The following is a 72,089-nucleotide window of genomic DNA, read 5'->3' as shown; positions in this document are numbered from 1 at the left end:
TTAGCTCAGTTCAAGCAAGGCTGCTGATGCAATTGTTTTTGAGTTTTCTAAGTATCGCTAAAGAAAAGATCTACTATATTTTGACGTGCCACAATGCCACCAATGCATGCATTTAATAGAATAACTTCGTAAAGAACACATTTGTAGTGATGTTATAATAACTTTGTAAAGAACGCATTCGTAGTGATTTGAAATAAGTTGAACTTCAACACTGCAATTTTACTCTCTTAAAGGAAATTCCTACTTGATATTGAGTAACAAAAGCGATACAATATTCCGTCAAAAGATGGCTTCTTGGTCTTTCTTGATCATTGGACAATTTTCCTAGTATTTGCACATAGACTAGTTATTTTTCTCTACCATGCCAGATTAATTGAACAATCTTCCCCAGTATTGAATATAGTATGTTTGATATCCCCCTTTGTGAGAATTCTCTAAAGTGAGAGACTCTAGGTAGATTTTAAAGCTCTCTCTCTCTCTCTCTCTCTCTCTCTCTCTCTCTCTCTCTCTCTCTCTCTCTCTCTCTCTCTCTCTCTCTCTCTCTCTCTCTCTCTCTCTCTCTCTCTCTCTCTCTCTCTCTCTCTCTCTCTCTGTCTCTCTCTGTGCATTGATAAACGCCCATAAAATCCACCATGGCTAGGGGAGGAGGAGGTAAGGAGGATGGGTTCACTACCCAAATGTAGGGCTAGAGAGTGAGCACTCTAGGCACCACACATGGACAACATCTCGATGTCTAGTATATAGTGGTGACCTACTTGTCCACATTAGCCCTATAGCCCATGGGCACTACAACCCATGGGTGCCCTCACCCCACCCCTAAACCTTGGACACTCTCAACATCCACTCTTTGGTGGCCAGCTCTTATTGAATGATCAAACTTTAATACCGCCACTATGGTTTGTCTATTAGCGGCTTTATAGGCTCTACAACATTACCCCTCATTAAAACAAGTTTTGATCCATGAGAAAAAACAAGGAAAATTTCTTGGTGCTACCATAACAACCTTTCCAAGTAGATGCATCCTTTTTTATGTCCTTCCATGTAACCTTAACCCTTTGACATACCTCATGCCTAATACGATCATTATGATCATCCCTGCACCCAAGAATCTTTTAAGGTTCCTATGGACTACAATGGCTTACCAAGCTTTATTGGGACTTCTAAAAAAACTCCATTCTCCTCACAATGAATATTTTTTTTGACATTTATGTAAGACTCTATGTGCACTAGAGAGCTCTTCAGTAACTCAAATTGTAAGGAATTAACTCAAATTGTAAGGGATTTGAGTTTCTCTTCAGTAATTTAAATTGTAAGGAATCTTGTCTTTATGTATTTTCTAGCTACATATCTCAGCTATAGAGGATGTTTCAGGAATAACATAAATGTATGTAGAGCAAAAGTGTTATACCCTTGCACAACCTCTAAGTAACACACAAAATTGAATGTGGGGTGGTGAGGGGATCCATGGTTGCCAAATCCACACACGAGTTTTTATGCAATTGCAATCGCAATACTCCCATCAAAACTAAACACGGCCACAAATTGGACCCCTAAACCCGGGCACTACATGTCTTTTAAGCATAAAACATCAGAAAAACAAGCCTAAACACAACATGTGCGTGCGGGTGAGTTGGTTAGTCCGTGTGACCCAAAACCTAGAACACAAGGTGGTGGGCTCTGTTGAAATTAAGGTTGCAAGAAAACACACATAGCTTGGAGAAGACAAAGGAAGCTCAAGGCACACAACAGAGAATGTATTACTTAGCATGCAATGGAAAGATATGTTAGCCCTAGAGTGATGGGCATATATACAATGCACGGTGGAAAAAGCCTCCTAGTGAGTGAAAACATGCGCCAGCGATCCTAAGTGTGTTCACACACATCACTACCACATGTATATGGTTACAATCCCCCCCTAGAGTGATGTGGTAAAGGAAGTGCCATGCCCTGAGGACATGATCAGTCCACAAAGTGGAGTAGCCCAAAGCTTTGTGGAAAGCTTTGAACTTCTCACGAGAGAATGCCTTTTGTGAAAGAGCTGCAAGGTTATCTTGTGTTGGCACATAAGCCAACCTGATCTCTCCAATTGAGAGCCTCTCCCTAACATAGTGGTAATGCACCTCAATCCGCTTTGTGCAAGCATGAAAAAATGGGTTCCTTGCAACTGCCAATGCACTCCGACTATCGATGTAGATAGTGTTGACAGTGTCCTGTCCAACACCCAAATCGGCCATACGGTGTCTGAGCCATACACACTCAATTGTAGCTCTGAAGACTGCCTTGTACTCAACCTCACAACTAGAACTGGCCATAGTAGGTTGCTTCTTGCTCAACCATGATATGTATGAGCTGCCAAGCATGAAAGAAAAACCACTTGTTGACACTCGTGTGTCAAAACAACCAGCCCATTTTGAGTCCAAAAAAGCATGCAAATTTGGCGGCGATGATCCCTCCTTGGGATAAAACAAGCCAAGATGTAAAGTGCCACTCAAGTAGCAAAAAATACTCTCGATAGCCTGCCAATTCTTAGACCCTGGGCTATGCATAAATCTGCTGACCTGTGAAACTGCAAATTGAATACCCGACCTCGTGTTGCATACTTAAATGAGGCATCCAACAGCAGTTTGATAAAGAGTGACATTTGCAGGATCACCAGCATCATGAAGACTCAATTTTAAACCTTTTTCCATGGGAGTGGCAATAGGTTTGCAATCAAACTTACATAGCAATGTCTCTATGTAACTTCTCTTACACAAGGAAATACCACCATCACATTGCTTAAATTGTATACCCAAGTAATCATGCAACATCCCCAAATCTTTCATCTTGAAAGTAGCATTCAAATCAGCCTTCAATTCAGCAATATGTCTCTCATTTGGTCTAGTGATCAGCAAGTCATTCACATAGAGAACCACAATGAGAAGTACATTGCCCTCATGCTTTACATACAATGTGCTTTCTGTTGGATTGTTATGAAAGCCTCGTTTGACCAAATGAGTGTCAACCTTCTCATACCAAGCATAAGGAGATTGCTTCAACCCATAAAAAGCTTTTTTACATTTTCACACAAAATGCTCTTGTTCTTTCTTGACAAAACCGCGAGGTTGTGTTACATAAACTTCCTCAAATACGTCACCATTCAAGAAAGCAATAACAATGTCTGATTGATGTATATCCCAACCAAAATGAGCTGCCAATGCACATCAAAAACTCATAGTAGTCATATGATAAGTGGGAACAAAAGTCTCTTCATAATCTATGTCTTTTTGTTGAGCATAACCCTTTGCAACAAGTCGAACCTTATAGCATTCAATCTCACCATATGGCTTGCGTTTCAACTTGTAAACCAACTTTGTACCAATGGCCTTTTTTCTAGGAGGCAAATCACATAAAGTACATGTGTCATTTTCTATAAGTGCATCATATTCTAATTGTATGGTAGCCATCCAATTTTTAATTTCTCTGCTTCATCAAAAGACAGAGGTTCCTCAACATCATGTAATCTAGATAGTCCAAGCATAACAATCTGATGCATAACATGCATGGTGAGAGCCTGAACGAGTGCAACTCGATGAAGGTGCATCCAATTTACTATCACGCAATGTATTGTTAGCAGCAGCTAACACAGGCTACACGGATTATGCATCAAGCGGGAGATGTGCTATGGATGTGCACAATATTTCCTACTCACTTTGTATAAGGTCCTGGGTTCATTGGGAGTTCCAAAGTTGTATATACTAGCTAGAGGGCTAAAACTTAAACCCATAGTAGAAAGGATTGTGGTGAAAGCCTTTATAAGGAAGCCTTTATGCAAGGAGCCTTCATTCTTGAGTATCCACTCGTGAGGATCCACTTTTGAGAGCTCTCTCTCTCTCTCTTGAGTGTTCACTCTATGGATGGCCTAGCCTTGAGCTTAATGCTCATGCTTAAGTGGCTAGTGCTAATCCATTGTAATTAGAGAATCATTTTTAATCTAATCTCTACTTTCTTCATGTTTCTCAATTCTTCTATTCCATTATTTCATGAAGTAGTTTCACCTTTCTCATTATTCTAGCTTTGAGTGTGTGTGATGACTTCCTACTTATTGACCACTCTTATCCTTCTATGAGCATTCAATTTGTGATATTTAACATCTCTAATTAGGTTGATTAAGTTGGTTTTTAATCTTGTAATTAGTGTATGTGCCCTATTGTTTGCTTGTGTGTGGATGGGTTTTATCAGAGTGTTACCTTTCTCCGAGCGAGGTTTTTCAAGCGATCCTAGTTTCCGAGTAGGTCTTGGCGGAAGGGTACTCCTTAGAAGGGTACTCCTATTAGACAAGGTGGTCTGAGTCACTTCAAAACATGCTCCTATTCCGTTCTTGAATACATATTGACAAGAATGGATTTTGTTACTTGAAAAGGACATAGAGAACTTTACCTACAAGAGGATACATACTGCATTGATCAATACGAACGGAATGCCTAAATCAATTGTTTATTTATATACACCCTAATCTCATGTCTAGAGAGAGAGACTGAGAGAGAGAGAATGCAAGATTGCAACAATAACAATACACATTTAAATGGAAGACTTTTGGATACTAAATTTTTGTTATAAAAAAGACATAACAGATTATAGTTGAAAATAAGGATTTCATGTACGATCAATGAAACAAAATGTCATAGTAATTTACAATGATTCACATTCATCATCAATGTAAAGGTTTCGAATGGAGCGTCGCTCTTCCCGTTCCATGTCGAATCGTTTATCTCTACACATGCTCTTTGCCATTGCTTCGGCATACACGGGCAATTGGCTTTGCATGGAAGGAACAAACGAGATCTTAATACATATCAAGAAATCCATACAAAGGAAAATAATTAACATATTCAAATATAACATCTAATACATAACATTTCCAATGTAAAATGTGTTTCCTAAATTGTGAGTATTCCATATATTGTCACCAACCATGATAAAACAAAAGCATATTCAAATATGGCAATAGAAGCCAAACATCACATAAGCATATATTGAAATACTACTATTTACCTAGAGTTGGCAATAAATTTCTATAACAAAAAATCCATACAAAGGGAGAAGATTAACTTATGAACAACATAACATCCAAGAACATAACATAACCGAAGCAACTATGTTCCAAAACCAATGAGTTTTACATAAATGTCACTCTGCGACAAAACAAGAGCATAATTAAACATGGCAATACAAACCAAACATCACATAAAAACAAACCACACTTTGAAGAAGTCCATAATAGTAATAGTCTCAAGAGACAAGGGCCTCACTAGTCATATGGATTGAAACCTATAAGTGGATCCACCTCATCATCTGCCTGCGGCCTACTAACATCGTCATGGCTGCTCTGTTGCATGTAAGCCAAAAGGAGAGGCTCTACATACGTGATCATCAAGAATGTATCCACATCGATAGATGCACATACTCTACCAGTGTGCATGCATGTCTTAAGAATAGGTGCAGTACCACATCCCATCTCAATGCACACACCACCTCGACGACAGTACAGGTATACAAAGCATGCTAAAAATGTATGACTCCTCTCTAGTCCCCCACGCCACTGCTGCCCGACGGGGTCCAAAGCACGCAAATCATCCGGAAGATAATGATAGGCGAGGGTATCTAAAGGATGCATGCCGAAGGACTCAAAGAGGGGTGTACTCTCTGGAATGAAAATAGGAGGATCTGTAGCTCGGCGTCGAACCATAAAAAGCATTGACGTAGAACACTAGCAACAAAAGTTAATATCCAATTAAACCTTAATTTAAGAAACACATGTAGTTTTGAGCATTTGAACGTAATATAATCATCACTATACTCACATTTGTGCGAATACCACCAATCTCCTTGTATCCATATGTAGAATGGTGAATGACAACCACTCGTCTCACTATCTCCAAATCGTAAATGCGAACATAGCGCTCAATCCACCCAATTGTGGAATCACCTATAATATAATTGCACCGTCTTAGAAAAGTTTCAATAAGTAGAAGCCAAAATAAACATAAATGTTAACAACTATTAAGTTTAACAAATACCTGCCATAGAGGCCATCACCAATAACCATCCCAAGTCTGCCAAAGTAGATGCTGCCAAAGAAATCCCATAGCGCACATGGTCCTCAGAAACAAAATCCCAGGTGGGACAAGGATCGTCACCACCTTGAGTGCCTCCAAATGGCAAGTCAAGGAAAATGAAGTCAGCTGCCCAATCCACAGCTTTTCCCCTCTTTGTATAATTAACCCCTGAAGGCTTATTTTGCTTGATGAACTCGTGCACACTATAGAAGGTATCATTTTTTCTTCCTCCCGCAAAATCCTTCCCAATGATGATGTAATCACCAACCACTACAATGCTTTTGGGATTCTCAACATGAGGCGTGTATCCCAAAGAATGCACTGCAAGATAAATAAATTGTGTAGTCCTTTTGGAAAGCCTCTTTTGACCTTTAAGAGAATTCCCTTCAGGATCACAAGAGCATGATATCAATAAGGTTTTCCTCTCAAAACACATACGGATAGGAGAATAGAGAGAGAGAGAGAGAGAGAGAGAGAGAGAGAGAAATAGAGAGAGAGAGAGAGTCTTTGTGTATGTGTACACACTTGCACACATAAATACAAAGACATCACGTGGATACTTGAGAGACATACACACATAGACTAATGTATGCAGAAACATGATATGTGTATATATATATATAGGTACTTACATGCATACAGAGACATTTATATATGTATGTATACGTACACAAGTAAGTAGGTATGTATGTGTGTGAGTGCATGTGTATATAAACACTATTAAAATATTTACTAAAGAATCAAAGTAGATGTGGATCTTGAAATTCAAACCTTGAGTGCAATCCTCAGTTTCCAAGTCCTCCATATGATGAGAAATATCAAAGGACTTTTGACTTTCAACATCAATCCTTTGTTTCTCAACATGCTTCTCTTTTTGTTTATCTACACAACATTAGAATAAAGAACAAAACATTATTGAATACCAACAAATCATATTTACATTAAAAAGAAACAAGGCAAATTACAAGACATAATACATGATTCAATACATCACTTATACAAGGCAAATTACAAGACATAATACATGATTCAAAACATCACTTATACAAAATTTCAAATTATCATACTCTTTCTTTGGTCCACTTCTTTTGGAACCATGGTTGATATTTGTGAATAGAGCTCCTTCTCTCTATTCAAAACATGACCTCCTTCAAGATCTATCTACCATGGACAATTGTCAAGCTCCCATCGTGTACATTGATGCATAGCACGTGGGTACATACAAGTCTCTTCATTCAGGGTCAAAAGCCATTGCTTTTCCCTAACTGGAATACTTGGCACATGACCTTTTCCTTGCAAGCAAACAAAGTACCTACAATGGACAATGAAACAACTATCAAAGACATGATTTTATCTTCGTTTGAAATTAAAGTAACTATCAAGTAAATTCATTCACACATCTTCACCTAAAAAGTAGCCTCATCGAAGATTTCAATATCATATCCTCTTTCTTGAGAGGTTTATCATTGCTCTTCTTCTCCTTTGGCTCTCCTCGAACCTCAAGAGGAAACAGATATGTCCTCATCTCTATCTTCACCTCTTCATAGAAGTCAAATAGGGAGAGATCAAGAGGCACAATTACCCCTCCCGGCACATCCATAAAATCGACCAACACCTCCTTAGCTTTATGATATATCTTCTCAAGCACGGCTTCTCTTCTAAGCCAACTTTAAGAAGAAAACATAAATTCATGTATTTTTGTTAGCCTATAAACCATGCAATGTATACAATCTTTAAAAATGTTAGGAACTCACTGTCTATAAAGGTGATCCCCTCGTGCAAGGCCATACATAGATTTTGTTGCTTTGTTTGCCTCCAACAAAGTCAACCAAAAGATTTTTGACTCCATTTGAACATCACATAAAGCCAATAAATTCAATTTCTCAAGCGTTGCAAAACTTTCGGGCCCCCACTTGAGAGACCATACTTTTGACATCCAAGTATCTCCATGCTTGGGATCGACAATATTAAGGATCTAAAATTAACTTAGCGAAGTCAATAATTTATCTAAGCAAAGTAAATACAAACACATAGTTGTTCCTCGTCCAAATGGAAACAATAAATGCTCCTTTCTCTACCACATAACCCTCTCTAGCAAATGCTATTTTCAAGCTCGAAAGATCATCACGAAGACCCCTAACCCTTGCATAAGGAATTAGTCTACAAAGAGGAATGGGTGGACAATGATGACAGCTGAACATCCTTGTTTTCTGAAGAATGTCCTCTCCCATGTCCATGTAAATCTTGTTCTCTTCATTGGATGGCTCTACAGATGGTACCTCTGGCCTAACAACATAAGGGACCATCATCATACTTGCAACTCCTAAAGCATCCAGATTTTGGCTCTCAACCTCTTCCTCAACATCATTTTGCTCTAGCAATGAAGTGTCCACCACTCTACTTACGCCATCTTGACTCTCTTGTTGCATTGAGTCTACATTAAGTTGAGACGATCCTCTGGTTTTCCTCAATCGCTTACGACCTGACGAACTGCAAAGAGAAACAAATAAAAAAGTATCCCAAATTAACAAAAAAAAAATTGAAAAAAACACCCCAAAAGCATCCCAAATTTTAAAAAAAAACAAATTGGAAAAAACACCCCAAAAGCAGGCCGCGTCGGCGCGGCCTACTTTTGAGGTGTTTTTTTGCAATTTGCATGCCATTTATACTCGCAACTTAAATTGGCCAAATGCAATCCTTTTCTAATTTTCACCACTAATTATCATTATTACCATTATAACTTGATCATGCATTTAATTACAGTACTGTGCAAGCTAAAAGAAGATCGCGACCTGCAAAGCTACGTCTCATCATTAATAAGTATTTCATTAATAAACCATTATCAGCAGCAACAAAGCTTTAATCAACTCAACAGCAAATTTGGCGAGCTGTATACAAAACAACAAATTTGGCAAGTTGTAGACATTCGGGTAGCAGAAGGATTCGAAGGAGAGAACTGTGCATAGCATTGGAAAAGCCAAAGGGATTGTGAGTGGGCAAACTCTAATTGAACTCTGCAAGACACTAAAAAATGATGTTGTGCTAAGATCAAATTCCTCTGTTGTAAGATCAAATTAGAAGGAAGGATTATTGCTTTACAGAATAGGTCGTGTATAGATTCTAGAAGGAATGGTCAAGAGCTAGCTGTGGTCATTCGTGTCAAAGAGATGGGAAGTTTTCCTCAACTTAGTTGAAAATCCATCCCTGAGTGAACGCCCCCACCTACATACGCTTCATAATCACTAGAATCTTGCATATATTTATGCATATAGCTTTCCAATCTGCCACAAGGCTGCCAAATTTGCACGCTCACAAAAATTCATCACTGCTTCGAAGGCAATTTTTTCAGACTTCCAAATTTTAACGTTTTGAACATTTTAAGAGACTACACTAGTGTCATTTTGTACACCACTCTGCTTCAAAATGTTAGCAGGAAAGGAGAGGTGGGGGGAGGACAAAAAAGACGTCCCAAATCCACACTTGCTAAAGCAATTCGGAGCAAATTTAGAAGAGAATGACAGGTTCATAGAGGTCCCTCGATTCCTCAAATTGCTACTCCTACAAATCATATGGGGTTTTGCATCTATGAGTAGAAAAACGCTCCACTGCCACACATGGACTAGTAAACGCTTTTATCACCTCACAAATCACTCGGCCACCAACAACTACTCTAATCCACAGATCCTAACTAAACCTATCTAGTCGCTGACCCTCGGCAAGACACACGCTTCCTGGCTATCCACTTGATCACGGAATATCCTCTTCCAGATCCACTTAAGAAAAACGCTTTCTTTAGCCGAAACTAAATCAAGCAACCATCACATGAGTGTTAGTAGGAAACCTACTTAGGTCCTTGTGTCCCCGGCAACGGCGCCAATGTTGGACGGGGGCGACTCACACACCCATGAAGTGCATGCAAACACTACCTAGATCAACATAATGTCAATCGAGGACACAGATGACACTATAGGCACACGGAGGAAATCTCTTAAGCTTGTCATGCTGAGACCATCCTACACATACAACACTCTGGAAGGCCAACTAAACCACAATCAAGAACCTCACTGCTCTCAACTACATCACCTAGCCGCATACACACATACGGAAGGTAACTCACCTAATCATGCCAGAATCGTACGAAACTTAAGGAACACCATCCCCTCACGAGGATACACCTGTCCCTAAGCTTCTACACTCAAAACCCTCACTCTAAACCCATTTGCGGAAAACGCGTAGGATGATAGAGCAGAATTTTGAAAGTACCCGAAACTGAAATTTATGAGTACCTATGCGTAACTTATGTCGCCACGATTCTATAGACTACTAGCACGAAGAAAACAGACATCGTTTGATACACGTATGGCCACAAATAGCTCGTAGATGCGTCGACGTGTGCGCTTCGTCTCGCGTGGAATGCTTGGCGTTGTCACGTAGCTCTCCTCGAGCCTACAGCAATGGTGCAGTCGGATCTCCAATGTGTTGAGCGAGCCAGGCGTAGCAAGAGGATGAAGCTCACGCTCACTCTCTTTCTCTCTCACACACAGTAGACGGCAGCACTAAGTTTTGATTATGATTAAAAGTCTTTTTACAAAATGACTTAGGTACCTTATATACTAAGGCTACCTTAGGTTTAACCAAAAATGGGGTTGAAAGGGTCAAATGGCTTTGTATTTACAATCTGGAAGTGCCATTGCACCCCGGCTTCTGAAACTAGAATAACTACTCATTACAAATGACGTTTATAGCCATAATCCGCAGCATTTCATAACTCGCAAAAGATAAGACTTTGGTATGAAACTTGAGTTATGTCGTGTTGTTGACCTAGCGGTCAACATTCCCCCCTTCCGCGTTCACGTCATCCCCGACATGACCTAATTGTCGATGGCGATGTGGTCTTTGCTGTCGTTTTGTTGTTGGAAAGAAAGTATAGGCTATAGCCTTTGTAGTAGCTTGTCTTGTTCGTCCAATCCGATGTACATAGTCTTCATATGATTCAGGAAAATCATAATTGATGACGAACTTTATGTCTTTCACATCCACACTTTGAGCTGCAGCATCTGTTTCTGTCATTATAGGTCTACTGCCAGATCTAAATTCAAAAATAACCCAATGTCGTTGAACTTGACTCTTATCATCATGGATAGAGAAAGCTCCATCAATCATTTGCTCCAGCAAATCTGTGAATTCGGAGTATTTGTGATTCTCAGAAACAACTTCTACAATCTGTAGAATTGAGTGATTGGCTTTCTGATCTTGTGAGCCAATGACTACTTTGTAAGGATTTTGTAGAAATTGTATGGCTAAACCCTTAACTTCTTTAGGCCAAGTTGCACTCCAATGCAAAGTCTGTCTGTCAGGCTGAATCCAGGACTTAATTATTCTAATTTGAGGTTCAAAACCCTGCCGAGCATTCGATGCGCATTATCAAGGACAAGCTTTTGAGATCCTCTGATTACCCTTATGTCTTCTTTTCTTCATTGGGGACTTCTTTGTTCCTGTGCAATCATGATGTTAGTGTTGTCTGCAGTTTTGTCATTGTAGGCCATTCTTCGACTCGCCATTGTGAAGAAGTATGCTATGATCTGAAATTGGTGCTCCAATTCATTTGTCAATTGATTTGAGTAGCATTTCCTTATTGTTGATGTAGAAGGAATATGTACAAGAGGATGGCGATAGGTGTCTTTAGATTAGGGTCTGAAACCTAGATGACCAAAGGTGGGAAAAAAATGCCTTTGGTATATGATCTTATTGGAGTTGAGCAGTTGAACGTGAAATACATGTTCATGAAAGGTGAGTGCCTTGGTGAAACACGGAAAGAGTGCCTGATGCAAGTGCCAATTATGGGACACTCTATATGCATATGAGAAATTTGTCAACAAAAGCATGCAATGTGAAAGAAGTAGATGATGGGTGCTTCGAGGAATAAATGTAGCACATGTGACATCAAAAGATGTCTCAATAGCTTTCACCTTTCCAAGAAGGGTTTTCAATGTAGAAGTTTCTCCACTCGTATCTCACTATGCTCAGTACGTGAGTGTCTTTTGGACCTTCTCCTTCACTTCACCAGACTTAAGTACTTAGACTTCGACTCTTGTGCCCACCTATACCAGCATGAGCGACACAACGTAAATATGCTCAACTCTTCCAGCTTGAGCAATACCTAGAATAGCTAAGACGCTTAGACCACAGAGAATATTACTTGAAGCTTTGGGACTAACACCCCACTCATTTTGTGGCTTAACAACTCGACTCTGACTTGTATGACTTGTCGGTTGTATGTTGACACTGCTTTGTGACAAGTTCTTCGGCTGTTGTAGTGGTTGCTGAGACATACTTCGTGAAGTTTCATCGTTTTCCTGTACCTTCTTCTCTTTGTAGTGCTCAGGCCTCTCGTCACTCTTTTCTTCATGTGGATTATGGATTTTTTTTATTTTTTCTTAATAATAAACAAAGAAAATCTTAAAAAAACTCAACAAAAGAAAAATCATTCAAATAGAAATCTAAATGCTATGTATACTATACACATGTCCCTAGGGGCTCATATGTGGATTTTGTCCCCATACTCCTCTGTAACACTACTATGAGGGCATATACTCTAAATTTCGTCAAAAAATTATCACAATAAAACGCAAAAATTCAATGCATCTCACAAAACATTGCCCTCTAATAGTTATAATGTTAGGCCCGCATTCAGAATGCCTCCCCCCTTCCTATTTGGAGTCATCCTTTACGACAGGGTATCGCAAAGGGTGTGTGTTGTGCTTGGTCAATTAAAAGCTGTGCCTATGCAGGCCTTGTAATGTAGCCCTATTATGCATACACAGTCAATGCATGGAAAAGATTTATGTTGTGCAAGATGTGGGTATAAGCAATTTGCTTATTGGCATTTGTTGGCGAGGCTTCCTATTCTAAGCAATGTAATGGTGTTTGAAGCTCCTGTATCGTTGCTTGATTGAACCGACTTGCTCTCTTCTACCTTGCCCGTGCTTCGTTTGTGTTTAAAGAGACTTCTTTGGGATCCACCTTTTTGTTGTGTGAGTCGACAGTGGTCTTTGCTTCAGCCCTTGTACGATTGGTTGGTGACGGAATTGAGGCTTTGAAAGTTGATACTGTGGTTGTTTTGGAATCCAAATGTGAAGGAGTACGAGCGAAAGTGCGACGTGAGAGACAGTGCGAGAAGAAGAGCACGACGATATGGTGAACTCGCTCTACTGTAATGTGTAGAGCATAGTGAGTTCTTATTAGGTTTTTACAAAAGAATATGTGTACATACCTGGCGGCCCGCCCACTTACCTGGGCGACCACATTGGGCTTTATACCCCAACAACCTCCCACTTAAAGTCCAATGTGGTACTTTAAGTGTGAGAGAAGCTACTATACAAGCTAATATACAAGAGATGTAGAGAAGTGATGTACTACCCTACACATAACTGCTTGCGAAAATGCGCAAAGCTCTCTGAGGGAAGTCCTTTTGTAAGTAGATCGGCAGGATTTTCTGTGGTGTGAAATTTGACAAGCTGAAGTTGCTTATCCTCGAGCATTTCCCTGATGAAATGATACTTCACATCCACATGCTTTGTCTTTGAGTGATAAACTGGATTGCGAGCCAATTGTATAGCACTTTGACTATCACAATATAACACAGGCATCTCTTCTTTGATTCCCAAATCTGTTACTAGTCGATTAAGCCAAATTGATTCTTTGCATGCCTCTGATGCTGCAACATATTCAGCCTCTGTAGTAGACTGAGTAACACAATCTTGTAATCTAGAACGCCATGATACTGCTCCACCAGCCAATGTAAAGACATACCCTGAAGTAGACCTTCGGTTGTCTAAGTCACCTGCATAATCTGAGTCTGTAAAACCCTTTACACTTAGCTCCTGACTCCCATAGCATATACGCATACTCTTTGTATCTTTCAGGTATCTCAATATTCCTTTCACTGCCTCGCAATGTTTCTTGCCTGGGTTTGACATGTATCAACTTACTACTCCCACTGCAAATGCAATGTCTGGGCGAGTAGCAATCATTGCATACATCAAACTACCCACTACAGACGCATATGGAATCTTATCCATTTCAGCCTGTTCTTCTTCAGACACACGACAATCTTGTTTGCTAAGTTTCACATATGGTGGCAATGGAACACTCAGTGCCTTTCCCTTCTCCATATTGAAACGTTGCAAAACCTTGTCAATATACTCTGTTTGAGATAACCAAATCAACTTCTTTGAGTTGTCTCTCTCAATGCGCATACCAAGTATATGACTTGCCTCACCCATGTCTTTCATGTCAAACGATTTTGCCACTTTGACTTCAAAGCTGAAATTTCTTCCAAGTACTTGCCAGCAATCAACATGTCATCCACATACAAAATAAGGATCAGCCAACTACCATCCTTAGCCTTCTTTGTATATAGACAGTGATCGAACTCACTACGTTTGTAGCCTTGAGAAAGCATAAACTTGTGGAATTTATGGTACCATGCCCTCGGTGATTGTTTTAAGCCATAAAGACTCTTTAACAACTAGCATACCCAATCTTCCTTGCCTTTGTCAACAAACCCTTCTGGCTGCTGCATGTAAATTTCCACATCTAAATCACCATGCAAGAACGCTGTCTTGACATCCATTTGGTGCAACACCAAATCTAATATGGCAACCAATGCAAGAAAGCATCTCAGTGTAGTCATCTTGACCACCGGAGAGAAGACTTCATCAAAGTCAATGCCTTGTTCTTGCTTAAAGCCCTTGGCAACAAGCCTTGCTTTGTACTTTGGCTGACTATCATGAGCGGTGATCTTATACCTGTAAACCCATTTACAAGGTAGAGCCTTTTTGCCCTGTGGTAATTTAACTAGATTCCATGTCTTGTTTTCATGCAGAACTGTCATCTCTGACTGCATGGCCAATTGCCAATTCCCGGAGTCCTTCATTTGCACTGCTTCCTTGTAACATGAAGGCTCATTGCAATCAGTCAACATGACATAGTTCATAGATGGAACAAACCTATCAGAAGGTCGCGTGACACGTCCAGATCTACGCACGATAGGTGGCTCAGGCTCAGCCACAACCTGTGGTTCCACTCTATCCTGTCCTTGCTCCTCTTGAGCCCTGACATTTTGTCTTGCACGTGCAGGTCCATCTTCTTGGAAGACAACTCTTCTAATCTCCTCAACCCTCTCTGGTTTAGAATGATATTTGGATTCATTAAAGGGAACATCATTGCTGCGGACAACCTTTCTGGATTGGGGATCCCAAAGTCTGTACCCCATCTCACCAGAATTACCATAGCATAGAAAGATGCACTTTCTACTCTTTGGCTCAAGTTTGTTCCTAAATTCCTTTGGAACGTGAGTATATGCCTCACAGCCAAAGACTATGAGATGCTTGTATGAGGGCATTTTGCCTGACCATACCATCTTTGGCACTAAATCCTTCTGCAAAACCTTGCTAGGAGATCTATTTACAAGATGAACAGCTGTTGATACAGCTTCAGCCCAAAACCCATTTGGCAGTTGTGCATTAGACAACATACTTCTGACCTTCTCTTGTATGGTCCTTTTCATCCTCTCAGCAACACCATTTTGAGGAGGATGGTCAGGAGCAGTAAGTTCACGTTTTATACCTTTTGACTCACAAAAGTTCTGAAAGGCCTTTGACACATACTCTCCACCATTGTCAGTGCATAAGCATTTAAGCTTCTTGCCACTCTGATTCTCCACAAGTGTCACAAACGTTTTGAAAACACTAAACGCTTCATCCTTGTGCTTGAGAAAGTAAACCCATACTTTCCTCGAGTAATCATCTATAAATTTCATAAAGTAAGAAGCTCCCCCTATAGATAGGTTAGGCATAGGTCCACACAAATCACTATGAACAAGTGCCAACTGTGTATCTCTTCTACTGCTTCTATGCTTATGTGGCTGCTATGTTTGCTTACCATACAGACAATGTTCACAAAATTCAAAATCATTAAATGAAAAGCCAGGCAAATAACCAAAACGAGACAAGATTTCCATTCCCTTCTTGGACATATGTCCTAACCGGCTATGCCACAAAGAAACGTTCGGCTGCTTGGTTACATTGATTACATTTTTAGAGACATTTGATACATAAATCATGTAAAGTCCTCCAGACTTTACTCCATGTGCTACTGTCATAGAACCCTTGGATATCTTCCACATGTTCTGTCCAAAAGTGGTGGCGTAGCCAGCATCATCAAGTAAACCTGTGCTGATCAAGCTCTTTGTAATTGTGGGAACATGTCTCACATTCTTCAGCATGAAAGAAGAGCCATTCTGAAACTTCAATTGAACATCTCCAACACCTAAGATCTCACATGTTTGCCCATTGCCTAGCTGAACATGATCTTTAGTGGGCACATAAGAGGTAAACCACTCCTTGTTTGGAGACACATGAAGTGATGCCCCTGAGTCTATAATCCAATCACTTTGTGCATTTCCATCAAATGATGTAAGAAGAGCTGAGTCCATTGTATTCTTCAAGAAGTAGATGTCTCCTGACACTATACTGTCATCCACTGCAACAGTGTTTGTCACATTTATTTCTTGAATCTTCACTGAGGACTTGTTCTTCTCACCATGGTCTTCAACTTTCTCTTTGCCTTTTTCTGCTTTCCATTCTCTGCAGTCTCTTTTCATGTGACCCTTCTTGCCACAATGGTAGCATTCTATGTCACTCTTGCCTTTAGCACTGCGGGACTTGCTACGAGGCTGATTCCTCTTTGCACCTTTGTACTTTTCTTTGGTCCTTCCCCGGACAACTAAGGCTGTTCCTTTGCCTTTGTCCATTGTCTTTCTATTGGTTTCTTCAGTAAGCAGACTTCCTTCTACACCTGCTATGTTCAAACCATCTGAAGGTGCAAAATTACTCAAAGCTGTGCGAAAAGTGTCCCAACTTTCCGGCAATGTGATCAACAGGAACATAGCTCTAACAGGTTCATCAAACTTGACACCTTGAGCTGACAACTGACTGTAGATTGTGTTGAATTCATTCAGATGATTGGACATAGGTGTCCCTTCTTTCATCTTCAAGTCAACAAGCTTCTTAAGCCAGTATACCTGTGAATCTGCACTTTGCTTCTCATAAAGATCACTCAGCTTTAACCATGCTTGATAAGCCGACATCTCGTCTGCTACATTGAAGTAAACGCTTTCTGCCAAAGTCAGCATAATGGTAGAAAGTGACAATTCATCCATTTCACTCCATTCATCTTCGTCCATATCTTCTGGTTTTATCCCCTTGAGATTTATAGGTTTTATCTGCTTCTTTTGTACCAACACGTGCCAAATCTTCTTCTTCCACAATGGGAAATTGGTTCCATCCAGCTTCTTGATATTGTAAAGAGCAGTGTCATGTGATCCATCCATAGCTACGCTTCACAATGGTTTACTTTCCTGGGAAAAATTCGATAGAGTTTCCCCTGTAAACTGACCTCTGAACCAATATCAACCTGTGAAATGAACCAAGAAAGCTTCAGATTCTGTGTTAAGGCGGTTACGCCGCTAGCGAAAGCTAAATAGCGAGAACTCAACCAACAACAGAATTTGTCAGACGAGGACGGAGCTTGACCCGCAGGCGCATGGAAACAACTAGGTGGGTGTCAAATCACCTACTCGACCTTCTAATTACAATCACTATTAAGGAAATCAAATCTAAGTTCTAAAATACGCAAGTGACTGAAATCCGTACTATGAACGAATGCTATACAAAACAGGATCTAGAATCATTGAATCGATCTCAAACTCAAGGGGAAGTCTATACACTAGGTAAGAACAACACTCTAAAGACTTGAACTGCAAAATCAACCTATAACCACTCCGTGCGGTAAACGCGTATGAAAACAGGCCGAAAAATACAGGTGATCGAAACTTGACCCCGATGGCACTAATGTGTAGCTCTACTCGTTGTGGTTCTATAGATATGCTGCACGCTCCATTCCGACACACGAGTTGGAAGAAAACTCACACCGAAGCTCGTAGGAACTTACCACACATAGAAGCCGATAGCGCGCACTCTTGGTATCTGTGCGTAGCTCTCGCCGTTGCTAACACAATGGCGGTGTCGCTTCTCCAATGGTGGCTCCGTAGCTCGCGTAGCAAGTAGATAAGACTCTCTCTCGCTCTCTCTCTCAGACACAGTCACGGCGCTCTAAAAACTCACTTTGATTAATAATCTGACCCCCTTAGGTTACAAAAACTTTGGCTTATATACCTCAGCCTTGGAGGTGAGAACATCTCTAACTAATTACATCAGCAAGTGAAATTACTTCGGGATTACAAGTTGGAAACTCAATTGAGTCCCGTTACTTAATGAATGGATCAAATCAAAATTAATGTCGGAAAGACATTTATTACAATCAATGGTTACAAAATGATGAGTGTGAGCAAAAATGTGGGTGTGATCCTCTGCTGGCTCAACACTCCCCCCCTCCGCGTTCATGTCGTCCTTGACATGAATTTTATTCTTGGTCAATAAAGTCTTGTCGTCTTGAGCATCTGCAAATGTGATTCGTATCGTAGGTTGCCGATAGTCAAGGTTGGGCCGAATATTTTGATTTCGTGGGTGAAAAAGCCGGTGTAGAAAGCTTCTTCGAATGTTTGCATGTGGAAGCTAGTCAAAAACATAATCCTTTGGTATAGGAGGTGTAACACTTTTGGAGAAGGCTGCAATGAAATATCGTACATCATATCATTCACAGTGTCGGCCGTCGATAGTAGACTCGAGGTCGTGGCTTTATCTGGCGCGAACACTTCAATGCAAGCTAAGAGAGTCCTGCAGATTTTCTTGAGCATCTGACATGAAAGGTCAGGAGAGCCAGTAAAGAGCTTGATGGTGCCCGTTAGGGTTTTCACCATGTAGGCTTTACCTATTCTCTCTCCTGCCTTTGGTCCTGGCATCCTGGGATAATTAAGCCAATTTGGCTTCTTTTCTGCAATCCTGCCATGCTCTTTCCAGTTTCTGACTCTTGGAACCGGGCAGAAGGTTGCATCCTCCCGAATCTCCTTTGGTGCCTCCACCAAGTAGATGAGGTAGGCTGGGTATTTGTTCAGCCAACCTTTCCTCCATCTAGGTTGTGAATCTACTGTCTTCTTTGATTGTTCCTCCTTTGTGATGTCGCCTTCGTAAAGAGCGACATACTGCTCCTCCTCTATTCTCTTTTTCGTCTTTAGCACTTCGAATTTCATCAAAGGGAAAGGCAGGCTGGGTTGCATCCACTGTTCATGGAGCACTTTTGTGTCTAGTCCGTGAAGTCTAATGGAGATTAGGAGTCTCCTCTCCCATTCCATTTCCGCCTTGGCACTCTCCTCTGTTGACTTTTCTATTTGGTCATGGAGCGTTTGTTCTTCTTCTTCAGAGATTCTTGAAGTCGAGGCCACCTTTTGAGCTGGGGCTGGATCTTCAATTGTGGTGGCCTCTCCAGTTTCTGGTAGCTCTATGGCTGCTCCACCTGATTCTTCTTGTGGTGTCTCTGTCTCTCTTCTTTGTTGCTCTTGTAGATCTTGGAGCTGTTTGCGGAGGGCCTCATTCTCTGTCCGTAGTGTTTGATTTTCTAATGTGAGCCTCTCCTCTGCGGCCAATGATCCCTCCGCAATGTGCAACCTTTGCACTTGCTCTAATCTTAGCTCTCTTTGTAAGCTTCGGACCTGGTCTTCCAAAACTGGTACGATAGCTCCCTCTTGTTCGGTTCCTGCTCTGCTAGCTCTAGGGGTAGACTTGAGTCTAGTGATTGTTCTTTCTTGGAGCTCGACTCTTTCCCTTAGCTCAATGAGCTCATCCTTAGCCGCCTCCAACTCATCCTCTATCCGCTCCCTTGCTTCCTTTGCACTTGTTACTTCTCTTGAAGCCTCGGCTAGCTGGAGTACCAAGCCGTCTCTCTCGTTTTCCACGTCATAGAGTGATGCTTTATGACTTTCAAATTCAGTCATAGCATTCTCTAAATTTCTCTGCAACTCTGCTTCCCTTTGTTTGGCTGTCTCAATCTCTACTTCCTTTGCCTTGGACCTTTCTTTTATCTTGCTGAGCAGTTCATACACCATGTGCATGTCTTTTTCATCATCATCTGTCAACTCTAAAGCTCTTTCCGCCACCACCTCCGCTGGCTTTGGCTCTTCTAGTACTTTCGGTTCCTCCAGTTTCTCTTCACTTTCTTTTTTACTCTTTGTCTTTTTCTCCGTCCCTCTCCGTTCATCTTGTTTTTGTAGGGTGATCCCATAAACTGCCTCAAGGGCCTCTTCTTCGGTGTATCCTATCTCTACCAGATCCTCATAATCATTTCTCTTTTGCTGAACTGGATCTATCTTCTTTTCTTTGGTCTCGGCTTTTGGCTTTTCCAAAACATCTGTGTCCACCTCTACTGTGGTCTCTTCCACAATTTTTTCCGTCTTCTTCGGGATTGGTACATCAGTCATAGAGGGATGTTTGTCCTTAGCTTCCTTGGCTTTCCCCTTGTCGGCTTGCCCATCTTTCTCTTGAGGCTTATTAGACTCATCTACTTTCCTTTTCCCCTTGTCGTCTTTTTTCAGCTCAGCTTTTAATTGCTGTACCTCCTCTTCAGTGTATGGCTCGACAGGTTGCTGCTCCAAAATAGCCTCTGACTCCTCATAAGCTTTAATATATTGATCGTATTGATCAATATGTGGCCTGGCCGAGCTAGTTCCGACTTTAGTGGGGTCTGGCACCCACTTTTCTTCAAAGTCACCCTTTAGAGCTCTTTTCGCTCTAAACTGCTCCACTAATCTTTCCATCCTTGCCGCTTTCTGACTTTTGGTTTGCTTGGGAGCAACCTTCTTCTTTACTTTCTTCTTAAGTGGCTCGTCCATATCCTCTTCAGGTTCTGAAACTACTTCTAGTTTCCGGCGTGCTCTTGTGGATGCCCTCTTGGGTACTTCGGGCTCTTCTTCCTCCTCGTCGGCTTCTCTAAGCCACTCATTCTGGGAGGGAGCCTTTGGCCACTGATCTCTAGCTCCAATAGCTTCATAAGCTATTCTTGTCAGAATTTCCGCTCCTCCTATGTATTTTGGCTTCTCGTTGTGCATGGCAATTACTTGCTCGTGGATGTGTTGAGCGTAATTCACCTCTTTTGGCATATTGCTCTTTAATGCCCATGTGATGGTGGTCGCAATGGCATGGGGTGGTGTCGTATACTTTTGCGGTCTTTTACTGCAAACATGAAGAAATTGGTTGTACAGTCGGCAAAGGGTTTCCGCTCTTGGGTCCGCCATATCTCCATAGGTCGCATTCTGTTTCTTGGGCCCATAGACCTCTATGGACTCTCTTCTTTCCCTGACCGAGCTCCCTTTGTTGTGCAGCTTCAATGCGTCTGCAATTAGCTGTGGAGTGATCTGTACTTCTACCTTCTCTCCATCCATGGCTGTCAATGTGGCTTTTCCATCCTTCTGAATGGATGTTGCCAACTCGTACACTCTTCTTGTATCCACACCTGATGGTCTCGAGGTGAAGAAACTGTGCAAGTCTGCCCTTTCCAGGTACCTGCTGATGTCTCCTGACCTGCTATAATCTACCAATTCCTGTGGGATCATCGGTACATCCACGGCTTGCCCTTGAGGATCTCTGAAAGTCCCCTGGTAGATCTTTATTCCCTCTTTCTCCAATACTGCTTCCTCCACCCAAGTTTTGGTTGGCTTGAGGGTTTCTGCTGGAATGTCAAAGGGTTCCGCTTCTGCAATAGCATCTTTGATTGTCGGTCTTTTTCTCTTCGTTGCCGATGACTTGGTGAAATCCATGGATCCTGTAACTCCAATTTCAGAAGTTAGCGTCTTTTTAGTACTGAAAGCCGAAGTGAAGCTTTTAACTATCCAAATGACTTGAAAATTGAAACATGAGCTATTCAGGGCCTAAGGATTCAAGGTAGGTGAAAAAATATGCAAAATGGGCTCAAAATCATGCTGGAGACATCATACGCGTATGATGTCTTTTGTGTCAAAATGACTTCATATTGGTTGTGATTGTAGCTGATAGTGTATACATGATTATCATATGCTTGGATTTGAGTTTGGATCCCATTTGGTCAAGTTTTGGCCAATTTAGTCCAGTTCCGGCTCTTGGAAAAATTTTGAAAGGGAATTGGATTTTATGATCCAAATTGGATAAAACTTGGTGGTTCACTTTCAAATGGCATGTAGATCACTTCTGTTTGGTGGTTGAAGCCCTGAGGTGCCAAAATCACATAGTGAGACATCATACGCGTATGATGTGTTTTAGTGTATTTTTGGACCAAATTTCTCTATAAGCTTGGATTTGGCTTTAGATAGGCTTATTCATTGGATTTATGAAGTTTGGATAGATTTTGGGCTAAAAATGGCTCTGGAGACATCATACGCGTATGATGTCTTTTTCATCAATTTTGCATGGGATTGGTTCTGTGGACTCCCCATGTACTACTGAAGGACTGTCTCTACTCAAATCTTGGTTTGGACTTGAGTATGTTGGATTTGGCCCAAAAATAGGCTTTAGGTGAAGGATTTTCCCTCAATTGGGCTAATGGGGTGATCCTCTTGACCAAATGGTTCCAAATTTCATATGTAGCATGTATTAGATATATATAATGGATGTATGATGACAAATGAACAGTTTTGGCTCTGTAAGTGCAAATAGACATCATACGCGTATGATGTCTTTTGTGTCAAAATGGTGCTTTTTGGTTCCAGATAGTTTGTAGATGTGTTTAACAACAATCCTACAAAGTTTCAATGAGTTTGGAGTTATTTTGACAAAATTAGGACCAAAAATCAATTTTATGGCCTACTTTGCGTCTTTTTGGTTTTCCTTGGGTTTTCTAACTCCAATTCTCATGATACTTGGTTCATAGGATGTGATTAACATGTGGAATGAGGCTATGCACTCAAATGTTGAAATGGATGTGAAATTCATGCTGTGAGACATCATACGCGTATGATGTCTTTTCTTGAAATGTTGGTCCTTTTGTGCAAAGAATGCTTTGTGCTAGTGCCCTAAGCCCTGCTAACTAGTTTTCAACTTAAGAAGTCATCAGTTTAGCTAAAAAGACCCCTTATAGGCATTTCAGTCTCCGAAGTCGTCTTTTTGCCTTGGAGTTGAATCTCTTCAACTTTTCTTCTCGAGAGTTGCATTTCCAGCTCATTGGATATGTTGTAAAGCCATCTATTTGGTTGAACTTGACTTTGGCTCCCCGTTCTCCATCTTTCTCCATTTGGTTTCCCGAAAGCGTCTTTTTCACCATCGGTAAGTGAATCAGCTTTCTTTTGGGTTTTGCTTGCAAACATAAGTCATCAATAGTTACTTGAAGCTGCTTGTGAAGTTTCATTTCATTCGGTCGTCAATTTTAGCCGTTATGCCAAAATGACGCTTTGTGTGTCTGTCGTCGAATCGGTTGTTTTGACCCACTTTTGGTGGTCCAAACCTGGAGATACTCCATGGTTGCATTGCCCTCGATGTTGTTAAGCTTCCTGAGAAGTTTTGTGTCGTTTCGACAACTTTTTCCTGTTTGCCTCTTGCAGGCTCTATTGACCTAGGGTTTTTCCAGTCGTTCTTTCTCGAGCTTTGAGTGTTAGAAACCCATCTTCTATACTAGGGTAACCCACCTATAAGTTCTTGCAAAGTTTGGTTAGGCGGTTGTGCCACTACCTAGCATTCTACCGCATTCCCCGTCTGCTCTTGTTTCTTGATTTTGCTCAGTTTTCGCGACAAAAGTTAATGATAAGCATCAAAAGCTTATGGCAATGAGTCTACCTCTCATGTTTGGTGTCCTCTGAGCTCTCGTAGCAGTCGTAGAAGGCTGTAGAAGGTTGGATGCTCCTGTGTGCTCTTTGCTCTCTCCAGTGGGTAATAGTGCAAATGAGCCTGTAGGTGAAGTCAAAAATACCTAACTTTGGACTTCCTGGATCACTTGTTACCAAATTTGACATGTGCTCCTATCGCGTCGTGAAATGCACTTTAGGATTTGAAATTTCTCAATTTGGACTCCGTTTGACCTGTTTCTGAGAAATCTGTCCACTTTGCCAAAATTCTGTCATTTCGGGCTTTCCGCAACTTTTCCCGAATTGTACTCAATTTTTACCATGGGTTGCCCTTGTCATTAGAATCATCACCATCTATTCTTTTCTTTTTTCTGATCTCGTTTCACCTGCTTTTTTTATTTTTCTTTTACTTTTATCAAGAAAATCATAAAAAATAAAGGAAAATAGCAAATTGAAGCCAAAAATTTCCAAACATACACAATAAATAGCTGGTAACCCTGTGTTTATGAATATACACTTATTTGTGATTTCTGGACTTGGATTACCACTTTTTTCCACTTTTTAGCTCCAAAAACACTCTTATTTAGTGATATTTACACGTCTAGAGACCCAAATTCATAATTTGATCTCTTCTTGTTGCAAAACAAGGTATATAAGGGCATAAATATTATCAATATCCGCAATCAAACATAAAAATTGTGAAATCATGTAAGACACTGCTCTTGTAATATAATTTTTGTTTTTCTTTGTTTTTGTCGCTTGTAGCTGCTTTGTAGCTCCTGTATACCTGTATACCTCCCCCCCTCCTAGTCTGAATCCTCCTGGACGACTATGAAGTTTCTGTGGGCGAAGCATTGTAGTTGTTTTGGTCATAAGTTCCCAATGCAAATGTAGAGCGATGATACAACAGTCTTTCCAATAAAGCTGCTCTTTGTTTGATTGAAGGATTGGTGGTCGGGTTTTGGGTTGGTTTTGGCACTTCGGTAGTAGAATCAGTAGATGGATTCTTCTTTGCCTTGTTGTTCTTTTTCACAATCCAAATCTGCTTCCGCTTCGCTTGTGCTTGCCACAAACTCTTTGCGACCCAAACCTGCTTTGTTCTTTGTGTTGATTTCCTCACCTTGAAATACCTAGGAGTTTTCGTGGATTGTACTGAAGGGAGTTCCTGTTTACAAATCCTTGGGATCCAAATTTGCTTGCTATATCTTTGTGCCGTCATGAACTTCTTTGGAATCCATATCTGTTTCACTGTCCTTGATTGTCTGGAATCACTCTGTTGTCTGGTATTGAAGACTCTGTTTTCCACCTTTGTGTTCTCTGGCACAACCTTTTTTGGTCTCCATACCAGCTTTGACTCCGTTTTTTCCCAAGGTTGAGCTGTTATATTATTGCTTGTCTTCCTTATCCAATGTTGAGAGTTCCTCGTCGAAGAGCAATCCAGTTGTATAGAAACTTTTGGTTGCCATTGCTTCTTCTTTTTCTCTGGTTGTTGTTTACCTTTGTTCTTGGATTCTTCCTTTGGAGTTGGCTCTGCTCCTTTGGTGAACTTAACTGATTGACTTTCACCTTCGTATTTGATAAGCACTGATTTAGAACTCCAGTCAATCATTGCATTGTATTGCTTCTGCCATGGTTGTCCTAGCAATAATGGATGTTGTGTAGCTTGGTCTTCAACCACGTAAAACATATGAGGATACACATACTGGTTAATCTGTATATGTAAAACTGTGCATCCGATAGTTTTGATTGAATTCTCAGAGTAACTCTTTAACTTTTTCTTGGCAGTTTGTAATTTAGTGTCATTTGTCAATTGTCTATACAAACTGAGTGAAAGTAGGTTAGTTTGAGCTCCTGAATCCAATAGTGCTCTGGCTTTGATTTGGTTGGTTCCTACTTTGCATTCAATGATGGGTTCTTCTTTGTCATTATCCATTTTTGTTATACTGATTGCGTTTATTCGTATTGCTCCTTCATTGCGTTGTTTCTGACGTAGTAGTCTTCTTTTCTCCATTCTTTCCTTCGCCTCGGCTTGCGCTTCCTCCACAATCTTTTTCTTTTTCTGGACACGCAGCTTTTCTTGATGTATTTTGAGAAGCATGTCTTGGGTTAGCGGCAAAAGATACTTTTTCACTTTGCATCCACTAATCCAATTGGGCATTTCTTCTCCGTCTAATGTAGCAAGCTTGACGGCTCCACTTGGTGATAGATCTTTAATCACCAGAGGTCCCATCCCTCGCTTTTTAAGCTTCTTAGCATGCTGTTTCAGAGTGTAAACTAAGACATAGTCCCCAACCTTAAACTCTTTAGTCCGCACATGCTTATCAAAAAATTCCTTTTGTCGCCTTTTTTGAGCGTAGATAGAAGCTACTGCTTTTAGGCGAAGCTCGTCTAGCTTTTCCAGGTCATCTATTCTATCAGAAAGCTTGTGCCCTGTCCACTCTAGATCCTTAGCCACCCTTAAGGTTGAAATCAAGAATTCTATTGGTAAGATAGCATTTAGCCCAAAAACCATGTTATATGGGGTCGTTCCTATTGATGTTTTATATGCTACCCTATATGCCCATAATGTTGAATGCAACTTCTGGTCCCAGTCAGTTCTCGACTCAGATACAATCTTCGTAAGGACCGTGCATATGGTTTTGTTTGTTGCTTCAGCTTGTCCGTTTGCTTGTGGATGATACGGGGCTGATTTCCTATGGATTACCATGAATTCATCTAGAAGGATCTCTATCACTTCATTTATAAAATGTGTGCCTCGATCACTCACAATTTCTATTGGCAATCCATATCGTACAAAGACGTATTCATATAGAAATTGTGTCGTGGTCCTGGCATCTGCTTTTTGAGTTGCCTTTGCTTCGACCCACTTTGTTAGATAGTCTGTAGCCACAACGATGTATTGTGCATGAGTCTTATATGCAAGAGGTGAAATGGGTCCGACATAATCAATCCCCCATTTTGCAAAATCTCTTGCCCCCATCATTGGTCTAAGCGGCATATCATCTCTTTTAAGTGGTACTATGGTCCGCTGACAGTCATCACACCATTTAACATATTCCTCAGCGTCCATATGTAATGTTGGCCACCATATTCCTGCGGCTAAGACAAGTTTTGCTGTCTTATCACCTGAGAAATGGCCTCCACCTACTCCTCCATGAGCTTGCTCCAGGATTATCACATACTCAGACTCTGATGCGCAAATCCTAAGCTGGTTGTCTTTACCTCTCTTATAGAGTTGATCTCCTATTAAAGCGTAATCTCTAGCTTCTGTCTCTACAGATTTCTGACGAGCTTTTGACGTTCCTTCTGGGAAAGTTCGATTTGTGAGATATTCAACAATATACTGACTCCATTCCGGAGCGATCATTATCTGATATAATGTCGAATACTCTGCTGGCGGTTTTGATGAACATACAATACATACAGTGACATATTCATGTACGCTTTCTTTCATTCCTGGCCAATAGACTCCCAATTGTAACAAATTCCTATATGTGTTCCTTCTTGAACAATGAAATTCACATTCTTGAACATGTGCTTCGCACAGATATATATTATATTCCTCAGGATTGATGCATAGTTGTAAAACATGATCATTTCCCAATTGATACAACCTTCCTGCAACCAATTGAAGATTCTTGGATTGCTGAATAACAATATGTTTCTGGTTGTATTCTCTTCTATCAAACTCTCCTCCATAGGTTAATAGGCTAACGACATTTTGATACCACTTCGGTATCATTTCTATGTTGAACAAGTACGCGTCTGGCATGTCGTCATCTACTCCTATAGGGTTTTCTCCATTCGTCAATCGCGAAAGATGATCAGCTCTAAGATGTGTTTTTCCTTTCTTTACTACTACCGTGAAGTCGAATTCCAGTAAGATAATGAACCATCTCACTATTCTCCCGGTATTGCATGGTTTATTCACTAGGTAGAGCAAGGCTTGGTGATCCGTAAAAAACACAAACTTGTTGGCTAGAAGATAATGCCGAAATTTCTTCACAGCATATATCATTCCTAATCCTTCTCGCTCTGTTGTGGTGTAATTCTTCTTTGCATTGTTGAGCTGTCGACTGGCGTAACAGATAGGAAAATCCATGTTTCCTTCTTCTGGCTGAGCCAGAATGCATCCTATTGCATACGCCGAAGCATCTATATGCACATGGAATATCTTCTCCCAATCTGGTGATTTCAAGACTGGAGCAGTAATGAGTGCCTCTTTCAATTTCTTGAATGATTCCTCACACTCCTCTGTCCATTCAAAGTTCACTATTAGCTTGTAAAGTGGTTGGCCTATTATAGCGTACATGTAAATGAATCGTCTATAATATCCGCAATGTTCCATAAAGCTCTGTACTTGTTTCGCATTGGTTGGTCTAGGCATATCCACTATAACTTTTATCTTCTCTAAATCCGTGGATATTCCGTTTTGTGAGACAATATGTCCCAGAATTCTGCCCTGTCGAACCATAAACACACATTTCTCAGGATTGAGACAAATGCGATATGTCCTACATTTCTCAAATACTTTTCTTAGGTGTTCTAGATGCTCATCTCTCATAAGAGAATGTACACATAAGTCATCCATGTATATTTCTAGAAACAACCTTAAGTATTCTTTGAAAGCATGCGTCCTCAGCCTCTGGAAGGTTGCGGGAGCATTGGTTAGACCAAAAGGCATAACCCGATAAGCATAAATTCCCCACTCCGTTGCAAAAGTTGTTTTATGTTGATCTGCCGGTGCTATGGCTAGCTGGTTATATCTGAAAAACCATCAAGAAAGGAGTATGCTGTTTTCCCTGATACACGCTCTAGAACATGATCAGTTATCGGCAGGGGATAATTGTCCCTGATTGTTGCAGCATTCACTTTCTTTAAGTTGACACACACTCGAAGTTTTCCATTCTTCTTGGGTACCACCACAATTGGAGATACCCAATCGGTGTGTTCAATCTCGTATATGAATTCAGCTTCCATTAGCTTATCTATCTCTTCTTTGATTCGCTTAGCAAACGTATCATTATATGTGTATGGTCTCTATCTGCTAGGCTTTGCATCTTGTTTTAGTGGGATTGTGTGTTGGCATATCGATGGGTCAACTCCCTTTAAGTCCTTATAAGACCATGCAAACACATCCCTGTACTCTCTGAGAAGACTCAAAAGTCTCTCTTCCTCGCCTTGAGACAAATCTGTGGCTATGTACACCAGTCTAGGTGTCTCACCTGGAGCTGCTAAATCAACTTTTTTTGCATCCTCCGGTCCGTCATAAGATTCGTTCGTCTTTCTCTCTCGAATAGGTTGGGTTAATACCACCTTCCTATCCTCTATTGTGAATTTCCTGTAGTGAGAGGGAACATCCATGTTTTCCTTGATTTTGGCGTTTTCGTCCTCTCCACTCTCAATTTCTGTCGTCCAAACTTCTTTCAGAGTTTTCTTGAGCTCTCTGTACTTGTTTCTACCTTCTAACTTGGACTCCGTGTGTTCTCTGTTGCGCTTGTTCTTTTCTGATTTTTCTGTTTCAGTTTTTGTTTCATTCCTTTGAACTTGATTTCTTGAGCTTCTTTTGTCTTTTCGTAAGCTCTTTTGATCATTGCCTCTCATTCTTCCAGAAATCTTGTCCTTAACACAATCTTCCGCCTTTACTAGCATTAGGAATTGATTTTTTCCTCTTATTCTAGGCATCGGATTGGTTCTAACCCCCTTTGTTTTTCTCTTTGCTCTATAGCGTTTCTGGCATTGTTTAGTTTGGTTCGGAAAATCATAAAATCGGACATCCGTTATAGTTTCTTCGTTTCCGCTTAAATTGTCTGTTGACTCGTTGTCTGCTTCATTTCCCCACTCTGGATGATCGGGAATGTCGTGAAACACCTCTTCTTCATCTTCCTTTTCCAGTGTATCGTTCTTTTCAGTTTCTTTTTCGAGTACAGTTCTCAACATGAAGTACGGAACCACGTCGTACCCGTCCTTGTCGCAAAATTTTGTTGTGGGACCATCCGGAATTGCACAAACATCTAGGGTTGCTAGAATGTGTGTCCATTCTAATGGTTCAAGCGTGTCCTCTGGAAAGGGTTCTCCTATATAAGTTTCATCTTCGATAGCCCTTTCTAAAACATATTCTTCTCGCCTCAGACTTCCACATTTCGAGGCTCCACACATCCATAACTCCTTGGGCTTACCTAACCAAGCTGAAAATTCGGATCCCGCCAAAGTAGCTGAATCAAACTCCTCTACCGGTGTTCGGTTCACACGTGTAGTGGTTTCCATATTTCTCAGGTATATGTGATCGTAGCCCCAATCCTGGACCATTTTCAATTGTCTCATGAATGGTCTTCCCAGTATGATATCATAGTTATTCTCCTTGCCAAAATCGACAATAGCAAAAGTATGTTCGTATTCAATGCCGCAAGAAGTCACTACGACTTTCTCTAATAACCCCATAAGTTTCTCCATGTGTCCATCTGCTAATTGGAGTTTCAACCTAGTCTTCCTTATTGCTGGTTTCCCCCATTTTTTCCAGATTTCTTTTGTAGCAATGGCTACCCCAGCTCCGTTGTCTAGTATTGCCATCGTGTTCACGCCTTGGAATTCAACCGGTAAGGTTGTATTCCCCTCTTCACCTTCGCAATACTCTCCGACCTTGTTTAAGGGTACAGGCTTAGCGTTCTTTTGTGGTTTGCTCAGCTCTTGTATACCCTCTTGCAGTCTCGATGTTGGGTCTTTTATCCCAAATTTCTCCAAGCATTTTCCTACAGTGGTCCACATATGTGGTATTAGCCTCAAAAGCTCAGCTAGAGTGATAGTGCATGTCACTGGTGTTGACAAGATCTCTATCAATCCTTGCAAGCCCATGACTTTTTCTGATGAAATTCTTCGTGAGGGAAGTTCTCTAATCTCGGATTTTGCTTCATACTCTCCTAAGTATGAAGGTAAGGTATTCAGTGAATGAGGTTTGCTCTCCATTGTTCTAACAGAGCCCCCATCTCCCCAGTAAGATTGCAGATCCAAGTCCACTTGAGATCCTGCCTCAAATTCCACTATGGGAGGATTCCTGATGTCCTTTTCCCAATTTTTTTGATTAGCTTGGCAACTTAGCTCGTTTGCAAAGTTTGCCTCTCTCACTTGTTTCCAAAATTCATTGTAATCCTCATCTCTTCCGTAAGACCTCTGTATGACTGGATGAAAACTCTCTATCTCCTGATCGATTGTGTTCAATACTATGCGGTCATCCTTGTATGTATTTTCAGGCTTTTGTGCACTGGTAGTCTTTTCAGCTACCCATGAAATGATAGTCTCTTGCTGAATTGGGTTTTCTGTTCCACAATTCATTGTTTCTCTTGGTGGTTCTAATAAGGCTTGTGCAGTGTCGATCATTCTCTGGCACATTTCAAGTCTCTGCTTTTCCAATTCCGCGTTTGGGTATGTCATCCACCTCTGTTCTTGTGTTTGGTTGTTCTTTAACCTAGCTTCGTAAGCTCTCATCAGTGCGTCCAATGGTTTGTGTACTTTGTCGACTAGCACTGATCCCCCTGAGCTTAAGCTCGTTGTCTCTTTGATACTCTTTTGTTTCGTTCTTTCCGGGCTCATCTCTCATTTCCCGTTTTGACTCTCAGGTTTTTCTAATCTATCTTTAGTTTGCTTTAGTTCCTCAGCTAGAATAGCGTCTTCACGTTCTTTTCTCAACTTCATGCGTGCTTTTCTAGCTTTCCATGTGTTTCTCTGACTCCGCGGTCCTTGACTAACCACTTCAATCGCTAACTTTCCATTCTCAGGTTCTCTAGTGGTTTTCTTAGCTTGAGCTCTAGTAACAACTTGCGTTGGTATCAGAGTTTCATTTTCAGACCCACTGCTGATAGGAATAGTTTCTAGCATATTCAATGTCGTCTTTTGCACTTTGTTTGGATTCTTTGAACAATCCTCAATGAAGTGAGTAACCCCACACTCATTGCAATAAGCGTTAATTCTAATGATTTTCGTATGTGGACAAACATTCATCAGATGGTCACCTCCACACTTGTAACAGGGTCCTAGTGCTGGTCTTGGTCCCACTTGATTCGTCCTTTGTGGATAGGATGGTCTTTGTCCTGTTAACCCTCCATGAGCTATGAACATCAATGTTCTTGCGTCCAAATTGTATCTCTCTTCATAAGAAGCACTTGTAACTGTTGGTGTTCCAACATTCCCAATCATGCCCCATGGTTCTGGTTGTTTGGGTTCTTCTGGTGGGTAATACACAGTTGGAGACATGTGTGCACCAGATTCTTCATAATAGGCTTGAACAGGCACTAAGGCTTGTTCTTCCTGATTCTCTAAGGTTGGTGCATATCTAATGTCCATAGTGTCGGATAGAGATCCTAGAATGACCAGTAATTTCTGGAAGGGTCTCTTTGAGAATTTAGGAACAAGGCTAAACTTCTCTTCGGCCTATCATCCACAAACTGATGGCCAAAGTGAAATAGCTAACCTAACCATTCTCGATCTACTAAAAGCCTATGTAACGGAAGTAGATCAAAGATCCCAATGGGAGAAGTACTTACCCTTAGTAGAGTATGCTTACAATAACACTGTACATACTTCCATAGGAAAAGCACCTTTCGAGGTGATAGAGGGAAGATCAAAAAGTCCCTTGCTACTTAAGGTACATGGGAAGATCTTCGCTGCAGATGAGTATAGCCGAGACCTACAAGAATCTTTCCAAAAGATTAAGGATGCTATCTCTATCTCACAGCAAAGGCAAAAGGCTGCTGCTGACAAGCACAGAAGAGCCCAAGCCTTTAAAGAAAACGATTGGGTCTTGTTAAAGTTTCCCAAGGCTCGATTAAGGCACATGACGGGCAAGAATCCTACGGGCCACCAAAAGTACTATGCTAAACTAGCAAAAAGGTACTATGGTCCCTTCCAGATTCTTAGGCCAATCAATGAGATGGCCTATCAACTTAAGTTGCCCAATCATTGGCTCATACACAATGCTTTTCATGTGAGCCTATTAAAGCCTTACAAAGGAGAGCCACCTCAAGAACCAACTATTGAAGACCCACCGGAGATCGAGGACCAAGAGGAGGTGCTGCAGCCGGAGTCCATTCTCCGACATGAAGACAAGGTATTAAGAGGCGGTAAGACTATCCGACGATATCTTATTAAGTTTAAGAATTATCCTTTTAAAGATGCTAGATGGATGCAAGGCATACAATTAAAGGATAACCTCAACCTTGTCAATGCTTACAATGCTTCCCAAGAGTAAGCAAATGTACAAAATGTTAAAAATGAACAAAGTTTTTGTCTTATAAGACTCTCTTTTTCTTTATTTGTGCACAAAAATGAAGTAGTATGCATGCTTAGATCAAGTTTGCGGAGACGACGTCTCCCAAACACCAAGTAGAGCTTGTCACTCTACTATGGAAGACTGATAGGACTAATGTGCAGACATGCTTGCGGCAGCCTCAGGCTCTCAAGCGCCAAATGGACTAGTCATCCATTATGGAATGATGTCGTAGGGTAACATAGGGATCCTCTACCCACTAAGAAAAGGACTCATGAATATGCTTTATCTTCTCTACACCATAGTCGAGGACGACTATGATTTCAAGAGAGAGGTAATGTCATAATAATCAATATCTAATTCTCCTAAATTATTTTCTCATATTAAACTGATCATTTAATGTGGGGAAGTGCCAAGGGAGAAAAAGCTAGAATATTGGTTAAGCTAGCAGACCGGCCACAGTAGGGATCCAAAGGAGGGAAAATAGGGATCCAAAGGGGGGGCCATCTGCAAAAGAGCCATGTGCAACAATGGGCTAAAAAGACCCTAAGGTTCAGCCCATTAAGACTTCCAAAATGCTAAGGTTCCAAAATTCAAAGGTTGTGTCCAAAGGTCAACCTTAGGGAAAATTGGATGCTTTGTGTGTGCCCTAAAAGTCTTTGCACATCCCTACATGGGAGGGGGCGAGCCCCAAAGGTAGGGGATGAGAGAGAAAGCCACACACACACACAGGCTCCCTTTACACAAAGGGAATGAGGGACACATGTCAACTCCCTAGGCCAGATGCCCACAAGGTGTGCCCAATTCCTATTGGAAGACCCTTGAAGTGGACCAATGAGAATTAAGCTAGAGTAAATGTAGTTTAATTAATTTAAAAACATTTAATAAAAGAAACCAATGAGAATTAAGTCTCCTAGAAGACTATTGGGCAGTCTCCCAAAGGGTCCAATGAGCATTCAGAAGCCCCATGGCTTGCCTGATTTCTATTGGCCAGGAGACAAAGGGGTCCAATGAGAGTTTAGTTTAATTATTTAATTACCTAAAGCTCTCACAAAAGGGGAAAGGGGGACACATGTCAGAAGGCTATCACTTATGTTGCTTAATACCTATTGGCTTGATCTGGGGAGGTTCAATGAGGCAAAAGCCATACCTAATTAGCAGCTAGGGCTCGCCCAAGAGAGAGAGGGGGCTGATTTTTGCTTGGGAATGGACACACACACACTCACACTTGACCATGTGTGAAGAAAGAATACTCTATCTCCTCCCAAGCTTTAATGGAGAGCTCATCACCTACTCCAAGCTTGTGAGATAGAAGCCTACATCAACACTCTCTTGGCATGTGGATGCAAATCCAACCAAGAGCCAAGCTTCAATGCATGCTCATCTCCTCTACCAAGCTAATTACTAAGCTAAGCTATGCTAATATGAGTGATTAAGTGAGGAGATGTACATCTTTCTCGTAAGATACTCCTTCTTCCTCTCAATCTACTCTCATACCCTGCTAGCTCTCACCATCTTCGAAGGTGTGTGAGGTCTTGGGTCTGAGAACGGGGATAATTCAAGTTGTGTTTGATTAGGTGTTTTGCTTGGTGTATGAAGCTTCCATCTTCATTGCACTAGCTAGTCTTGAAGGAACACAAAGAATTGTATTGTACAATGTCTCTCTTGATGGGAGAAACCATAATACAAAGCCTTTTGGAGGGGGGACCGGCTCCATGCAAATCCGGTCCTCAACTGTTGTCAATAGCTTAATTTCTCTCTCTTTTGAAAGTATTGTGATGCTATCTAACTAGGTGTTATGCTTTTTGTTGCTCTCTCCACCCAAGCACTCTTGTAATTATCATTAGGAATCTATTCTAATGAAATGCCCACTATGTTCATGCTAATTTCCGCTACACATAAGTTATTAGGCCATTAAATGTTACATTGGTATCAGAGCTCAAGGTTTCTCTTTTCTTGCTCAAGAAGGGAGGTCCTCAAGCTAGCTACAAATGGTTGGTATTATTAATTGCCTGTGAGTAAGTAGAATAGGGATTTTTCAACCTTGCAGTGCGCCTGCCTTTGTGCAGTTAACGGGGCATCACCGTCGAGAGCTATGGTCTTAATAGTGGAGTCCCACGGGGCTTGCCTATGGCTTAACCACTATTGAGCTATTAGAAGCTTGACAGGAGCCGGTGCTGTTTTGGTGTCGAAAGACCCTCTCTTCTATTCCTTGCAATTAATGGTATTCGAGCCGCGGGTACAGTAGCTTGAGTGCTTTTTCTAAAGGGGTAAAGAGGAGTAGCAACTAGGGCTTGAAGTGCCAAAGTATACCTAAAAAGTTTACACCTAAAAGTTGTTAGAATGGCTGACAATAGTAAAGAGAGTGAAATTAATGTTGATAACTTTGATTTTGCTCATGAGCAAGCTACTAATGATGCTTCAATGCTTGTTAACTATCTTGTTTCTAGGCTTCAACAAGCCATGGGCAATCCATCTCTCCAAAGTGAAGTGCAACGGCAGCTCCATGCTCACGGGATTCTCCAAGCTCATCACCATGACGAGAGAACACCTAGGAAGCCTCCTTGTGAGACTACCAAAAGAGGTCTCTCTCCGATTCGGGAAGAAGAAGAGAATCCATATGAAGGGCTCAAGAATTTACTTCTTGATGATGCATCTCCTTCCCAAAGGAGAACTCAAGATCCTCCATCGAAGGAACGAGAAAGAAGCGAGTCTCCCGCCACCTCGGCGGAGATGGCTCCACGAAGACGGCGGGCTAAACGCTCTCCATCACCACCAAAGTGGAGAAGACCATCGTATTCTTCTCCTCACCACAATTCAAAGAGGGATGATAAAAAGCAAGAGAAGAAAAAGGCGAGAAAGAGGACACCCTCTTCTCCATCTTCTTCATCCTCTTCCTCTTATGAAAGCTATGGTGAAGACGACAAAGATCAAGACAAGAAAAAGGTGAGAAAGAGGTCACCCTCTTCTCCACCTTCTTCAAATTCTTCACCTTCTGAAGAAAGTGATGGTGCAACTTTTGAACCATCAAAAAGAAGAGGCCATAGGAAATCCTATGCCGCATGGAAGAGGTCGTCCAAGCTGAAGAAATTCAAAGAGGGAGGGAAGAGCATCTCTTTCCTTACCTATGATGGCACCTTCGGTGCTACGGACAAAGTCTTGGCCTTTATCCAGCAATTCGATGCGGCGTTTGGAGATGAGGGCTTCACGGAGTCCTCTAAGCTACGCCATGTAGCTATGCACTTTCAAAAGTCCGCCAGACAAAGGTGGTCTAGCCTACGAGCCAACGGTGAAGCTCCACGAACATGGAAGGCTTTAAGAGCTTCCATTATGAAGCAGTTTTTGGCCACTGATGCCAAAGACAAAGTACTCACCGAATGGCGAAGCTTAAAGCTCTCTCCCAATGAATCCATCCACAAATATGTAGACAAGTTTTGGGACCTACAACTCAAAGCCACTGTCTTCAAAAGGTTGGATTTTGGAGAGCAAAAGCAACAATTTTGTGCGGGCTTAACCGAAGAAATGGCGGAGTATGTCAACTCCCAAAGGCCACGTACCATATCGGCGGTAATACACCATACTATGGTTGCCTCTCGAATCAATTTCCAAACGGGGGCAAAAAGAAATAATAAGCCCCCGGAAAACAAGGGTTCCAATGAGCCTAAGGGGAAGGACAATGTCCAAAAGTCTCCTAAGGGTAATGTAATGTGTAGAGCATAGTGAGTTCTTATTAGGTTTTTACAAAAGAATCTGTGTACATACCTGGCGGCCCGCCCACTTACCTGGGCGACCACATTGGGCTTTATACCCCAACAAAATGAATTCCTGATTTTTTTGTGCTTGAATCAACTTCTTTGGAGCCCAAACCTGAGTTGTGAAAGCTTGCGACTTTGTGATATTCTTACCCATTCGTGCACGCTTTCCTTGTTTTTGTTTTGGTGTTGGATCTTGTGATTTGTCATTAGAGATCTTTGTCTTCTTGATCCATATCTGTTTTTGGCCGATCCGGCTTTTTGGTATCCAGATTTATTGAGCTTTTTGGCTTTGACTTGTTTTCCTGTTCTTTTGGCCTATCATGGTTGTTGCTGAAGGGGTTGGTGATAGTGATGGCGTGAGTTGATGATAGGGGATGTCATAAGATTCATCACTATCGCTACTATCCTCAGCAAGGTTGACTTCTTGTACTTTCCCTTGATTTTTTGGCTGGTAGTGGAAAGTTACTGTCTGTTTGCTCGTGGGTGGTAGTTTCTTGGAGGACTTTTCTAGCCCATTGATTAGAGCATTGTTAGCTCGTTGCTCTGGTCGTATTCCTCCTAGCTGAGTCTTTGCATCCTTATTAGGATCCATGTATGAGGATGCTTGTGGTGGCTGTGTCTTCACCGAGGACTTTGGAATCCACTTTTGATGCACTTTATTCGTGTAGTGATGACATTGATTCCTGGGTCGTTGATCTTCTTGAAGCTCGAAGTGTTCTACAGAGTCATAGAACTCGTCGTCTTCTTCATCTTTTGATTCTCCACATTTCTTTGTTTGCTCCTTATTTCGAGAGCTTGTTGATGTCTGCATCTCTTCGTTTTCCTAGATTACACTCACTGCAAAATAAGGAACGACATCATCGCCATTTTCATCACAAAATTTTGTTGTGGGAGCATCCTCCACGGCGCACACGTCCAGAGTAGCCAAGATGTGTTCCCATCCAAAAGGCTCTAACTCTTCTTCAGGAAATGGTTATGGGATATAGTCCATATCCTCTATAACCCGCTCTAGGATACATTCCTCATGTTTCAAGCTACCACATTGTGAAGCTCCACACATCCACAGTTCTTTAGGCTTACCTAACCAAGCTGGAAGTTCTGATCCTGCAACTGTGGCGGAATCAAACTCCTCAACCGGTGTTCTCGTCACATCCTTATAGCTATGGTCCCTCAAGTTTATCTTTGTTATGGCTTCCATATGTCTCAAGTATATATGGTCATAACCCCAATCTTGGACCATTTTCAATTGTCGCATAAATGGTCTTCCCAGAATGATTTCATAGTTGTTCTTCTTTCCAAAGTCAACAACAGCAAAAGTGTGTTCATATTCAATGCCACAAGAAGTAACAAGTACTTTTTCTAGCAATCCTAGGGGCTTTTCCTTGTGTCCGTCTGCAAGCTGCAGGGTCATTCGTGTGGATATCAAGGCAGTTTTTCCCCATTTTTTCCAAACCTCTTTGATTGCAATGACCACACTAGCTCCACTGTCAAGGATTGCCATGGTTTTTACACCATTGAATTCCAAAGGAAGGGTGGTGTTTCCATCTTCTCCCTCGTAATACTCGCCTACCTTGTTTAATGGCACTGGCCTAGTATTTAGTTGAGGCATTTCAAGCTCTTTGATGCCTTCCTCGATTTTAGTCATTGGAGTTTTTACACCAAATTTCTCTAGACATTTACCCACATTAGCCCACATGTTTGGTCTTATTCTGAGCAACTCGGCCAACATTATTGTACACGTGACTGGGGTAGATAGAATATCTACTAGCCCCTTTGAATCGATGGCCTTGTTGGGAGACAGTCTCTGTGATGGGACTGCAACCACATCTGACTTGGTCTCGTACTCTCCCATGTAGGACGGTAGTGTTCTTAGCGAATGGGGTTGACTATCCATAGATTGTACAGATCCTTTTTCGCCCCAATACGATTGCACGTCTAGATTCATTTGAGATCTAGTCTCAAATTCCTCTATTGGTGGTAGAAACACTCCTCGTTCATCACCAGTCTTGTCTACTCGTCTTCTTAGGTCATCGGCTTCATTGGCCTCTCTGACTTGTTTCCACAATTCGTCAAGACCATCATCTCTTTACAATCCTCAAGTATAGCTTGGTGAAATCCCTCGAAAGAGTTATTCGTGGTATTCAGTACTATCCTTGTTTCTAATGATGGGTCTTTGAGGTTTGGTCTGTGCTTATGACTAGAATCTGGCTCTTTTAGTTCCTGGTTTGGTGGGATTATGTGTGTAGGCATGACACGGATCACATCCTCAGGTTTCGCAACTGGTGGTTCTAGTCTTGGGCTGTTTGAATCATTTTATGGCACATTTCAAACCTTTGCTTTTCTAGTTCCGTATAGGGATATGTCATCCACCTGTGTTCTTGGGTTTGGTTGTTTTTTGAGCCTCGCATCATAGGCTTTCAAGAGGGCATCTAATGTCTCATTAACCTTCTCTGCCAACACAGATCCTCTTGAACTAGCACTTCTCGATTTCTCATCCGTGGATGGTTCTTCTAGAGGTTTAACCATCTGTGTAAGAGAAGGTGCCTCCTTTTCCTCATGTTTTTTTATCTTCTTCTCAGCTTCGGTAAGCTTCTCAGCTAGGGATTTTTGCTCTCGTTCCTTGCGTGCTTTCATCCTAGTCTTTCTAGCTTTCCAACTATTTCGTTTGCTCTTGGTTTTTTGACTAGGTGCGGCTGTCTTTGGTCCATCGTCTGTCTTTGGACTCAAGTCCCTTGCGTGTTCTTTGTCTCTGGATTCTCATCAGCTTTCTTTTGGGCTTGTGCTCTCGTAACCACTTGAACTTGTATGACATTTTTATTTTCTGAGCTACTAGGGAGCTGAACAATCCCTGATACATTTGTCGTGATTTTCCTGATTTGGTTTGGTTTTTTCGGGCAATCGGGGATCAAGTGAGTGATGCCACACTCAAGACAATAGGAATTTACTTCAGTGATCTCCGTATGAGGACATTGTTTGACCAAGTGGTTGTCACGACTTTTGTGACAATCTGTCTTTGGTTGAGGATATTCTTTTAGCATTTCCTCTTGGCTATAAGCAAGCTTTGACCTAGATAAGCCGTTATTTGCAATGAATCGCAATGTCCTTTCGTCCATTTCATACCTTCTTTCTTTCGACTGAAACCCAGGAGGTGGAGGTTGTACCGGCCTCACCACTCCATGTGTTTCTCTCACATTTTGTTGCTCCGAAGGGTAGTACTCACTTTGGTTTCTATACCACATTGTAGCTGGTATTGGCGTTGGTTTATTTGATGCTTCCATCATTGGCATGTATCTCATGTCTACCTACATTCTAGCACCTGGCAGCGGAGGTTGTTGTCCTAAGACAAGCTGTGGTCTTAAAACTCCTACTGGTCCTGGTGCATTTCCCGTAATGTATCTAGGTGGAGTAGGTGCTTTTGGAACAGGTTGTACATACCTTTCCCTAGCATTTTCCATGCTATAGTAGCACTCTTCCTCCGTATGGTTCGTCCATTTTCTCTCAATTTCACACCACTTCGGCTCTCTCGAATCAGACCTTACAAGAGGAATCAACCCCTTGACCAAGTCGTCGATAAGCTTTTCTTGATCAATAGGTGCCGTTGGCTTGGCAATGGACTCACTTATCTGTGAAACACTGTGCTGAGAGGATGTGTCATCTCCTTGACTCTTTAAGTCCTTTTCTTTGTATGCCTCACAGTTATCCACTAGATAAAGAGCTTCTTTGATCAACTCGTTCAGCGTCATCCTCCTTATCATATGCAAATCCTTCTGAAGGCCCGCATCTCTCATTCCCTGGATAAAGATCAGCATCAGTCGTGCTTGCATAGGTAATCCCGCTCTCGGACAGAGCTTAACATATCTCTTGAGCCGTAATGATGCTTTGCGTACTTATTCATTCTCTTTCTGTTTGAATCTATGGATTTGCGAGACCGTGTTTTGAGCAATGCCTTTTGGCGAGAATTCTTCAATAAACTCCTCAAACAGCTCATCTAGGGTCTCAAAATCCCATTTTTCCACCAAGTCGAACCATGTAGCTGCATCATCTTCTAGAGTCAATCCAAATCCCGCAAACTGTGTCGCAAAATCTGAAACTTCCTCTGCTCTAATCACTCTTCTAAAAGCCATTATGTGATCTCTCGGATATTTATCTCCGGAGTATTTTCTGTTTACCCATTTCTGGACTTGGGATGGTCTAACTCGTCGATTGTCTATAAGTCTAACCAGAGACTCTCCCAATCCTTCTCTCGTTATCACTCTTGAAGGGAATCCTGGTGGCTCTCTTCTTGGAACTCCTATAGGAATTCTCGTGTTTGGTGGAGGCATTTGTGGTCCTTCATTGACCAAATATCCACCTCTTTCTAGTACAGTCTGTGGATTTGTGCTTTCTACAACTCTATATTCTCGTCCATACTTGTCCACAACTATAGATCTCCATTGACTGTCGACTCCGTATGTGTAGACATATAAGAGCTTGTAATCCGTTACCTCTTCTAGGTATGGATCTGAGCACCTATAAAGATTGACCTCATTGTTGTCAATGTATCTATATAGTCCTTCACTCTCATGACCAATCATCCAAACTCTCTCAACAACATGGGTCTTTATCAATTGCAAGTTTGGAAGATCCATTGTGGGAGGATATTCCTCTATCGTCGGGATCTCCAAGCTTGTATAAGTTGCGTTTGAATCTAGGGTAGACATGATTTCTGGGCTTAAGAGTTTTTGCTTGGTTCAAGTAGACTTAGTCCACTGTGTTCAAGTGCTTTGGTTAGGGAAAAGTCGAAACTATGTCCAAAACCGCAACCGTTTCGTCACAATTCTCGCAAATTGTCGCTTTCATTCAGACACCCCTAACTTGCGGATGAATTTTGAGGCCTCAAACGATGTTTTTTTTTTCAAAGTTGAACTAAATTGTTGCCGTAGGCATACATTTAGTTCAGGCTTTTCTCTAAGATTTGTAGAGCCGCTCTCAGGCTACGTTTTGATATAAAAACTTTTCCAATCCGTTACCGTTTGTGAAAGTTATGGTCAAAACAGTGAAATGTAGTTTAGAATGGTCAAAATGAGTCCAAATTCAATTTTGAAAACAGATTTGGGATCTCTGTGACAATGTGAACACTTCTATATGGTCAAAAGTACAGTTGGACCCTAGAAATGGCCTAGAGACATCCTACGCGTAGGATGTCTTTTTGCTCAGAATGACTTGAAATTTTCACCCCAACTTCTCCTTGATGTGCTGATCACTGTGGTGTGCTCATAGGTTGGTTTGAAGTCCTAAATCAAGCTGGAGACATCCTACACGTAGGATGTCTTTTTGCTCTGTTTCAGCTCAAACTTGCACTGTAGCTTCCCCTTGATGTGCTAAGCTCACAGCTATTTTTACTTTTTGATTCTGACACCTATAGGTTGGTCAAATGATCAAGAATCTGTTCCAAAAGCCTGATGAATTCCTAAGTCAAATCAACTCCAAATTGGACCAAATTTGCCTAGGAGGCTTATCTAAGGCTATATGACAGCATGGTATGGTCACAGTAGAATTTTGGTTTCAGAATTATGCAGTAGACATCCTACGCGTAGGATGTCTTTTTGCTCAGAATGAACCCAATTTTGAAGCACAGACTCTCCTTAAGGTGCTGATCACTGTGGTATGCTCAGAATCTTGTTTAGAGTCCAAAATCACACAGAAGACATCCTACGCGTACGATGTCTTTTTGGCATGTTTGACCCCAGACTTGTCCCATGGCTTCCCCTTGATGTCAGTAACCCAGTGGTATGCTTAGATTTTGGTTTGGATGTCAAAAGACCCCAAAACTAGCTATTCTTGCCTTTTTCAGTCAAAAATGCTAAAGTCTGTTCAATCTTCCTTTTACTGACCCAAATGAGATGAAATTTATCACATGCACTCAAAACATCATGTATAACATGCACATGAAGTCACCCTATGGTTTGGTCTCAAAAATTATGCCTTGGGCACAATTTGGGTAGGATGTCTGGCAATTCTCGTCTTTTGGCTTAAATCTGTCAAAATTTGGTCAAATTTCCACTTTCCAGGTGCAAATAGGGTAAAATCTACCTTCTGAACACACTGATCAACTCAGAATTTCAAAATTTCCACCAGATCACCCTGTAGACATCCTACGCGTAGGATGTCTACTGCTGATTTTTTGAGATTGAAGTGTCCCTGATGCTTCCTTATGCTCTCAGCAAGTGCAAGTATGCTTCACAATTGCAAAAACATGTAAAAATCACTCAATTTAAGCCTTTTCTGAAATTTTACGTTTTCTGACTCCGCCTTTTGGCTTTTGGTCAACAAAAATAGGGAAAAACACCCAAGTCACTATGTTACTAGGGTAAAACCTACCCTCTGAACACACTGGTAACCTCAGTTTTCCCAAATTCCCTGCCAAAAGTGCCCTAGAGACATCCTACGCGTAGGATGTCTACTGATGAAATTTTTGGCAAAATTCATCCACAGGCCTCCCCAAGTCTTGAGCACTACTTTTCAAGCATTCCTAGCAGTTTTTATGCAAAATTGTGCTCAGAATCTTAAGTTCCTTGTTTTCGCGTTTTTGACACTCCATCTTTGGTCTTTTGGGTATCAAGAGTTGGTCAAAACTCTAGTTTCAAAGTATACTTAGGGTAAACCCCCCCTTTTGAACACACTGGTGCAGTCAGAATTTTCAAATTTGGTCTCCAGAACCCCCTTGAGACATCCTACGCATAGGATATCTATGTTTACAGAATTGCGGGTTTAAACATAGAACCCTAGCAAATGCTCTTTTATATGCACAGCATCAGTCAGTCATACAAAAATATCCACAAAAGCTTGTTTAATGCATTTTTACCCTCAAAAGCACACTTTTTTGTGATTTCAAATGCAATCAAGCACTTTCGCAAATAATTCAATGTTGAATAGCTGTAGATCAGAATCGGATCACTTACCTAAAGCTACTCCTACAAATCATATGGGGTTTTGCATCTATGAGTAGAAAAACGCTCCACTGCCACACATGGACTAGTAAACGCTTTTATCACCTCACAAATCACTCGGCCACCAGCAACTACTCTAATCCACAGATCCTAACTAAACCTATCTAGTTGCAGACCCTCTTCAAGACACACGCTTCCTGGCTATCCACTTGATCACGGAATATCCTCTTCCGGATCCACTTAAGAAAAACGCTTTCTTTAGCCGAAACTAAATCAAGCAACCATCACACGAGTGTTAGTAGGAAACCTACTTAGGTCCTTGTGTCCCCGGCAATGGCGCCAATGTTGGACGGGGACGACTCACACACCCATGAAGTGCATGCAAACACTACCTAGATCAACATAATGTCAATCGAAGACACAGATGACACTATAGGCACACGGAGGAAATCTCTTAATCTTGTCAGGCTAAGACCATCCTACACATACAACACTCTGGAAGGCCAACTAAACCACAACCAAGAACCTCACTGCTCTCAACTACATCACCTAGCCGCATACACACATACGGAAGGTAACTCACCTAATCATGCCAGAATCGTACGAAACTTAAGGAACACCATCCCCTCACTAGGATACACCTATCCCTAAGCTTCTACACTCAAAACCCTCACTCTAAACCCATCTACGGAAAACGCGTAGGATGACAGAGCAGAATTTTGAAAGTACCCGAAACTGAAATTTATGAGTACCTATGCGTAGCCTATGTCTCCACGATTCTATAGACTACTAGCACGCAGAAAACAGGCATCTTTTGATACACTTACGGCCACAAATAGCTCGTAGATGCGTCGGCGTGTGCGCTTCATCTCGCGTGGAATGCTTGGCGTTGTCGCGTAGCTCTCCTCGAGCCTACAGCAATGGTGCAGTCGGATCTCCAATGTGTTGAGTGAGCCGGGCGTAGCAAGAGGATGAAGCTCACGCTCACTCTCTTTCTCTCTCACACACAGTAGACGGCAGCACTAAGTTTTGATTATGATTAAAAGTCTTTTTACAAAATGACCTAGGTACCTTATATACTAAGGCTACCTTAGGTTTAACCAAAAATGGGGTTGAAAGGGTCAAATGGCTTTGTATTTACAATCTGGAAGTGCCATTGCACCCCGGCTTCTGAAACTAGAATAACTACTCATTACAAATGAGGTTTATAGCCATAATCCGCAGCATTTCATAACTCGCAAAAGATAAGACTTTGGTATGAAACTTGAGTTATGTCGTGTTGTTGACCCAGCGGTTAACAAGAGGACAGAGGGATCCCAAGCTCATCATCAGATGCCTGTAGAGCAGGTTTTGGATTCGTACATCCCCGTCAAAGGTATCATCATCATGATGCAGAAGCTCGCCATGAGAACAAGGTTCCTGCTCAGGGGCTGGACAATTGTCGCTACTCCAAGCAAGGCCAAAATTAGAGGCATCACGAACAGAAGGAGGGTTTTAGAGCAGAAGATGACACCAATTTACATATTTCATCAAGTTGGAAACCAGATCCTACCTTCTGAAGCCATGACAAACTAGTATAGTCAAGCCAATCATCATGCTAATAAAGCATATATAGTGACTAAAATGACAAGAGAGAGACCTGTTTCACCCTTGAGCAAAGGAAAATTGATATCTTTTTAAGCCTACAGGTGATAATGGTTTATAAGATCAGATGCCTCTGCCAACATCACCTCTAGTTTTAGGCATCAGCCAGTGACTGTAAAGTGCATCTCCATTCAAACGAAAGGGGGTTTCAGAGGCTTTATTGCAGAGATTTCTGCTATCAGCAATTTGAGGCACCGCAATTTGGTCCGACTCCGAGGATGGGGAGAGGGCAAGGGCTGACTATTTCTTGTCTATGACTGTATGCCCCATGGGAGCTTGGACAGCTTTCTCTATAATCATCGAGCGTGCGTAGCCCTCGACTGGGCAAAGCGCTTCTATATCCGTTTGGGTCTAGGCTCTGCTTTGCTATATCTTCATGAGGAGTGCGACGGAGTTGTTCTGCGTAGAGATGTCAAGACTAGCAATGTGCTGTTAGATGAGAATTTCAATGCTAAGCTCACAGATTTTAGTCTTTCCAGGCTGTTGAAGCCATTAATGTCTGGGTATGAGTCAATGATAGTGGCAGGCAGTAGATTGTGTATTCCTTGCCATCTGCCCTGGCCCCTCTCTATGAATGAACCTTCAGCTCTCAATGCCTTAAGCAGACACTATCCCTAGGCCCGGATTGAAATGGCAAAGCTTCCCTATACTCTGCCCTGATTGGGCATATCCCTGGTTGGGCATATCCAGCAACTGTTCCACCTACCCCTGGTTGGGCATATCCAACAACTGTTGACATTTTTTTAACGGCTCTTCACATGGCATACACACTGACATACACATGGACCAAGCATGATTTCTTTTCCCCACAATCCTCGACTGAAAATCTCAGTGATTTTGTTGGCCCATGTGTAATGCCAACATGCCTTTTGTTGCCCGCATCTTAATAGAAGCCCTTGATTTGCATGCGATCAAAAGAGCAGCACATGTACTGGCCCTGATTAGTTTATCCCAAAAGATGCATACACAGAGAATGAAGACAATTTGAAAAAAAACACCCCAAAAGCAGGCCGCGCCGGCGCGCCCTGCTTTTGGGGTGTTTTTTTGCAAGAGACATTGTCATCAATCCAACAACAGAGAGAACAACCAGAAAAGGACCAAAAAATGGATGGCAGAGGACATGCCAAACCAAGAAACACGACATCATATCCGGTCTTCTGCTAGCCCTCATTGGAAGCAGAAAAAACATCCACCACTAAGTTCCCCTCAGTGGGGAGATTTGCATACTCCAAGGCCAAATTGTCCCTATACTCTGCCCTGACTCTAGTTCCATCTACACTTGGTTGGGCATATCCATCAACTTTTGACATTTTTTTAACGGCTCTTCACATGGCATACACACTGACATACACATGAACCAAGCATAATGTCTTTTCCCCACAATCCTCGACTGAAAATCTCAGTGATTTTGTTGGTCCATGTGTAATGCCAACATGCCCGCATCTTAATAGAAGCCCTTGATTTGCACACGATCAAAAGAGCAGCACAAAACCTGGACCTGATCAATTTATAGAAGCAAAAGCAAACATACGTACATTACAGTAAAAGCGCATCAAAATAGAAGGCTGAAATTGACAAAAGAGCATCAAAATAGAAGCGCAGGCTGATATTGACAAAACGCAGGCACAAATCTGCTTGGATTTTTTTTTCCAAAAAACCCCACAAAAGGAGGGCGCGCCGGCGTGGCCTGCGTTTGATGAGTTTTTTTAAGCAGAGCGCAGCTATTTCAACCATGGAGAAGAGAATGTACCTCTGAATAATTTTCTTCAATTTGTTCATTTTCGCCTGTTCACCTTCGATTTGTTCACCTTCGACTCAGAAAAGCCCCAAATTTTGAGAACTTTTGAGAGAGAGAGAGAGAGAGAGAGAGAGAGAGAGAGAGAGAGAGAGAGAGAGAGAGAGAGAGAGAGAGAGAGAGAGAGAGAGAGAGAGAGAGAGAGAGAGAGAGAGAGAGGAGAAGAAGAAGAAGAAGATTACATTGATTGTCTCTCAACTTGAGAGTCGAGACTTGAGAGCTCTCAAAAGCCGCAGACGGTGGAGTTTTAACTTCATAGGAAACTATCCCAAGAGACCTGAAAACTAGCCAACGAGGAGTTGAACTCAAGACCTGTTATTCAAGAGGGAAATGGCATAACCAATCTACCACACTTGGGTAGAGAGAGAAAGAGAGAGAGATCTAGAGACGCACACTATATATATATATATATATAGAGAGAGAGAGAGAGAGAGAGAGAGAGAGAGAGAGAGAGAGAGAGAGAGAGAGAACTAGTGAGAGAGATATAGAGGCACACCAGATATATATATATAGAGAGAGATAACTAGAGAGAGAGAGAGAGTAGGAGAGTGTGAGATAGATAGATCTAGTTATTTTTATGATGGCAAAAATTTAACGCATTGGATTTTTAAAATTATGTGATCATGAAATAGAGGTACATTTATGACGGTTTCACTAGATTTTTTTTGCCGAAATTAATAGAAATTCCCTTCAGTTGGTTCAACTCAGAGTTTCTACAATCAGTCCTTGCTTTAACGCCCTGTTTTTACAATCGTCTCCTTTCTTCAATCATCCATGAGTAGATTCATCACCATATATGGTCCTTCTCCACGACAAAAATTAAGTGTTAATTTTCAGAGCAAGTTTGTGGAAATCAAGCTAAATCTTCTTGAGGAGTATTTTGACTTAGCAAGGGTTCCTTTGTCACTTAAGCCTTTGTCACTCAGCCATGAACAGTTAAAGTTTGAGCCTGTTCTACTCTCCACTGGTGAAGAAGGATTTCTTCTTGATGCAGAAATACATCAATTCTATAAGATTTTTATTGATATTGCTGTACATGAGACTCCTACTTCTGTTGAGTTCATTTCTAATGAAACACCAAAAACTCACAGTGTCATTGATATGATTAAACAGCTGCCCTTAAATAGTAGCTTGCATGTTGCTATGCAAAGTGCTACAGAGATTGTTAACGCTGAAGAACTGCCCAAAGTTTACGATGGGTACATTGCATTTGAGCTCCCTCCTTGTGAAGAGAATTCAACAATGCATGGCATGGAGCAGAAGTATGATGGTCACTCTTGGATGGAGTACGTCACATGCAGATTAGATTGTTTTGATGGTGTTGTACGCTTGAGAGTCGTTGTCCTGGACACCTTCGGTGCGTCAACATTGATTGTCCTCACTACTCGAGACTACATTATCAAAATGAAACACACTGGAAAGGAAGAATGAAAAAAAGTTGTCCTGTTGGTCTTCTTGGGCTTCAACATGGTAATATAGTTTGCAAGCACTGCTCACAAATTCCTAAGGGTGTTGATTTGTGTCATGCAATAATTTACTACTGTGTGCCTAGAGATCATTTCAACACTACAATATGTGCGATTCATCTAGAGCCATCGAAAAACAAATAGAGGAGAAGGTTGCAACACGTGCAAAGCTAAATCCTTTCACTACTCCAAAACAACTTGAGGGTGCCGTTACTCAAGATCTTATTATGGACATGCTAATGAAAGACAATCAAGAGGGGAACTCAGAGATTGGTGAGGATGAACTTGCCCACATTCTTGAGTATTCCACTCCTCTTTCAAATAAAAGGAGGATAGGAAGATGTTTAGAGTATGCCAAAAGAGAGAAGAATATCACTGCAACGGGCCTTGAAGTTGTGTTGGACTTGAAGAATCGTTGCTGCTACCCTTTCATACACAGTGTGCTATTCCCAAGGCAGTTGAGTGATAGACATCAGCCACATGTTTTTAAAATGTCAATTACGGGACCTGGTAGTGGACTTGATTTGATTAATAGAATGAGACCTGGTGGAAACTTGCAAGAAATGTGGGTTCATTTTGATCACATACATAGAGTTTCTGGTTGGCCCACAATGTCTACACATGTATATGACCCTTATGTGCGTTCTCTTTTGACTATTGCCACATGTGAGTTCAAGGTCGAGGATCGCTTTGCTCAGACTGAGTTTTGGAAAAAGTTGAATTTTGTGGTTCATGAAAATGGATTTGAAAAACCAGAGTTTCGTGGATTCATGGCAGATGAGGCAAATGAAAATTGGCTTGCAGTGCGTGCAATTTACTTTGGTGGGAAAAAAAAAAGGTACCCAAAAAAGAGAGGAGTTGTACCTTCCATTGGGAGCAGAGCATGGCTCACCACACACGTAAGTGTATCTGTCCTTCATTTCAAGAGGAGCATAAATCCTTGTGTCGAAAGTGGCAAAATGCACCATCTGACGTGGCTGCAGACAGCTGTAAGAATGAAATTAGAAAATTTTGGCATGCAGGTCATGCAATCAATGGTGAGATACCATCATTGGAAACTTGGCTTGCTTGGTGGGATGTGAGAGCATTCCATTGGGGATCTTGGTTTGTGAGTCAAGATGAGTCACGTATTTTTGTGCCAACCACTAATCTAGCAGAGGCTAAACATGCAAGTATGCGTGCTGGAGTTGGTTTTAAAAGCCACATATCCCTTTATGAGGCCACAGGATTTAACATGTCAATGGCTATTTTGCAAAGTGTAAAGTGTAATGCATTCTTGAAAGGTATTCATGCTGGGACACGCCCTGGAATACAAGATATGGCAGAGAGATTCAGTAGTCAAAATACAAGCCGGACATTGAATAAACTAGCAGATCTTGCTCATTCATCTATGGTTGAAATGGGGATTCAGTCTCCAAAGATGCAACATTCTGCAATGTGTAAACGGAGTGTGCGTGCAAAGCGACCACTGCACGTTGATCCAAGAGAGATCCTAGAAGAGGATAGTCATAAGCCAGAATTTGTAACTGTTACTGAGGGTCATAGTTACAAAAATAAACCAGAAGGTGAGAGAAAAGGAGAATATGTGGAGAGGAGGATTCCAAAGACAGTGTGGGCTATCAGAAGAACCGAACCAGGAAATAAAATGACTTGTTTTGGACAATTACCAGGGCAAAGTGGAAGATGTGGAGCATACATTAATGCAGGGATTGATAATAGCAAAGATGGAGTACCTGCACCTTGCTTTTGGGGTCGAAGGAAGTATCCTGGAGGTCTTGTGGGGGAGGTTATTTGGTTCTGTAACTCATCCCCAACACACTCTTGAGAGGTTGATGAGGACTATGTTGTTGGCTTGATTGGCCCTGCTCTAGGACTGTGGCCAGTGGATGAGGGAACTTTGTTGCAACCACAAGAGAAACAAATCCTGGAGGAAAATGGATTTTCACTTGAATCAGGTAAAAGCTCAATCAAATCAACTACAGCAAATGCAACATCGAGCTCTTTGCAAGCGCTTAGTTCTTTTCAGCCAAAATTTAGAGATGGTAAGCTTGTTAAGTGGAGAGCAAATTTGACCAAAGAGTTCCAGGTTAGCATTCAAAAAGGAAGAACCTTGTCTGCGCAACTGGTTCATGAGGCCATTGTTTTATGCAATGTGTCTCATATTTTCTACGTAAGTACTGAAGGATCGCGAGCATTAGGTGTCAACTACTCAGTGACTCTGGGCGAGTTTCCTCGTTGCACGTGTGAGGGATTTCTGAAAAGAGAAAGCAAGTGCTTGACATACATGCCATGTAAGCACTTGTACTACGTGTATTTGCAAATATTGGGATTGGATTCATCATCTCACGAGTTCATTCACCAGGCAGTTCTCACAAAAGTCGAATTATTTCAGGCTCTTAGTGGCAGACGTGGCAATGTCACAATTTGACAATCATGTGTGTGAGCATTAAAGCCAGGTGATTTTTTTTTGTCTTTTTGAGATGCAAATCACGACCAAGCAACAACTAGAAACTTTTTGGTGTATATTTTACATCGATACGGAGATGCCTCTTTCGCTACTATCTAATGGATCGAAAACTATAGCAATATAAAATCGAAGAGCATACATTTTGCTATGAAGCTTGGAGTATATTGCCATCATTGTTTTTACTTTTTGTTTTGACTGAGTGAATCATTGTAAATTATTGTTACATTTTGTTTCATTGATCGTACATGAAATCCTTATTTTCAACTATAATCTGTTATGTCTTTTTGATAACAAAAATTTAGTATCCAGGGGTCTTCCATTTAAATGTGTATTGTTATTGTTGCAGTCTAGCATTCTCTCTCTCACACTCTCTCTCTCTCTCTAGACATGAGATTAGGGTGTATATAAATAAACAATTGATTTAGGCATTCCATTTGTATTAATCAATGCAGCATGTATCCTCTTGTAGGTAAAGTTCTCTATGTCCTTTTCAAGCGCATAGTTACATTGTTTTCATGGATAGCTGCATAAAAGACCACCTTGTCTAATAGGAGTGGTTTTCTACGGAGTACCCTTCCACAAAGACCTAATCGGAAACTAGGATTGCTCGGAAAAAATCGCTCGAAGAACAATAACACTCGTTTTGTGAAACTCTAGCACCATTCACCTTATGTGTGTAGCTTTTGATGAAGTGCCTTGATTGGCATGTGGTGATTGGAGAGGCCAACACCAACGCAATTAGTGTGTGCTTGTCATGAGTGTGCTTTGGGATTCTAATCTATGATAAGTCGGACTTTGGTGGGCTTAATGTGTGTATTTGATGCTTGATTGATGATGTGATTAGAGTTAGTGATTCATGGCTAATCTCTATTGCATTGGATGAGCATACTCTTGAATCCTCTCATTTGATACATCCGATGCTCGTGCTTCCATGCCCTAGCCGGGTTTTCGATCCTAGGATTGATAATTTTGTTAGTCTTGGGTTGATTAGGCTATGCTACGATTGCCCCCAACATTTGGCACCGTTGCTAGGGATCGATAAAATTCAAATTTAGGAATTTTGGGAAAATTTCACTAAAATGGGACAATTCTTCTTGTCTCTAGTTTTTCAGGAGAGGTGAACTCGGTCTAGGATGCACACTTTGGCATCTCCACTTCTTGAATGAAATGTAGTGTTTGTATGATGCACTCACAAGTGTTATTTGCAACTACCAAATTATATGCAGACATGCAACAATTGTCAGACATGTATTACATTTGAAGCTCAAAGTTTTCGCTGCACTTCATGCTTCTAGGTAATCCACTTTGTGTCACTAAAAAGAGAAAGAAAGTACTATTGTAAGAAGCAAAAAAATCTTCAATTTTAAGGCCGTGCTTCTCCCAAAACAAATATTGTACCAAGCATCATCTTGAGGGTCAAAATCTAAGCTACAGCTCCCTACAAGCGCATGACTTTCAAGCTTTTGGCTATTCTAATTGTCTCAAACATGGAGGCTAGTATGTTGGGTTGTGGGGTGAGGCTCCTTGCCAATGTTTAAGCTTCAAACTTGATCATGCTAGTTTGTTGGGCTTGCCTCAAACATGGAGGCTAGTATGTTGGGTTGTGGGTTGAGGCTCCTTGCAAATGCTCAGGCTAGTTTGTTGGGTTGTGGACTGAGGCTCCTTTCCAATGCTCAAGTCTCAAACTTGAGGGTGATGCACAAGGCTCTAATGTCTAGAGGAGAACAACTTGTGTCAAACATGGAGGCTAGTGTGCAAGGTTGTGGGTTGAGGCTCCTTGCCAATGCTCAAGCCTCAAACTTGAGGGTGAGGCACAAGGATCTAAAGTATAGAGGATAACTACTTGTGCGAAACATGAAGGATAGAGAGTTGGGTTTTGGTTTGAAGCTCTTTGCCAATGCTCACGACTTAAACTTGAGGTTGACGCACAAGGATCTGAAATTTAGAGGAGCACCAATTCTCCAATGTGACTCAAGAAAATTCAAAAACGTTGTGGTTTGTGGTGGTGCCATTGTGCTCCAAAAAAATACACCAAAAATAAAAGAGATGACAAAACTCAAACTTTTGAAACTAATAATGACAAAAATTAAAAGTGAAGGTTGCCGAGCTCCACTTTAATTCAAATTTTGAACTTTCAAGATGCACTTATTACTTTGATTTGAATTTTATTGAAACCATGGCAATACTGGATAGTGGAGCGGGCATAGCTATAGCTACTAAAGCACTATGGGAATCCTGGGGACAGCCAGCCATTAGACAAACGTGAATGAAATTGCAGTTGGCTGACGGACACATTGAGAGACCACTAGGGCTACTTGAAAAAGTGATACTCAATTCCTGTGGAATCGAATATCAACACACTTTTGCCATAGTAGACTTTGGGAAAAAACTCAACTATGAAATCATATTGGCAAGACCTTTCATGTGACAGGTACAGCTTATCCAAGATTGGGGAAACAAATATCTGTACTTGAAGCAGGTGGGATCTATAACAAGAGTCAATCTAAAAGATCACACTTATAGAGATGTCTTGAAAACACCCATCCAAAATTTTGATTCAGTCTCTTCGGCTGAAACTAAACTTCCTGGCTAAACAAAGACACTCCTATTTGGATGTGCGGAGCTTCAAAAAATGGAAGCTTAAGACGAGAGGAATGTATCCTAGAAAGGGACTGTACAGACGAAGCCTACATACTTGAACCCTTTCCAGAGCATTAATTTGAACCATTCAAGTGGACTCAAATTTTAGCGACAATGGAAGTATGTGTTAATACGTCTATGCCTACTCAATTTTGCAATGAGGATGGCTACAACATAATTCCCATCCAAATGATGCCAGTCCTCAACATTGAAAACAAAGATGAGGAACCCAAGGACTTGATGAAAGCTCAACAATTCTTTTCTGACCTCTATTATGATACAACTGATGAGTTAGATGAACACTCAGCTACCTTAGAAGATTCGGTGTCAGAAAAAGAGCATAGGAGAGCTCAATTACTCTTAAGGGGAGGGGAGGAAAAGTTTTTTGACTTTCCAAACCAGAAATCAAGAAGAAAAAAATGGTATAGACAAAAGAGAGACACCAATATCGTGAAAACACGACCTATGCCATCAGTCTCCAATAAAACACAATTCATGATGCAGATAGATGCTAATGATTGTGTCAAGGACAAAATAACTGGCAGATATCCTTCAAAAATTCAAAAATGTCTCAGACATCGAGAAAAACAAGGAAGGGTATTCAAGAAAAATTATAGAATAAGAAACCACTCATGACTAGAGTCGTGCGGAAAAAGAAATATCAAGAGTTGAAAAAAGCTCTAACGGAGATATACACAACCGAAATGGAAACCACGGAAGAGGATGGCAAGGATGTAATGCATGTTCCATCCCATTACAAAAAGTATACTCTCCAAGATCGGAAAATCATAATTGAACACCCGGTTAGGGAACTATGGAAACAAGGCGAATCTTATGAAGGGCCTGAAAATTCCTAAAAGGGTAGACTTGGCTTAACCAGGAGAAGAGCCTAGACCTACTTACATTGCGAATGACCTAACAGAAGAAGAAGAAAAGATTTTGCTAGGCTTGTTAAAGGAATACTGGGATATCTTCGCTTGGTCTTAAGGGTGTTGATCCAGAAATCTCTCAACATACTATATCCATGAGAGATGATGCGAAACCAAGTAGACAAAGACCATACACTTATAACGAAACATTTGCCAGGAAGATCAAAGAAAAGATTGAAAAACTAATGGAAGCTGAATTCATTTACGAAATTGAACACACATATTGGATGTCTCCAATTGTGGTAGTACCTAAGAAGAATGGGAAATTACGAGTGTGTGTTAATCTCAAAAAGGTGAATGCAGCTACCATTAGAGACAATTTTCCTCTTTCGATAACTGAGCATGTTTTAGAACGAGTGGCAGGAAAAGAAGCTTATAGCTTCTTAGACGGCTTTTTGGGATACAATCAACTTTTGGTTGACCAAAAAGATCAGCATAAAACTGCTTTTGCAACAGAATGGGATATATTTGCCTATCGGGTTATTCCGTTTGAGTTAACTAATGCTACCGCCACATTTCAGAGTTTGATGAGCCATGCTTTCAAGGAGTATCTTTGGAAATTCTTAGAAGTATACATGGATGATCTATGCGTACATTCGTCAATCCGGGGCTGATCATTTTGAACACCTCAAAAAGGTATTCGAGAAATGTAGACTTTATAGGATTTGCTTAAATCCTGAAAAGTGCACATTCATGGGAAGACAAGGGAAAATTCTTGGACATATAGTGTCTAAAAATGGCATAGCTACTAGTATTGAGAAGATACATGTCATTGCGGATTTGCCTAGACCAACAACAGTCCAGGGGGTACAAGCCTTCATCGGACATTGTGGATATTACCGACAGTTCATCTACATGTATGCTATAATTGCAAAACCCATGTATAGCTTGATTACGCACTTTGAATGGACCGAAGCATGTGAAGAATCCTTCATGAAGCTTAAGCAAGCTCTCACCTCAGCTCCAATATTGAAAGCACCAGATTGGAATAAGGTATTCCACGTACATGTAGATGCTTCAAACTTTGCTATTGGTTGTATACTAGCCCAACCAGGAGATGGGAAAATTGACTTTCCTATTTCTTATGCTAGCTGACAATTGAACATGGCAGAAAAGAATTACACCACCACCAAAAGAGAAGAACTAGGATTGATATATGCCGTTAAAAAGTATAGACATTACCCATTAGCCAACACATTTGTGTTCTTTGTGGGCCACCAAGCCTTGTTATACTTGGTCAACAAGCCATGCAGCACAGGGAGAATAGTGAGATGGTTCATCATTCTTCTCGAATTTGATTTCACTGTGGTTGTAAAAAAAAAGGCACTACACATCAACGAGCAGATCACTTGTCAAGGATTGTTTCATGGGAATTACCTAACGAGGTAGACGATGATTTACCAGATGCCTATTTGTTCTCCGTGGAAATGATACCTAGATGGTTGGAAAACATTGTGTCATTGATGACAATAGCTCAAGTGGATTCACAAATACCACTTTCTATCACAATTGATTTAATCAAGCAATCGGCTATGTATCAATTACTAGCTGGAAGACTATATAAAAGAAATCAGGACGGGATATTGCTTTTATGCATTAACCTTGAAGAAAAGGAACAATACCTAAGTGAAGCACATGTTACCATAGTATGACTTCACTTTGTGGAAGACCAAACTATGCAACGAATCTTGAGACTTGGAGTATTTTGGCCGACTATGAGGAGAGATGTTAGATCTTTTGTAAAAGATTGCCCTCAATGTCAAAAACAACCACCCATTCCTCATGTAACATTGTTTCAAATGTCACCTGTTCCAAAGTGGAGTAATTATCCGGTTACTTACTTATCGAGCCAAACATTTTTTGAGGATATGAGTAAATGTCGACAAAGAGCAATTGAAACTGAAGCAAGGGACTATGCTCTTATTGGGAACCAATTGTATTGGAGAGGTAAAGATCAACATTTGCATCTTGTGCAAATGAAAACGAGTACATTCCAATTATAGAGCAAGCACATGCTAGATTAGCTGGAGGTCACTTTTCTAGTGAGACCACCGCACGAGAAATCTTGATGGCAGGTATATGATGGCCAACACTTTTTGTAGATGCCAAAGAATATGTTCGAAGCTGTGATGCTTATCAATGAGCAAAAATGCCAACACGAGTAGACAGCAAGCCCTTAAGACCAATGATGGGGGCTAGAGCCTTCGCAAAATGGGGTATAGATTTTGTTGGACCAATACAGCCACCTGCTTATAGAACCCAAGCTCAATATATCATTGTAGCTACGAACTATTTGACCAAGTGGACCGAGGCTAAAGCAACTCAAAAGAATGATGCCAAAACCACTGTTGCATTCTTATATGAGTCTGTATTCACGAGATATGGACTGCCAATAGAGATTGTCAGTGATCGGGGAACTCATTTCCTCAATGATATAATAGAGTATTTGCTTAATGTGTTTATGGTCATCCATAACAAATCAGCTCCCTATCACCCACAAGCAAACAAACAAGCTGAGCATACGAATAAAATTCTTAGCTCAGTACTGACCAAAGTGGTTAGTTCAAGAAGGACATACTGGGAAATGAATCTCCATGTTGCTCTATGGGCTTATCGAGTTTCATTTAAAACGCTCTAAATGCTACACCCTTTAATCTTGTTTATGGTCTTGATGCCATACTGCCAATAGAATTTATATTGCCGACATTAAGGGTAGCACAGAATCTTGAGTGGACTGGACATGAATTGTTAGAAAGACTTGAAGATTTGGAAAAGCTAGACGAGCAAAGGCTAACTGTTGTAGATCATATCTATGCACAAAAGAGAAGACAAAAATAGTTTTTTGATTCCCACTTAATCACAAAAACTTTCAAGAAAGGGGACTTAGTTCTAGTCTATTCCCTTAAGCAACACATTCCCAAGTTTAAAAAAAAAGGGAAACGGACCATTTATCATTGAAGATGTATCACCAAGTGGAACAATAAAATTGTCCACCCTAGATGGTGAACCAATGGCTAATTGGATTAGTGGATGTCGTTTAAAGAAATACAATTTTCCACTAACCAATGAATTGCTAGAGAGAATGCATGCAGCCAAACAAAGGAAGATCAAGCAACAGCAGGTTATTGATGAAGCTCAACAGGAAGCTAGACTTTGGGTACTCAAGCATAAAGCGGATCTCAAGAATCAACAGATACCGATTCCCATCAACACTTTGGAAATAGATTATCGACAATGGGAATTACCTAAAGACACAATTTCAACAGATTACGATTGGTTAGATGGAATGGATCTACACATCAAAGTACAGCTCAACAATCATAGCACCAATGCTTTAGTAGACACAGGAGCTAGAGTGAATGCAGTCAGTTATCCACATACAAGAAGGCAACAAGTCAAGCATTGACAACAGGAATAGCGACAATCAAAGGGTGAAACAAGAATCCAACTCCAACATTGGGAGTAGTCAACTTGAACGTGGTAGTACATGGATTTTCTTGTCCGCATCAATTTGTATGCTTTCCAGATGAACACATGAATGAGACAATGATTCTTGGAATTCCCTGGATACGTACATATAAAGCAGTACCAGATTGGTTTATGAATCAAATAAAGCTATCACCTAAAGGTTGGCAACTCATTGTTCCAATTGCACCAAACAAGGAGGAATGGAAAAGAAGAAATCAGCAGATCAATCCACGAAGCCAATCTTCTCCATCCCCTCGACAATCAAATGCTACATGTAGCATGCAAGGAGTCAGGTAGATTTGGGTACCAAAAGCAAAGCTTAAGGATAAACCGATTCAACTCTGGGTGCCTAAAACTTCACCGAAGAAACAAGAAGAGGTTCCATTGATTCGAACACAGAATCGAGTATCTCCGAGCAAGGAACCTAACATGAAAAGGGTTTGGAAGAAAAAGGAGCACTTATCTTCTCCACAAACAATGAAACCAATCAAGTAGTGGCGAGTTAAGTCTCAACAGACTCCACCACACCATGCAGCACCACGCCGACCGAATTACCAATGGAGAGAAAAAGCTCGACAACAATCGAAAGTGCTACCAACAGCTCAAGCAATCAGTGTGCTAAAACACCTTGATGGTCAATTAAACAGAGATCACAAAAGCTACAAAATTTGCTCTTTGGAAGACATCAGCAGCAAACCTCGACATCGGAAACCCTTGAGTTAATTACTCAAGGCCAGCTCTTGCACAGCATATGGGTTTGAATTGTATTTATCTTCATATCATGGTAGAGCCAATCACGGATATGCATAGACGCAATTGTTCAACCCATGCACGCAGTCTCTCCGGAGTACGCCACCTAGGAGGGGTGGAAGGGCACTAAGTACTAAGTATTTAAGGGCAATCTTTGAAGAGGGAGGAAAAAGTTCCATGTTAACGTGCGATTTTTTGCAAAATTACCTAACAATTCCCTTATAATTCATCATCAAGGAAAAATTCACTGATAATATCTTCCTGAAGAGTGTAAATAGTGTATATACTATCAGAAAATCATAAAAAATAGTCCTTTTTGGGTATTTTTCATCGTTTTTGTCGATTGGGAGGCTTAAAAATAGAGAAATCCAACAAAAAACAATAAAGTTGTGTTTTTCAAGGGATTTGATTAATTATTGGATTTTTACTTTACTTTTTTAGAGTATTTTTCTATTTTCTTTTATTTTTTCAAATAAACAGGTCAAAATTAATAATAAATAGCAGGGAAGCTCATATGGAAAAACGAAAAACACGACGGTGATCAGAAGGACAAGATTGACAAGCACAAAAAATTTCAATGAAATCAGAAGACAGAAGCGGGAAGCCTAAATTAGGCGGCCAGGCCTACTTTTGCAAAACTCTTGCAGAATGAGCTACAGGAATCCGATTGGAGAAATTTTTGAGTCTAACATATATTTCATGGCCTATTAGGACTAACGGGGGAATCTGGGGAAATTTGGTTCGGGAAGTCGAGGTATATCCATGGTAGGCTAAAACCACCTCATTTCCATTTGGAGCCTTTGTAGAGAGAGATTTCGGCCTCTTTCGCGCGACATTTTCGAAGCCCACAGTTGACCATTTTCAGCGCCGTCTCACACGAGACATGAGGGGTAAGTTCTTTACTCAATAATGATCCATTTTGTACGGCCGGTAGCTAGTCTAAAGCCTTAGAAAAAACCCTAGAAATCGAGAAGTGCATGAAGACCTACGACCTAAAACTGACCATAGCGGCATGGTAGCTTGACCAAATCGGATGGATTTGAACCATAGCATGCCCTAACATAATAGAACCTTTCTATACCATCAGGTGACCATTCGGCTGGGGTTAATGGGGTCCCCAGTAGAAAAGTTAGGTTTTTGGCAAATGCCAGAATTCCGACCTGACTCCACAGATGGCTTGGTAATGAGGTCCATATACAATGTATATGAGTGGTTTGGTGAAATCCATCAAGCAAAGCCCTCGAAAAGCCGAAAACGGCTCGAAGGTTACAAAGTGTCAAATTCGACATACGAGACAGAATTGGACAGGTAGCTTCACCACTATGTTACGGACAAGTCCAAAGCTTCAAAGTTGACCGACCAACCCAACAGACAGAGTAATCACACAAAACGGTGATTTCAGATTTGACAGAGCTTAAAGTGATGCCGCATGACCAAACTTCACCAAATTCAATTTAGGACTTGTATTAGGTGTATGAAACATGTGTAGGTCAGAATTTGTGGGTTTTGCAAAGTTTTCGTCACTGAAGTTAATAATCGCGATTATTTACTTTTGCATCAGTTTTGCTTGGAAATTGTCAAATCACCTCACCTATCATGTGTATACACCTATTACATGCCAAAAATCAAGTATGAGCCAAAATGACCACCCATTACTTGTAAAATTACCAAAAAACGCAAAGAAGTCTTTGCAAGCCAAAATATGGGTTATGAACAACATTTCTTGATCCAAATCACCTCATATCTCATACCCAAGGTCTATACCATGCTTAGAACCAATTTATACCAAAAAATGTCAATTTTGGAAGAAAAGTTAATAATCACGATTATTTACTTTTTGGTCAAAATTGGGGAATTTTGATATTTGGCCATCATACATCCAAAGTACATGTTGTGATAAGCTCACTAGCCAACTTTGAATCAATTTAGATTTCAAAATCTCAAATTTCCTTTATATCTACTGTTTCAGAGACCTAAAGGCAAAATCTGGTACGATTTTCAACCTGTGCATCCAAATGAGCCCATATTTCACTCAGAGCATGTATTTGGCATATACTTCAAGCCTATAAAGCCAAGTTTGCAAAAAGTTGGAAATTTTTCTTAGCTGTAAATAATTGCGATTACTTACTTTGGTTGCAAATTCTTATTTTGACCATATAGTTTTGTTCCTTGTATGATTTTATGCATCTTTGCTTATTCAAAAATTGATTTGAAGCAATTTGCACCAGATTATTAGCATTTCAGTTTAAAAGGACATTCCAAAGAAAATTTTGACAAATCTGCTAACTTTGCACTCTATCACTGAACAGGAGCAATGCAAGCAGCAGAGAGGGCCAAGAAGAAGCTAAACCAAAAAGAGAAACTACAAGAACTGCCTCCATATCAACTTGTTAACCCTCACGCACATTCCTATCACCTACGACGGACATTGTATTTTTTTTTTGGTAGAGTCAGGTACCGGGCTTGTCGGTCCAATAGGAAAAGGGTAAGAGTGATCGCCAATGAGAGGCGCACTCTAACTGGAACATTCAAGGGATTAGTTGGCTAAGCATGGGCGCCCAAGTGTGAATGGGGCGAGCTCATATAAAAGTCAACTAAACCTAAAAATCACTCATTCTCTCATTTGTGCAATTGAAGAGTGCTCTCGCTCCATCTCCATCTTCTTCTTCTTCATCTCCTTGTATGTGTGTATGCGTGAGAGAGAGAGAGAGAGAGAGTGCAATCGAGCATTGCGGCGGCACGACGACGGCGAAGCGGTTGAGCGCGGCATAGCTGCGTCTCCCTCTTCTTCGCAGGGAGGAATCCTCCACAACAGGAAGCGTAGAGCGGTGAGTGACACACCAACGCATTCTTTGAGCTTATTAGTTTATGCTTGTTGTGTGCTTGGAGCCATTTGTGGCTCGCACACAGTGTATCGGCAAGTTCCTTGCATTGACACGTGCGACATATGCGCACATTTTTTGCGTCGCTGCCGAGGAATGCCATACACTAAGCTTGAATGGCACTCTGTGCGTCTTTTGTGGTGAAATTTCAATTGTAGGAAAGGTAAGGAAGGAGGGTGTGTGTGTGTTGAGAAGAAAGATTTTGTGTTACTACTGTGTTTTTTTTTTTTTAAATGGAGTTTTCAAAGGTACTGTGTTTTTTCTCTGTGTAAGGTGTTAGTATTAAGGTTGTTAGTTCTGTGTAATGTAATGTACAGTAAGTAGGAAGTAGATCTGTGAAAGCTAACAGAGTGTGTTAGTGTGTGGCAGTAGGTGTATTAGTTGAAAGTAGGTAGGTAGAGTGTGTGTGTGTGCTCTCGCGCAGGCCGCGATGACCTTATCCTTTTAATAAATAAATAGAAGTTAAAGGTAGGATCGAGATCAGGAATATCTCCCAGACCCAAGCCTAGACCCAAGCCCAAGCTCACGCTCAGGCTTAGGCATCTATCGCCCTTTAAAATTACGAATTTTAGCTTCACACGTAGCTAAAAATTGAATTTTTTGAGGGCCAACGGAGCTTCAAGTGACCGAACTTTGTGTTGTACAGCACACCGCGACCCTCTGAGTGATACACTCATTTTGAGCTATCACACACTTTAATCAAAAAAATCGATCATTAAAAAACATTTAAAAAATATTAAAAACGTAAAAAACATGAGTGAAAACGGACGCTTAAAAAAGTAAGCGGTTAACCTTCGAGGTTATTCGCCGACGCTTGTAGGGTGCCAAAGGCACATGCATCTGCGCTCTGGTCGTGTGCTAGAAACGGAGCAACTAGAGAGAATTTTGACTTACGCGAGTTCTCAATATCCACCTACTTTAGGTTTCGGGCCCTCGACGGGGACCCAAGGTAGTACAAACCAAGACCCGAACATAGCGGCTAGTGACTCTTCCTCTGACTATGACATCATGGAGGGTTTCCCAATACCTAATCCCGATAGCTCAAGCCAAGACATGCATGCCATGGGCCCGCGGTCCGAGTCGAGCGTGCTTAGCCGCTTGAAGGAAACCTTTAGTAGAGCCACTCGCTCCGAACATGGAGCTAATGATGTAAATGAGGGGGGTGGGGAATTAAATTCTCCATTCGTGACCAACGTAGACCCTATACCCTTAGAGAATGTGCATGTGAATACTTCATTCACTGCACCTCCTGACTCTTCAAAGTTATTTCCCTCCGAGGTCATATTACCCGATGGTAGAAGCCTTGCCGAAGTGCAAGAGGTTGAGCGGTATATCCTTGCAACGAGGGAAAAGGAAGTCGAGAGCTTACGCAAGGTGGAGCAACGAAGAGAGTTAAAAGCGAAAGCCCCTATGTCAATATCCTTGCTAAGAGAGCAATCGAGTGCTCCTTACTTAGCAACCGCTAAGGGCCAACCCCTAGAAAGCAACATTGCATCTAACTCAAAGGACACCCCCAGCACCTCAATCCTAGATGGAGTGTTCCTAAATGAGAACTGGGAGTACAAACTACAAACAGAAACTTTGATCGACCTATACAAAGGTCACACCTATCACGTGGGATGGTTAGATGTCCTACAATCCACAATGGGTTCTACTAGTGTGGAGGATCAACAACAAAGAGTTTGTGAGGTCATCCATAGGGTCATTGAGTTAGAGAGACAGAACAAGGAGATCAACATGCCTTCAGCGGGTCTCATGAGATTCTTACATACAGGAAAGGCTAAATAACCGACCTTATCGCAAATGGAGACTCCCTCACTAAGTCCGATGGATCCTCCATATGTTGTTTCTCCAGGGGTCTCAGTGCAATATTAGCCCACGAGTGATAGCTTCACCTTTCCAAGTCTAGCTCATCTTTCCCTTGATGACACCACAGCTACCATGCCTACCCCAATGATGGGCAGGCCGAGAAACACGCCATGGACCTCATTTGTTAGTAAAGCACCACTACATGGTAGCTCAATGCCTGCAACAGTACCTACAAGTGTGTACCAATCGTATGCACCTATGGGTCATCGCACTCATGTAGTCCCTTTCCCTCCCATTGTCTCAACTACCTATGCTCCACAACCACAACACCCAAGCTCTTATTTCCATGGGACTATACTGGCTAGCATTAGCCTGTCACATCCGACGTCTGCTATGCCTAGGGCCACACATATGAACTTTGGGCCACCACATGGCACAACATCATACCAAACGTGGAACCCAAGGGCTTCCTATGCGCCAAGTCCAATGCCAATACCTACTCCACATGTAGTCTCTGGAGCGTCTTCACCCACGGTGCCTGCTCACTTAGGTGACTTGGCAACATTTGCTCAAGCTATCGATCGATCTATTGCTGAGAATATGTGTAACACGCCTAATAGAGAGCCTAGAAGTAAGGCAGTACAAATAGCCAAGCTCACACAAAAATTTAGTGGAGACGGGGATGTGAGAAAGCATATCGAAGTGTTTGAACAAATATGCGATTCTCTAGGAGAACACAATGACCTACATAAGAGCAATGCTTTAAGCCTAACCTTAAGTGGGAAGGCAGGGGATTGGTATAGAACCCTGAGGGTGGAAGAAAAAACGATTTACCCTACTCTTAGGAGACTGTTCTTGGAAGAAAAGACGATTTACCCTACTCTTAGGGAGTGCTTTGGGGTGTAGCCTCTCAGCTCCAGAAAGCCCAACGAGAGGAAGGAGAGTCGGTGAGAGACTTTATAAGTCGCTTGAAGCATTTGAATTCTCATTGTAATCCAAATGAGCACTTCAACAATAACCAATTGCTTGATAGATTCATTAGGGGGTTACGACATGAGGATATCTACAATGGCCTAGTCATTAGAGGTATCACCACTTGGGAAGCAGTCACCACCAATGCGATCCAATTGGAGGATAATTCAATGATTCAAGGAGAAAGAGTGTCTGTTGAGCCTAAATCTATTAGCTCGCAAGCATCAGGGCATCATCCAATGACCCTAAAGCCTATTGCTAAGGAACCAAAGATATCTGAGATGACTTTAGCAGATCTCACCAAGACTATTCAAGAGAGTCTTAGAGACAATCGTGCTCTGCAAAAAAATCATATGTATCCAAGAAGGGAGCAACAATGGTGCTCAGTATACTATGGACCGCATAGTACTAGTGAATGCCCTACTTTTAGAGTAAAATTCAATGGGAATTGCAATGCATGTGGGAGGTATGGTCATCAAGCTAAGGATTGCATAGTATTTAAGCGCGCGATGGCCAATAGACCAACCTTAGCGTGGACAGACACACCTTGAGTGCCTGCATTGATGTCAGCCCCACCTCTTGAACAAACAGCACAACACATGGTCCCTAGGGCCCAAAATGTTGTTCAAACAACACCCTTACCACCTCCAGTGCTAGGATCGCAACCACCACATCCGAGAATCACTTCTGTGAATCAAGTGGGTTGTGAGTCATCTATTGCTTGTTTGGAAGACTGTGAGGAAGATATAGATCCTAATATTGCCTATGGGTTGGATGTGCTTGAAGAAACTCCACAATACTACATGGAGGACTATTGGGGACAAGTCAAACCTGTATATCAAGTAGCTACTCTTGCGGCAAGAGGCCAAAATATCAATTACACTGCTAAGAGACCACCTCTTCAATGCTATGAGTGTGGAGGTCCACATCGTGTAGCCGAGTGTCCTATTAGACTACAAAAGAACGCCACACTAATGTAAACCAATCAAGCGAGCACATCGACAATGTCGATATTCATGTGTAATCGATGTGGCATAGATCATTTGATTGCCCAATGTCCAAATAATCCAAATGCACCGAAGATCACGCCATTAAATTTGATTGAAGTTACCGAGGAGCCATCACCAAGTACACATGTGGTACCAGTAAACGTACTCACACGATCGATGCTCCAAAAACAAAATTATATTCTTGAGGAAAGAGACACGGCATCAATTGCCCAATCTCAGAAAAAGAAGAAAACATGAAGAAAGAGATCACAAAAAGCAGCAAAGTCAGACCCCAGTTCAAAGACCAACATAGGGACTGGTGACGATCCCGTATATATGAACGACGCTGAAGAGGATTCTGATTCAGGTGAAACTATGGAGACCAAAACGACCACTAAGATAGAAATCAACAAGGAAGATCTTCATGAGCCACAATGGCTAGGATCCAAGAAGAAGATAGGAACTTATCCAAACCCTACAGAGGAGATTGAGCGAGTCAAGCAATTAAGGAGTTAGGTAGAAGATACCCAAAGGGATCTAGAACCAGCACCTAGGGAGATCCAGATTACAGACACCGTGTTCCCTACGCAAAAACAACCTCACCAAGTCCATAGACCCTTAGCCATACCTAGTGTCATCCAAGAAGAAAGTTACTCAAAGTCATGGGAAAGTGGACGTACTCACTTCTTGATGCAAAGAATGTTTACAGAGGGACTACTTGATCCTATCAAAGAAATGGAGATCCCATCTTCCCCACGTCAAGGGACTCAAGGCCAAAAGGTGACGTTAAACATTGCCAAATTGATGGAGTTCATGTCTTCAGAACTTAGAACCACCATCATGTCCAAACTATATAAATACCCTGAGCTAGTCTCAGCTCTTCGAGCCTTCCTCAATGGAGAACTAAAGTTTGGGCTACCACAATTTGCACAGATGGATGGAGTTGGGGAGATTCCAATAGAGGAGGAACACTTAGATCCACAACCCAACCGAGATGAGAACCTTGTTATAGAAATACCTGTTAACAAGTTGGGACAATACTTTGAGGGTGATGAATCCAATGCTACCATACCAATCACTACTAACGGATTAACTGTGAAGGGAATCCTTGATGGTGGCACTGGGGTTAGCATTGTGACTAAAAATTGCTGGGAAACTATGGGAAGACCTCACCTTGTGACCACAACCATAGTATTGAAGATGGCCAATGGGTCTATTGTTAAACCTATTGGGATGCTAGAAGATCTCAAGATCAAGGTCTTTGGACATAAAATAAGGATTACCTTCATTGTTATGGATTTCTCCAAACACGCTATGGCATCGGAAATGATCTTAGGACGTCCTTTCATGAGGGAAGCAAAAATGGTGCATGATTGGTGTAAAAACCATGTCTACTTGCAGTTCCAAGATTCTGTCATTCGAGTGGATCTTGTTACTGATCGAGCACATCCCCTAGGAAATAGGTTTATAATTGATCATAGATCTGACACCATAGTTCACTCGGCCCCATTGCAGTATTGTTACACGTGTAAAGCGGACACTGATGTTGGGGATTCCTGAGTCGGACAATGTGGATTGGGTCCACCTAGCAGCAACCATAGACACTTGGGAAAATAGGGGGAAGATCTGGGTAACACCTGAGGGGGATGAAATACCACCACTTGTACCCTTAAATATGCTAGAAGCAATGCATATAGCTTCTAATGATCTACAAGATGAAAGTTTGAATGGCATTGGAGCCAATAGCGCCTCACAAGACTATAGCCCACACAATTTGGGGTCAAAATCATCAGTTGAAATTGACTCTGAGGACGAAGAATTTGATTTAAATCTTAGTGCAAATGTGGGGACAAACCATTCAGGGCCCAATGGTAACCTAGATGATAATCTATCCAAGGGAGCAGAGGATACAAGTAGTGATTCATATAGTGACTCTTCACTAGAGATCGGCCGTAATCGAGAATTAAACAAGAAGAGTAAGAGATATAAGAGGCGACGATATCGAGAAAATGTGCGTGCTAGAATAAATGAAAAGAAATCTACCGCATAATGGCTTAATTATACAGGGGCATGTGATGCTCATCGGAAGTTGGTAGATAACTGGGGTGAATACCTTCAAAGCATTATGTGGTGTAGTCCACAACCCATTGACATCGCACGACGAGAGGCTATAGTGAAGCCAAAGTTGAGCCGTACTGTAAGGAGACGACAAAATCGAGAGTTAGCTCAACAACAAAAGGAATCGGAAGTAAAATCACTATCCATAGAGCAACAGGACCCCACAAACTTACACCCTACACCTTAACATTTCAAATCCTATACCACAGAGGAATGTAAGGTTGTGTATACAAAGGCTCAAAGAAAGCCTATCGATGGGAGCAATGGAGTCTATGACGGTCCAGTGATAGTTAAGGAAATAGAGTTAGCAGACCCAGGAGAAGAGTCTAAACCTGTTTTCATTGCCCAAGATCTGACAGAGACTAAGGAGTGTGTACTTAAAGAACTTCTCAAGGAATTCAGGGATATATTTGCATGGACATATCATGATATGAAAGGTGTCCCACCTTCCGTGGTACAACACACAATCCCCATAAATAGCATGGCTAAACCAATTTAGCAATGACCCTACCAAATGAATCCTAAATATGCAAAAATCGTTCAAGAAGAGATTGAAAAGCTTGTAGAATGCGGATTCATATACCCTATTGAGCACTTCGAATGGGTGTCTCCAATAGTGATTGTGCCAAAAAAGAATGGGAAACTCAGAGTGTGCGTGGATCTCAAGAAGGTCAATGCCGCCACTAGGAGGGACCATTACCCCTTGCCATATTCAGAACATGTGCTTGAAAGAGTTGCAGGGAAGGAAGCTTATAGCTTTTAAGATGGGTACTCTGGCTACAATCAAATCACAATTGCACTAGAGGACCAAGTTAAAACAACCTTTATAACAGAATTTGGAGTGTTCGCATTTCGTGTTATGGCTTTTGGCTTAACCAATGCCCCGGCTACCTTTCAAAGATTAATAAACACTGCTTTTAGAGAACATTTGAGGGAGTTTTGTGAAGCTTTCTTAGATGAACTTTGTGTTTATTCCTCTTGGAAAGAACATCTATCATGCTTACGAAAAGTGTTTGAGAAGTGTAGATTGTATCGCATCTCCTTAAACCCTTTCAAAATGCAATTTTGGGTTAAACATGGAGTCATTTTAGGGCATATAGTGTCCAAAAATGGGATTTCCACATATGAGAGCAAAATTAAAGCCATTGCTGAATTGCCACCACCTACAAACTATAAAGGAGTTCAAAGGTTCATGGGCCATGTTGGTTGTTACCGACGGTTTATTTTAAACTTTGCCGAGATAGCTCGTCCTTTGTACAAGCTTCTTATTGAGTTCCAATGGACTGTGGAGTGTGACCATGCTTATGAGTCATTGAAAAAGACCTTGACTAGCGCACCTATTCTACGAGTGCCCGATTGGAATGTACTTTTTCATGTGCATATTGATGCATTGAACTTTGTTATTGGGTGTGTTCTAGCTCAACCAGGAGAACATAAACTGGACTACCCCATTAGCTTTGCAAGTCGTCAATTGAATGATGCCGAGAGAAACTACACCACTACAGTGCGAGCATGTTTAGGTATGATATTATGCAGTGAAGAAATTTTGCTACTACCTTCTGGCCAACAAGTTTGTGTTCTATGTTGATCATCAAGCCTTGTTATATCTAGTAAATAAACCTTGTTCCACGGGAAGAATTACACGATGGTTGTTAATTCTCCTTGAGTTTGATTTTACAGTTGTGGTGAGACCTGGTAAAAGACATGTCATGGCGGATCATTTGTCTCGCATACCCAATGGTGAAGACCCTACTGGAGTCGATGATGAGTTGCCCGATACTTCTCTATTCCTAGTCGAAACCATACCTGAATGGAGTGAGAAGATTGTGAGCTTTCTAGTTAATGGTTTTCCACCCAAAGAGCTTCATAAAGACATAGCTCGAAAACTGTTAAAAGAATGCGAACCTTACTCTCTCATTGCAGGAACTCTCTACAGGGTAGGGAAGGATGATATTCTTAGACGTTGTGCTCGTGAGGATGAGTATTTATAGATACAGCAAGAAGCCCACATGGGTATAGCCGGAGGACATTTCTCAGGGGAACTAACAGCTAGAAAGGTGTTGCAATCAGGCTATTGGTGGCCAACCTTATTTAAGGATGCATCACTTTTTGCAAAAGGATGTGATGAATGCCAACGTTACAAGATCACACAACGAAAGGATAGGATGCCCTTACATCCTGTTAAAGTGACTCAACCATTTGAAAAATGGGGTTTGGACTTTGTAGGCCCAATTAGTCCGGTAGCTCGTAGCACTCAATCTCGATATATTATCATTGCCACTGACTATGTGACAAAGTGGGCGGAAGCAAGGGCGACACGTAAGGCCGATGCGAGGTCAACTGCCAAGTTTATCTTTGAGAACATTATTACAAGATGTGGTTATCCCTTTGAGATTGTGAGTGACAATGGTACTCATTTTATAAATGGAGTAATAAAAGAACTCACTACCAACTTTATGATAGCTCACCATAAGTCCACACCTTATTATCCACAAGCAAATGGACAAGCTGAGAGCACCAACAAGACCTTAATCTCTATCTTAACCAAAACGGTGGAAGCTCATCGCACAGATTGGGATTTAAAGCTTACATCAGCTCTATGGGCTTATCGTACTACGTACAAAGTTGCCATTAACTGCACACCATTTAAGATGGTGTATGGCCAAGAAGCGGTTATGCCATGGGAGTTTGTCGTTCCTAGTCTTCGAGTAGCTTCTCAAGAAGTTTGGGATGGTAACCCCTTAGTTGAGCGATTATATATCCTTGAAAGGCTAGATGAAGAGAGGCAATTAGCTGTGCAAAATACACTTGTGGAGAAAGATAGGAGGAAGAAATGGTTTGACCGTCACCGTCATCTAAAGAACAAAGATATCAATGTTGGTGATAAATTCCTTATGTATGGAGTGCGTAACGAAAACAAAAAGTTGAAATATGCGGGAAAAGGACCATATAGAGTATGTGAGATCACCCCACAAGGAACCATTTGTGTGGAGACTCTTGATGGAGTTGAAACCATTGGATTCCTCAATGGGAGCAAATTTAAAAGATAATATAATCCTTTAAGCCAAGAGGAGCTACGTGCCATCCATACAAAAAAGGCAGCCAAGGCACAAACAGAATTGAAGAAGGTACAAGCTCAAGCTGAGGCTAGCAGCGACAACAACACATAAGACGAAAATGAGAGGCTAACCTTGGAGTCAAACATGCATTCCACGTTGAAACCGACGAGGATTGGTTGGACTCTGACACACCTCTACGATACCCTATTGAGTTAAACAGCACCTATGGAAAAGTGCTATATAACGCCTTATTGGACACGGGTGCTAAATATAATCTGCTATCATATAGGGTGTGGTGTTAGTTAGGGAAGCCACCTCTATCTGAGAGTATTATCCAATTCAAGGGTGTCAACAAGAAAAAAACTGTGGTTTTTGGAATCTGGCACACTTCTGTCAGTTATGACAATGGGGTTGTAGCTCAAGACTTTTTGGTCATGCCTGTTGGAACTATGGAGGGTAATATAAACCTAGGACGCACGTGGATGATAGCCACCAAATGCACTATTGATTGGGGGCAGGGGGTGTCACAACACAGAAACCAACTCTTAGCCCTGCCACTCAAGCTGTAGTCCCTGAGATATTGCCTCTTAAGGAAATAAAACCCAAAACATTGCATGTCCAAGAGGTTGAACCATATGTCCCCATAGCCCAACTCTCTAGAGCTTCAACTGATGTAGTTGAAATAAAGCTTGAGACACACAAGACCCATCCCAATATAACAAAGAAAACATACAAGTGGGTCCCTAAAGCTTCTTTAACAACCATAGCCAGTGCTAAAAGACAGGAGCTTGGTAATAGACATCCCATTCATCCCAAGAAATGTAAAGAAACGTTGCGTTGGATTCCTAAAAAACTATTGGAAGCCCAAGGCTACTATGAAGGAAATGATCAAATCTGGGTACCAAAACGTAAATTGTGCTCTTACTTTTCACCGGGCCCATGTGAGCTCAATCATGTGGCTCCAAAACAAATTGAAGATCGCGGAAAGGAAAAAATCATGGAATGCTACACACCTGCTCCAGAGTTAGTTTGGGTACCAAAGAAAGAACGATTTGTTCCACCTAGCTCAGGAACAGGTAAATCAAATGAAGCTTCTTGCTCTTCGTGTAGTTCCTATACGGAAATAGGATCTTCAACACAACGTCCACCTACCATTGTACATATCCATACAAGCAAGAAAGAGTTTGCACCTCCCGTTATAAGTTCACCACCTACAACAATGTTGCAAATAAAATCATGGGAGAGTACCTTACCACGCTTGCAACTAGATGAAACGCATAGGGCGTTCGAAAACTA

Source organism: Adiantum capillus-veneris, chromosome 12 (genome assembly GCF_014529385.1).
Source record: "Adiantum capillus-veneris isolate H3 chromosome 12, ASM1452938v2, whole genome shotgun sequence".
Classification (NCBI taxonomy): domain Eukaryota; kingdom Viridiplantae; phylum Streptophyta; class Polypodiopsida; order Polypodiales; family Pteridaceae; genus Adiantum; species Adiantum capillus-veneris.
This window is presented reverse-complemented; position numbering follows the sequence as displayed.